Source organism: Calliopsis andreniformis, unplaced genomic scaffold, assembly GCF_051401765.1.
Source record: "Calliopsis andreniformis isolate RMS-2024a unplaced genomic scaffold, iyCalAndr_principal scaffold0086, whole genome shotgun sequence".
Lineage (NCBI taxonomy): Eukaryota > Metazoa > Arthropoda > Insecta > Hymenoptera > Andrenidae > Calliopsis > Calliopsis andreniformis.
In genome coordinates this window covers 380,033-452,121 of record NW_027480495.1, presented here as the reverse complement: position 1 = coordinate 452,121, position 72,089 = coordinate 380,033, and positions in this window count along the sequence as shown.

Here is a 72,089-nt window from a genome sequence, read left to right as displayed (position 1 = left end):
GGATTGAGGATTGAGGATTGAGAATTGAGAATTGAGGATGAGGACTGAGGGTTGAGGATTGAGGTTTGAGGAATGTGGATTGAGGGTTGAGGATTGAGGATTGATGATTGAGGATTGAGGATTGAGGATTGAAGATTCAGGATTGAGGATTGAGGATTGAGGATTGACGATTGAGTAATGAAGATTGAGGATTTATGACTGAGGATTGAGGATCAAGGATTGAAGATAGGGGATTGAGGATCTAGGATTGGAGATTGATTATTGAGGATTCAAGATTGACGATTGAGGATTGAGGATTGAGAATTGAGAATTGAGGATGAGGACTGAGGGTTGAGGATTGAGGTTTGAGGAATGAGGATTGAGGGTTGAGGATTGAGGATTGAGGATTGAGGATTGAGGATTGAGTATTGAAGAGTCAGTATTGATGCCTGAGGATTGAGGAACGTGGATTGAGGATTGAGGATTGAGGATTGAAGATTGTGTTTTGGGGATTGAAGATTGAGGATTGAGGATTGAGGGTTGAGGATGGAGGATGAGGACTGACGGTTGAGGATTGATGTTTGAGGATTGAGGATTGAGGATTGAGGACTGAGGATATAGGATTGAGGATTGAGCATTGAGGATTGAAGATTGAGGACTGGGGATTGAGGATTGAAGATTGAGGATTAAGGATTCAAGATTGGGTATAGAGGATCTGGGATTGGAGATTGATTATTGAGGATTGAAGATTGAGGATTGAGGATTGAGGATTGACGACTGAGGATTGAGGATTGACGATTGAGTATTGAAGATTGAGGATTTATGACTGAGGATTGAGGATTAAGGATTGAAGATTGGGGATTGAGGATCTAGGATTGGAAATTGATTATTGAGGATTGAAGATTGAGGATTGAGGATTGAGGATTGAGAATTGAGAATTGAGGATGAGGACTGAGGGTTGAGGATTGAGGTTTGAGGAATGAGGATTGAGGGTTGAGGATTGAGGATTGAGGGTTGAGGATTGAGGATTGAGTATTGAAGAGTGAGTATTGATGCCTGAGGATTGAGGATTGTGGATTGAGGATTGAGGATTGAGGATTGAAGATTGTGTTTTGGGGATTGAGGATTGAGGATTGAAGTTTGAGTATTGATGATTGAAGATTGAGGATTGAGGCTTGAGGATTGATGATGGAGGATGGGGCCTGAGGGTTGAGGGTTGAGGTTTGAGTATTGAATCCTGAGAATTCAGGATATTCTATTGAGTATTGAGAATTGAGGGTTGATGGTTGAGTACTGTGGACTGAGGATTGAGGATTGAAGGTTGAGTATTGAGGATTCAGAATTGAGGTTTGAGGACTGAGGATTGAGGATTGAAGATTGAGTATTGAGGATTGAAGATTGAGGATTGAGGATTGAGGATTGAGGATTGAGGATGATGTCTGAGGGTTGAGGATTGAAGTTTGAGGACAGAGGACTGAGGATTGAGGACTGAGGATTGAGGATGAGGGCTGAGGTGCGGGGATTGAGGGTTGACGACTGAGGACTGAAGAATGAGGATTGAGGACTGAGAATTGAGGATTGAAATTGAGTATTGAGGATTGAAGATTGAGGATTGAGATTTGATTATTGAATATTGTGGATAGAGTATTGAACCATGCGAATTCAGAATATTCTATTGAGTATTGAGAATTGTGGATTGATGGTTGAGTATTCAGGATTGATGGCTGAGGTTTGTGTGCTGAATATTGAGGATTGAGGATTGAGGATTGAGGATTGAAGATTGAGTATTGATGATTCAATATTGAGGATTGAGGATTGAGGTTTGAGGATTGAGGACGAGGACTGACGGTAGAGGATTGAGGTTTGAGGATTGAGGATTGAAGATTGAAGATTGAGGACTGAGGATTGAGAATTGAGGATGAGGACTGAGGGTTGAGGATTGAGGTTTGAGGAATGAGGATTGAGGGTTGAGGATTGAGGATTGAGAATTGAGGATTGAGGATTGAGTATTGAAGATTGAGTATTGAATCCTGAGAATTCAGGATATTCTATTGAGTATTGATAATTGAGGATTGATGGTTGAGTACTGAGCATTGGGGATTGCGTATTGAGTATTGAAGATTGACGATTGATGATAGAGGATTGAGGATTGAGGATTGGGGATAGAGGATTGAGCATTCACGTTTGAGGACTGAGGACAGAGTATTGAAGATTGAGGATCGAGGATTGAGGATTGAGGATTGAAGATTGAGGATTGGGGACTGAGGATTGAAGATTCAGGGTTGAGTATTGAGGATTGAGGATTGAGGTTTGAGGATTGATGATTGAAGATTGAGTAATGAGGATTGAATATTGAGGATTGAGGATTGAGGATTGAGGATTGAGGACTGAGGATTGACGATTGAGTATTGAAGATTGAGGATATATGACTGAGGATTGAGGATTAAGGATTGAAGATTGGCGATTGAGGATCTAGGATTCGAGATTGATTATTGAGGATTGAAGATTGAGGATTTATGACTGAGGATTGAGGATTGAGGATTCAGGATTGAGGATTGAGGATTGAAGATTGAGTATTGAGGAATGAATATTGAGGATTGAGGATTGAGGATTGTGGATTGAGGACTGAGGATTGACGATTGAGTATTGAAGATTGAGGAATTATGACTGAGGATTGAGGATTAAGGATTGAAGATTGGGGATTGAAGAGCTAGGATTGGAGATTGATTATTGAGGATTGAAGATTGAGGATTGAGGAGTGAGGATTGAGAATTGAGAATTGAGGATGAGGACTGAGGGTTTAGGATTGAGGTTTGAGGAATGAGGATTGAGTGTTGAGAATTGATGCTTGAGGTTTGAGATTTGATTATTGAATATTATGAATTGAGTATTGAACCATGAGAATTCAGGATGTTCTATTGAGTATTGAGAATTGAGGATTGATGGTTGAGTATTGAGGATTGATGGTTGAGGGTTGAGAGTTGAATATTGAGGATTGAGGATTGAGGATTGAGGACTGATGCTTGAGGATTGAAGATTGATTATTGATGATTGAATATTGAGGATCGAGGATTGAGGGTTGAGGATTGCTGACGAGGACTGACGGTTGAGGATTGAGGTTTGAGGATTGAGGATTGAGGATTGAGGACTGAGGCTGAGGATTGAGGATTGAGCATAGAGGATTGAAGATTGAGGACTGGCGATTGAGGATTGAAGATTGAGGGTTAAGGATTGTGGATTGGGGATTGAGGATCTAGGATCGGAGATGGATGATTGGGGATTGAAGATTGAGGATTGAGTATTGAGGATTGAGAATTGAGAATTGAAGATATGGACTGAGGGTTGAGGATTGAGGGTTGAGGATTGAGGATTGAGGATTGAGGATTGAGGATTGAAGATTGAGTATTGAGGATTGAGGATTGAGGATTGAGGATTGAAGATTGAGGATTGAGTATTGAGGATTGAGGATTGAAGATTGAGGATTTGTGACTGAGGATTGAGGATTGAGGATTGAGGATTGAGGATTGAGGATTGAGGATTGAAGGTTGAGTACTGAGGATTGAATATTGAGGATTGAGGATTGAAGATTGAGGATTGAGAATGAGGGCTGAGGGTTGAGGATTGAGGTTTGGGTATAGAATCCTGAGAATTCGGGATATTGTATTGAGCATTGAGAATTGAGGATTGATGGTTGAGTATTGAGGATTGAGGATTGAGGATTGAGGACTGAGGATTGAGGATTGATAATCTGGGATTGGAGATTGATTATTGAGGATTGAAGATTGAGGATTGAGGATTGAGGATTGAGGATTGAGGGTTGAAGATTGAGGATTGAGGATTGAGGATTGAGGATTGAGGATTGAGGATTAAAGATTGAATATTGATTATTGAAGTCTGAGGATTGAGGATTGAGATTTGTGGATTGAGGTCGAGGCCTGACGGTTGAATATTGATGTTTGAGGCCTGAGGATTGAGGACTGAGGATTGAGAATTGATGATTGAGGATTGAGGATTGAAGATTGAGGATTGAGGATTGAGGATTGAGGATTGAGGATTGAGCATTGAAGATTGAGGATTGGGGATTGAGGATTGACGATTGAGGATTGAGTATTGAGGATTGAAGATTGAGTATTCATGATTGAAGATTGAGATTTGATTATTGAATATTGTGGATTGAGTATTGAACCATGCGAATTCAGGATATTCTATTGAGTATTGAGAATTGAGGATTGATGGTTGAGAATTGAGGATTGTTGGTTGAGGGTTGTGTGTTGAATATTGAGGATTGAGGATTGAGGATTGAGGATTGAGGATTGAGGATTAAAGATTGAGTATTGATGATTGAATATTGAGGATTGAGGATTTAGGTTTGAGGATTGAGGACGAGGACTGACGGTTGAGGATTGAGATTTGAGGATTGAGGATTGAGGATTGAGGACTGAGGCTGAGGAGTGAGGATTGGGCATAGATGATTGAAGATTGAGGACTGGCGATTGAGAATTGAGATTGAGTATTAAGGATTGAGGATTGGAGATTGATTATTGGGGATTGAAGATTGAGGATTGAGGATTGAGGATTGAGGATTGAGAATTGCGGATGAGGACTGAGGGTTGAGGATTGAGGTTTGAGGAACGAGGATTGAGGATTGAGGATTGAGGACTGAGGATTGACGATTAAGTATTGAAGATAGAGGATTTATGACTGAGAACTGAGGATTGAGGATTGAGGTTTGAGGATTGATGATTGAAGATTGAGTATTGAGGATTGAATATTGAGGATTGAGGATTGAGGATTGAGGATTGAGGACTGAGGATTGACGATTGAGTATTGAAGATTGAGGATATATGACTGAGGTTTGAGGATTAAGGATTGAAGATTGGGGATTGAGGATCTAGGATTGGAGATTGATTATTGAGGATTGAAGATTGAGGATTTATGACTGAGGATTGAGGATTGAGGATTGAGGATTGAGGATTGAGGATTGAAGATTGAGTATTGAGGACTGAATATTGAGGATTGAGGATTGAGGATTGTGGATTGAGGACTGAGGATTGACGATTGAGTATTGAAGATTGAGGATTTATGACTGAGAACTGAGAATTGAGGATTGATGGTTGAGTATTGAGGATTGATGGTTGAGGGTTGAGAGTTGAATATTGAGGATTGAGGATTGAGGATTGAGGACTGATGATTGAGGATTGAAGATTGATTATTGATGATTGAATATTGAGGATCGAGGATTGAGGGTTGAGGATTGCTGACGAGGACTGACGGTTGAGGATTGAGGTTTGAGGATTGAGGATTGAGGATTGAGGACTGAGGCTGAGGATTGAGGATTGAGCATAGAGGATTGAAGATTGAGGACTGGCGATTGAGGATTGAAGATTGAGGATTAAGGATTGTGGATTGGGGATTGAGGATCTAGGATCGGAGATGGATGATTGGGGATTGAAGATTGAGGATTGAGTATTGAGGATTGAGAATTGAGAATTGAAGATATGGACTGAGGGTTGAGGATTGAGGTTTGAGGAACGAGGATTGATGATTGAGGATTGAGGACTGAGGATTGACGATTAAGTATTAAAGATTGAGGATTTATGACTGAGGATTGAGGATTGAGGATTGAGGATCCAGGATTGAGGATTGAAGATTGAGTATTGAGGATTGAATATTGAGGATTGAGGATTGAGAATTGAGGATTGATGGTTGAGTATTGAGGATTGAGGATTGAGGATTGAGGATTGAGTATTGAAGATTGAGGATTGATGATTGAGGATTGAGGATTGAGGATTGAGGATTGAGGATTGAGGATTGAAGATTGAGTATTGAGGATTGAGGATTGAGGATTGAGGATTGAAGATTGAGGATTGAGTATTGAGGATTGAGGATTGAGGATTGAGGATTGAGGATTGAGGATTGAGTATTGAAGATTGAGGATTGATGATTGAGGATTGAGGAATGAGGATTGATGATTGAAGATTGAATATTGAAGATTGAGAGTTGAGGATTGAGGATTGAGGATTGAGAATTGAGAATTGAGGATGAGGACTGAGGGTTGAGGATTGAGGTTTGAGGAATGTGGATTGAGGGTTGAGGATTGAGGATTGATGATTGAGGATTGAGGATTGAGGATTGAAGATTCAGGATTGAGGATTGAGGATTGAGGATTGACGATTGAGTAATGAAGATTGAGGATTTATGACTGAGGATTGAGGATCAAGGATTGAAGATAGGGGATTGAGGATCTAGGATTGGAGATTGATTATTGAGGATTCAAGATTGACGATTGAGGATTGAGGATTGAGAATTGAGAATTGAGGATGAGGACTGAGGGTTGAGGATTGAGGTTTGAGGAATGAGGATTGAGGGTTGAGGATTGAGGATTGAGGATTGAGGATTGAGGATTGAGTATTGAAGAGTCAGTATTGATGCCTGAGGATTGAGGAACGTGGATTGAGGATTGAGGATTGAGGATTGAAGATTGTGTTTTGGGGATTGAAGATTGAGGATTGAGGATTGAGGGTTGAGGATGGAGGATGAGGACTGACGGTTGAGGATTGAGGTTTGAGGATTGAGGATTGAGGATTGAGGACTGAGGATATAGGATTGAGGATTGAGCATTGAGGATTGAAGATTGAGGACTGGGGATTGAGGATTGAAGATTGAGGATTAAGGATTCAAGATTGGGTATAGAGGATCTGGGATTGGAGATTGATTATTGAGGATTGAAGATTGAGGATCGAGGATTGAGGATTGACGACTGAGGATTGAGGATTGACGATTGAGTATTGAAGATTGAGGATTTATGACTGAGGATTGAGGATTAAGGATTGAAGATTGGGGATTGAGGATCTAGGATTGGAAATTGATTATTGAGGATTGAAGATTGAGGATTGAGGATTGAGGATTGAGAATTGAGAATTGAGGATGAGGACTGAGGGTTGAGGATTGAGGTTTGAGGAATGAGGATTGAGGGTTGAGTATTGAGGATTGAGGGTTGAGGATTGAGGACTGAGTATTGAAGAGTGAGTATTGATGCCTGAGTATTGAGAATTGAGGATTGATGGTTGAGTATTGAGGATTGTTGGTTGAGGGTTGTGTGTTGAATATTGAGGATTGAGGATTGAGGATTGAGGATTGAGGATTGAGGATTAAAGATTGAGTTTTGATGAATGAATATTGAGGATTGAGGATTTAGGTTTGAGGATTGAGGACGAGGACTGACGGTTGAGGATTGAGATTTGAGGATTGAGGATTGAGGATTGAGGACTGAGGCTGAGGAGTGAGGATTGGGCATAGATGATTGAAGATTGAGGACTGGCGATTGAGAATTGAGATTGAGTATTAAGGATTGAGGATTGGAGATTGATTATTGGGGATTGAAGATTGAGGATTGAGGATTGAGGATTGAGGATTGAGAATTGCGGATGAGGACTGAGGGTTGAGGATTGAGGTTTGAGGAACGAGGATTGAGGATTGAGGATTGAGGACTGAGGATTGACGATTAAGTATTGAAGATAGAGGATTTATGACTGAGAACTGAGGATTGAGGATTGAGGTTTGAGGATTGATGATTGAAGATTGAGTATTGAGGATTGAATATTGAGGATTGAGGATTGAGGATTGAGGATTGAGGACTGAGGATTGACGATTGAGTATTGAAGATTGAGGATATATGACTGAGGTTTGAGGATTAAGGATTGAAGATTGGGGATTGAGGATCTAGGATTGGAGATTGATTATTGAGGATTGAAGATTGAGGATTTATGACTGAGGATTGAGGATTGAGGATTGAGGATTGAGGATTGAGGATTGAAGATTGAGTATTGAGGACTGAATATTGAGGATTGAGGATTGAGGATTGTGGATTGAGGACTGAGGATTGACGATTGAGTATTGAAGATTGAGGATTTATGACTGAGAACTGAGAATTGAGGATTGATGGTTGAGTATTGAGGATTGATGGTTGAGGGTTGAGAGTTGAATATTGAGGATTGAGGATTGAGGATTGAGGACTGATGATTGAGGATTGAAGATTGATTATTGATGATTGAATATTGAGGATCGAGGATTGAGGGTTGAGGATTGCTGACGAGGACTGACGGTTGAGGATTGAGGTTTGAGGATTGAGGATTGAGGATTGAGGACTGAGGCTGAGGATTGAGGATTGAGCATAGAGGATTGAAGATTGAGGACTGGCGATTGAGGATTGAAGATTGAGGATTAAGGATTGTGGATTGGGGATTGAGGATCTAGGATCGGAGATGGATGATTGGGGATTGAAGATTGAGGATTGAGTATTGAGGATTGAGAATTGAGAATTGAAGATATGGACTGAGGGTTGAGGATTGAGGTTTGAGGAACGAGGATTGATGATTGAGGATTGAGGACTGAGGATTGACGATTAAGTATTAAAGATTGAGGATTTATGACTGAGGATTGAGGATTGAGGATTGAGGATCCAGGATTGAGGATTGAAGATTGAGTATTGAGGATTGAATATTGAGGATTGAGGATTGAGAATTGAGGATTGATGGTTGAGTATTGAGGATTGAGGATTGAGGATTGAGGATTGAAGATTGAGTATTGAGGATTGAATATTGAGGATTGAGGATTGAGGATTGAGTATTGAGGATTGAGGATTGAGGATTGAGGATTGAAGATTGAGGATTGAGTATTGAGGATTGAGGATTGAGGATTGAGGATTGAGGATTGAGGATTGAGTATTGAAGATTGAGGATTGATGATTGAGGATTGAGGAATGAGGATTGATGATTGAAGATTGAATATTGAAGATTGAGAGTTGAGGATTGAGGATTGAGGGTTGAGAATTGAGAATTGAGGATGAGGACTGAGGGTTGAGGCTTGAGGTTTGAGGAATGTGGATTGAGGGTTGAGGATTGAGGATTGAGGATTGAGGATTGAGGATTGAGGATTGAAGATTGAGGATTGAGGATTGAGGATTGAGGATTAACGATTGAGTAATGAAGATTGAGGATTTATGACTGAGGATTGAGGATTAAGGATTGAAGATTGGGGATTGAGGATCTAGGATTGGAGATTGATTATTGAGGATTGAAAATTGACGATTGAGGATTGAGGATTGAGAATTGAGAATTGAGGATGAGGACTGAGGGTTGAGGATTGAGGTTTGAGTATTGAGGATTGAAGATTGAGGATTGAGGCTTGAGGATTGAGGATGGAGGATGGGGCCTGAGGGTTGAGGGTTGAGGTTTGAGTATTGAATCCTGAGAATTCAGGATATTCTATTGAGTATTGAGAATTGAGGGTTGATGGTTGAGTACTGAGGACTGAGGATTGAGGATTGAAGGTTGAGTATTGAGGATTCAGAATTGAGGTTTGAGGACTGAGGATTGAGGATTGAAGATTGAGTATTGAGGATTGAAGACTGAGGATTGAGGATTGAGGATTGAGGATTGAGGATGATGTCTGAGGGTTGAGGATTGAGGTTTGAGGACAGAGGACTGAGGATTGAGGACTGAGGATTGAGGATGAGGGCTGAGGTGCGGGGATTGAGGTTTGACGACTGAGGACTGAGGACTGAGGATTGAGGACTGAGAATTGAGGATTGAAATTGAGTATTGAGGATTGAAGATTGAGGATTGAGATTTGATTATTGAATATTGTGGATAGGGTATTGAACCATGCGAATTCAGAATATTCTATTGAGCATTGAGAATTGAGGATTGATGGCTGAGTATAGAGGATTGAGGATTGAGGATTGAGTATTGAGTATTGAAGACTGAGGACTGGCGATTGAGGATTGAAGACTGAGGATAAAGGATTGAGGATTGGGGATTGAGGATCTAGGATTGGAGATTGATTATTGGTGATTGAAGATGGAGGATTGAAGATTGAGGATTGAGAATTGAGAATTGAGGATGAGGACTGAGGGTTGAGGATTGAGGTTTGAGGAACGAGGATTGAGGATTGAGGATTGAGGACTGAGGATTGACGATTGAGTATTGAAGATTGAGGATTTATGACTGAGGATTGAGGATGAGGATTGAGGATTGAGGATTGAGTATTGAAGATTGAGTATTGAGGATTAAATATTGAGGATTGAGGATTGAGGATTGAGGATTGAGAATGAGGGCTGATGGTTGAGTATTGAAGATTGAGGATATATGACTGAGGTTTGAGGATTAAGGATTGAAGATTGGGGATTGAGGATCTAGGATTGGAGATTGATTATTGAGGATTGAAGATTGAGGATTTATGACTGAGGATTGAGGATTGAGGATTGAGGATTGAGGATTGAGGATTGAAGATTGAGTATTGAGGACTGAATATTGAGGATTGAGGATTGAGGATTGTGGATTGAGGACTGAGGATTGACGATTGAGTATTGAAGATTGAGGATTTATGACTGAGAACTGAGAATTGAGGATTGATGGTTGAGTATTGAGGATTGATGGTTGAGGGTTGAGAGTTGAATATTGAGGATTGAGGATTGAGGATTGAGGACTGATGATTGAGGATTGAAGATTGATTATTGATGATTGAATATTGAGGATCGAGGATTGAGGGTTGAGGATTGCTGACGAGGACTGACGGTTGAGGATTGAGGTTTGAGGATTGAGGATTGAGGATTGAGGACTGAGGCTGAGGATTGAGGATTGAGCATAGAGGATTGAAGATTGAGGACTGGCGATTGAGGATTGAAGATTGAGGATTAAGGATTGTGGATTGGGGATTGAGGATCTAGGATCGGAGATGGATGATTGGGGATTGAAGATTGAGGATTGAGTATTGAGGATTGAGAATTGAGAATTGAAGATATGGACTGAGGGTTGAGGATTGAGGTTTGAGGAACGAGGATTGATGATTGAGGATTGAGGACTGAGGATTGACGATTAAGTATTAAAGATTGAGGATTTATGACTGAGGATTGAGGATTGAGGATTGAGGATCCAGGATTGAGGATTGAAGATTGAGTATTGAGGATTGAATATTGAGGATTGAGGATTGAGAATTGAGGATTGATGGTTGAGTATTGAGGATTGAGGATTGAGGATTGAGGATTGAAGATTGAGTATTGAGGATTGAATATTGAGGATTGAGGATTGAGGATTGAGTATTGAGGATTGAGGATTGAGGATTGAGGATTGAAGATTGAGGATTGAGTATTGAGGATTGAGGATTGAGGATTGAGGATTGAGGATTGAGGATTGAGTATTGAAGATTGAGGATTGATGATTGAGGATTGAGGAATGAGGATTGATGATTGAAGATTGAATATTGAAGATTGAGAGTTGAGGATTGAGGATTGAGGGTTGAGAATTGAGAATTGAGGATGAGGACTGAGGGTTGAGGCTTGAGGTTTGAGGAATGTGGATTGAGGGTTGAGGATTGAGGATTGAGGATTGAGGATTGAGGATTGAGGATTGAAGATTGAGGATTGAGGATTGAGGATTGAGGATTAACGATTGAGTAATGAAGATTGAGGATTTATGACTGAGGATTGAGGATTAAGGATTGAAGATTGGGGATTGAGGATCTAGGATTGGAGATTGATTATTGAGGATTGAAAATTGACGATTGAGGATTGAGGATTGAGAATTGAGAATTGAGGATGAGGACTGAGGGTTGAGGATTGAGGTTTGAGTATTGAGGATTGAAGATTGAGGATTGAGGCTTGAGGATTGAGGATGGAGGATGGGGCCTGAGGGTTGAGGGTTGAGGTTTGAGTATTGAATCCTGAGAATTCAGGATATTCTATTGAGTATTGAGAATTGAGGGTTGATGGTTGAGTACTGAGGACTGAGGATTGAGGATTGAAGGTTGAGTATTGAGGATTCAGAATTGAGGTTTGAGGACTGAGGATTGAGGATTGAAGATTGAGTATTGAGGATTGAAGACTGAGGATTGAGGATTGAGGATTGAGGATTGAGGATGATGTCTGAGGGTTGAGGATTGAGGTTTGAGGACAGAGGACTGAGGATTGAGGACTGAGGATTGAGGATGAGGGCTGAGGTGCGGGGATTGAGGTTTGACGACTGAGGACTGAGGACTGAGGATTGAGGACTGAGAATTGAGGATTGAAATTGAGTATTGAGGATTGAAGATTGAGGATTGAGATTTGATTATTGAATATTGTGGATAGGGTATTGAACCATGCGAATTCAGAATATTCTATTGAGCATTGAGAATTGAGGATTGATGGCTGAGTATAGAGGATTGAGGATTGAGGATTGAGTATTGAGTATTGAAGACTGAGGACTGGCGATTGAGGATTGAAGACTGAGGATAAAGGATTGAGGATTGGGGATTGAGGATCTAGGATTGGAGATTGATTATTGGTGATTGAAGATGGAGGATTGAAGATTGAGGATTGAGAATTGAGAATTGAGGATGAGGACTGAGGGTTGAGGATTGAGGTTTGAGGAACGAGGATTGAGGATTGAGGATTGAGGACTGAGGATTGACGATTGAGTATTGAAGATTGAGGATTTATGACTGAGGATTGAGGATGAGGATTGAGGATTGAGGATTGAGTATTGAAGATTGAGTATTGAGGATTAAATATTGAGGATTGAGGATTGAGGATTGAGGATTGAGAATGAGGGCTGATGGTTGAGGTTTGAGGTTTGAGTATAGAATCCTGAGAATTCAGGATATTCTATTGGGCATTGAGAATTGATGATTGAAGACTGAGGATTGAGGATTGAGGGTTGAGGATTGAGGACGAGGACTGACGGTTGAGGATTGAGGTTTGAGGATTGAGGATTGAGGATTGAGGATTGAGGACTGAGACTTGAGGATTGAGGATTGAACATTGAGGATTGATGATTGAGGACTGGCGATTGAGGATTGAAGATTGAGAATTAAGGCTTGAGGATTGGGGATTGAGGATGTAGGATTGGAGATTGATTATTGAGGATTGAAGATTGAGGATTGATGACTGAGAATTGAGAATTGAGAATTGAGGGTGAGGACTGAGGGTTGAGGATTGAGGTTTGAGGAACGAGGATTGAGGATTGAGGATTGAGGACTAAGGATTGACGATTGAGTATTGAAGATTGAGGATTGATGACTGAGGATTGAGGACTGAGGATTGAGGATTGAGGATTGATGATTGAAGATTGAGTATTGAGTATTCAATATTGAGGATTGAGGATTGAGGATTGAGGATTGAGGATTGAGGATTGAGGATTGAGGATTGAAGATTGAGTATTGAGGATTGAAGGATGAGGATTGTGGATTGAGGATTGAGGATTGAGGATTGAATATTGAGGATTGGGGACTGAGTGTTGGGGGTTGAGTGATGAGAATTGATGTTTGTGGACAGAGACTTGAAGATTGCAGATTGAGTATTGAGTATTGAGCACTGTGAATTGATGATATTCTTTGGAGGATTGAGGATCGACAACTGATTGTTGAGGACTGAGGGCTGAAGATTGAGGATTCAGGATTGAGGATTCAGGATTGAGATTTGAGGACTGAGGGTTGAGGATTGAGGATTGAGGATTGAGGATTGAGGACTGAGGATTGAGGATTGAAGATTGAGGATTGGGTATTGAGGATTGAACATTGAGGATTGTGGACTGAGGATTGAAGGTTGAATATTGATGAATGAAGATTGAGGATTGATGACTGAGTGTTGTGTATTGAGGACGAGGACTGAGGACTGAGTATTGATACTTGAGGTCTGAGGATTGAGGATTGAGGATTGCGAATTGAGGATAGTGGATTGAAGATTGAGGATTAGGTATTGAGGATTGAAGAATGAGGATTGAGGATTGAGGATTGAGGATTGAGGGTTGAAGATTGAGTATTGAGGATTGAACATTGAGGATTGAGGATTGAGAAATGAGGATTGGGGTTTGAAGATTGATTATTGAGGATTGAAGATTGAAGATTGAGTATTGAGGATTGAGGATTGAGGGTTGAAGATTGAGGATTGAGGATTGAGGATTGAGGATTGAGGATTGAGGATTGAGGATTAAAGATTGAATATTGATGATTGAAGGTGGAGGACTGAGGATTGAGGGTTGTGGATTGAGGACGAGGACTGAGGGTTGAATAATGATGTTTGAGGCCTGAGGATTGTGGATTGAGGATTGAGAATTGATGATTGAGGATTGAGGATTGAAGATTGAGGATTGGGTATTGAGGATTGAAGAATGAGGATTCAGAACTGAGGATTGAGTATTGAGGATTGACGATTGAGGATTGGGGATTGAATATTGAGTATTGAGGATTGAAGATTGCGGATTGAGGATTGAGAATTGAGGATTGAGGATTGAGCATTGAAGATTGAGGATTGGGGATTGAGGATTGACGATTGAGGATTGAGTATTGAGGATTGAAGATTGAGTATTGATGATTGAAGATTGACGATTGGGGATTGAGGGTTGAGGATTGAGGACGAGGACTGACGGTTGAGGATTAAGGATTGAGCATTGACGATTGAAGATTGATGACTGGGGATTGAGGACTGAAGATTGAGGATTAAGGATTGAAGATTGGGGATTGATGATCTTGGATTGGAGATTGATTATTGTGGATTGAAGATTGACGATTGAGGATTGAGGATTGAGAATTGAGAATTGAGAATGAGGACTGAGAGTTGAGGATTGAGGTTTGAGGAATGAGGATTGAGGGTTGAGGATTGAGGATTGAGGATTGACTATTGAGGATTGAGTATTGAAGATTGAGTATTGATGCCTGAGGATTGAGGATTGAGGATTGAGGACTGAGGATTGAGGATTGAGGATTGAGCACTGAGGATTAGATGTTGAGGACTGGGGATTGAGGATTGAAGATTGAGGATTAAGGATTGAAGATTGGGGATTGAGGATCTAGGATTGGAGATTGATTGTTGAGGATTGAAGATTGAGGATTGAGGATTGAGGATTGAGGATTCAGGGTTGAAGATTGAGGATTGAGGATTGAGGATTGAGGATTGAGGATTGAGGATTGAAGATTGAGGATTGAGTATTGAGGATTGAGGATTGAGGATTGAATATTGAGGATTGTCGATTGAGGATTGAGGATTGAGGACTGAGCATTGACGATTGTGTATTGAAGATTGAGGATTTGTGACTGAGGATTGAGGATTGAGGATTGAGGATTGAGGATTGAGGATTGAAGGTTGAGTACTGAGGATTGAATATTGAGGATTGAGGATTGAAGATTGAGGATTGAGAATGAGGGCTGAGGGTTGAGGATTGAGGTTTGGGTATAGAATCCTGAGAATTCGGGATATTGTATTGAGCATTGAGAATTGAGGATTGATGGTTGAGTATTGAGGATTGAGGATTGAGGATTGAGGACTGAGGATTGAGGATTGATAATCTGGGATTGGAGATTGATTATTGAGGATTGAAGATTGAGGATTGAGGATTGAGGATTGAGGATTGAGGGTTGAAGATTGAGGATTGAGGATTGAGGATTGAGGATTGAGGATTGAGGATTAAAGATTGAATATTGATTATTGAAGTCTGAGGATTGAGGATTGAGATTTGTGGATTGAGGTCGAGGACTGAGGGTTGAATATTGATGTTTGAGGCCTGAGGATTGAGGACTGAGGATTGAGAATTGATGATTGAGGATTGAGGATTGAAGATTGAGGATTGAGGATTGAGGATTGAGGATTGAGGATTGAGCATTGAAGATTGAGGATTGGGGATTGAGGATTGACGATTGAGGATTGAGTATTGAGGATTGAAGATTGAGTATTCATGATTGAAGATTGAGATTTGATTATTGAATATTGTGGATTGAGTATTGAACCATGCGAATTCAGGATATTCTATTGAGTATTGAGAATTGAGGATTGATGGTTGAGTATTGAGGATTGTTGGTTGAGGGTTGTGTGTTGAATATTGAGGATTGAGGATTGAGGATTGAGGATTGAGGATTGAGGATTAAAGATTGAGTTTTGATGAATGAATATTGAGGATTGAGGATTTAGGTTTGAGGATTGAGGACGAGGACTGACGGTTGAGGATTGAGATTTGAGGATTGAGGATTGAGGATTGAGGACTGAGGCTGAGGAGTGAGGATTGGGCATAGATGATTGAAGATTGAGGACTGGCGATTGAGAATTGAGATTGAGTATTAAGGATTGAGGATTGGAGATTGATTATTGGGGATTGAAGATTGAGGATTGAGGATTGAGGATTGAGGATTGAGAATTGCGGATGAGGACTGAGGGTTGAGGATTGAGGTTTGAGGAACGAGGATTGAGGATTGAGGATTGAGGACTGAGGATTGACGATTAAGTATTGAAGATAGAGGATTTATGACTGAGAACTGAGGATTGAGGATTGAGGTTTGAGGATTGATGATTGAAGATTGAGTATTGAGGATTGAATATTGAGGATTGAGGATTGAGGATTGAGGATTGAGGACTGAGGATTGACGATTGAGTATTGAAGATTGAGGATATATGACTGAGGTTTGAGGATTAAGGATTGAAGATTGGGGATTGAGGATCTAGGATTGGAGATTGATTATTGAGGATTGAAGATTGAGGATTTATGACTGAGGATTGAGGATTGAGGATTGAGGATTGAGGATTGAGGATTGAAGATTGAGTATTGAGGACTGAATATTGAGGATTGAGGATTGAGGATTGTGGATTGAGGACTGAGGATTGACGATTGAGTATTGAAGATTGAGGATTTATGACTGAGAACTGAGAATTGAGGATTGATGGTTGAGTATTGAGGATTGATGGTTGAGGGTTGAGAGTTGAATATTGAGGATTGAGGATTGAGGATTGAGGACTGATGATTGAGGATTGAAGATTGATTATTGATGATTGAATATTGAGGATCGAGGATTGAGGGTTGAGGATTGCTGACGAGGACTGACGGTTGAGGATTGAGGTTTGAGGATTGAGGATTGAGGATTGAGGACTGAGGCTGAGGATTGAGGATTGAGCATAGAGGATTGAAGATTGAGGACTGGCGATTGAGGATTGAAGATTGAGGATTAAGGATTGTGGATTGGGGATTGAGGATCTAGGATCGGAGATGGATGATTGGGGATTGAAGATTGAGGATTGAGTATTGAGGATTGAGAATTGAGAATTGAAGATATGGACTGAGGGTTGAGGATTGAGGTTTGAGGAACGAGGATTGATGATTGAGGATTGAGGACTGAGGATTGACGATTAAGTATTAAAGATTGAGGATTTATGACTGAGGATTGAGGATTGAGGATTGAGGATCCAGGATTGAGGATTGAAGATTGAGTATTGAGGATTGAATATTGAGAATTGAGGATTGAGAATTGAGGATTGATGGTTGAGTATTGAGGATTGAGGATTGAGGATTGAGGATTGAGTATTGAAGATTGAGGATTGATGATTGAGGATTGAGGATTGAGGATTGAGGATTGAGGATTGAGGATTGAAGATTGAGTATTGAGGATTGAGGATTGAGGATTGAGGATTGAAGATTGAGGATTGAGTATTGAGGATTGAGGATTGAGGATTGAGGATTGAGGATTGAGGATTGAGTATTGAAGATTGAGGATTGATGATTGAGGATTGAGGAATGAGGATTGATGATTGAAGATTGAATATTGAAGATTGAGAGTTGAGGATTGAGGATTGAGGGTTGAGAATTGAGAATTGAGGATGAGGACTGAGGGTTGAGGATTGAGGTTTGAGGAATGTGGATTGAGGGTTGAGGATTGAGGATTGAGGATTGAGGATTGAGGATTGAGGATTGAAGATTGAGGATTGAGGATTGAGGATTGAGGATTAACGATTGAGTAATGAAGATTGAGGATTTATGACTGAGGATTGAGGATTAAGGATTGAAGATTGGGGATTGAGGATCTAGGATTGGAGATTGATTATTGAGGATTGAAAATTGACGATTGAGGATTGAGGATTGAGAATTGAGAATTGAGGATGAGGACTGAGGGTTGAGGATTGAGGTTTGAGTATTGAGGATTGAAGATTGAGGATTGAGGCTTGAGGATTGAGGATGGAGGATGGGGCCTGAGGGTTGAGGGTTGAGGTTTGAGTATTGAATCCTGAGAATTCAGGATATTCTATTGAGTATTGAGAATTGAGGGTTGATGGTTGAGTACTGAGGACTGAGGATTGAGGATTGAAGGTTGAGTATTGAGGATTCAGAATTGAGGTTTGAGGACAGAGGATTGAGGATTGAAGATTGAGTATTGAGGATTGAAGACTGAGGATTGAGGATTGAGGATTGAGGATTGAGGATGATGTCTGAGGGTTGAGGATTGAGGTTTGAGTATTGAATCCTGAGAATTCAGGATATTCTATTGAGTATTGAGAATTGAGGGTTGATGGTTGAGTACTGAGGACTGAGGATTGAGGATTGAAGGTTGAGTATTGAGGATTCAGAATTGAGGTTTGAGGACTGAGGATTGAGGATTGAAGATTGAGTATTGAGGATTGAAGACTGAGGATTGAGGATTGAGGATTGAGGATTGAGGATGATGTCTGAGGGTTGAGGATTGAGGTTTGAGGACAGAGGACTGAGGATTGAGGACTGAGGATTGAGGATGAGGGCTGAGGTGCGGGGATTGAGGTTTGACGACTGAGGACTGAGGACTGAGGATTGAGGACTGAGAATTGAGGATTGAAATTGAGTATTGAGGATTGAAGATTGAGGATTGAGATTTGATTATTGAATATTGTGGATAGGGTATTGAACCATGCGAATTCAGAATATTCTATTGAGCATTGAGAATTGAGGATTGATGGCTGAGTATAGAGGATTGAGGATTGAGGATTGAGTATTGAGTATTGAAGACTGAGGACTGGCGATTGAGGATTGAAGACTGAGGATAAAGGATTGAGGATTGGGGATTGAGGATCTAGGATTGGAGATTGATTATTGGTGATTGAAGATGGAGGATTGAAGATTGAGGATTGAGAATTGAGAATTGAGGATGAGGACTGAGGGTTGAGGATTGAGGTTTGAGGAACGAGGATTGAGGATTGAGGATTGAGGACTGAGGATTGACGATTGAGTATTGAAGATTGAGGATTTATGACTGAGGATTGAGGATGAGGATTGAGGATTGAGGATTGAGTATTGAAGATTGAGTATTGAGGATTAAATATTGAGGATTGAGGATTGAGGATTGAGGATTGAGAATGAGGGCTGATGGTTGAGGTTTGAGGTTTGAGTATAGAATCCTGAAATTCAGGATATTCTATTGGGCATTGAGAATTGATGATTGAAGACTGAGGATTGAGGATTGAGGGTTGAGGATTGAGGACGAGGACTGACGGTTGAGGATTGAGGTTTGAGGATTGAGGATTGAGGATTGAGGATTGAGGACTGAGACTTGAGGATTGAGGATTGAACATTGAGGATTGATGATTGAGGACTGGCGATTGAGGATTGAAGATTGAGAATTAAGGCTTGAGGATTGGGGATTGAGGATGTAGGATTGGAGATTGATTATTGAGGATTGAAGATTGAGGATTGATGACTGAGAATTGAGAATTGAGAATTGAGGGTGAGGACTGAGGGTTGAGGATTGAGGTTTGAGGAACGAGGATTGAGGATTGAGGATTGAGGACTAAGGATTGACGATTGAGTATTGAAGATTGAGGATTGATGACTGAGGATTGAGGACTGAGGATTGAGGATTGAGGATTGATGATTGAAGATTGAGTATTGAGTATTCAATATTGAGGATTGAGGATTGAGGATTGAGGATTGAGGATTGAGGATTGAGGATTGAGGATTGAAGATTGAGTATTGAGGATTGAAGGATGAGGATTGTGGATTGAGGATTGAGGATTGAGGATTGAATATTGAGGATTGGGGACTGAGTGTTGGGGGTTGAGTGATGAGAATTGATGTTTGTGGACAGAGACTTGAAGATTGCAGATTGAGTATTGAGTATTGAGCACTGTGAATTGATGATATTCTTTGGAGGATTGAGGATCGACAACTGATTGTTGAGGACTGAGGGCTGAAGATTGAGGATTCAGGATTGAGGATTCAGGATTGAGATTTGAGGACTGAGGGTTGAGGATTGAGGATTGAGGATTGAGGATTGAGGACTGAGGATTGAGGATTGAAGATTGAGGATTGGGTATTGAGGATTGAACATTGAGGATTGTGGACTGAGGATTGAAGGTTGAATATTGATGAATGAAGATTGAGGATTGATGACTGAGTGTTGTGTATTGAGGACGAGGACTGAGGACTGAGTATTGATACTTGAGGTCTGAGGATTGAGGATTGAGGATTGCGAATTGAGGATAGTGGATTGAAGATTGAGGATTAGGTATTGAGGATTGAAGAATGAGGATTGAGGATTGAGGATTGAGGATTGAGGATTGAAGATTGAGTATTGAGGATTGAACATTGAGGATTGAGGATTGAGAAATGAGGATTGGGGTTTGAAGATTGATTATTGAGGATTGAAGATTGAAGATTGAGTATTGAGGATTGAGGATTGAGGGTTGAAGATTGAGGATTGAGGATTGAGGATTGAGGATTGAGGATTGAGGATTGAGGATTAAAGATTGAATATTGATGATTGAAGGTGGAGGACTGAGGATTGAGGGTTGTGGATTGAGGACGAGGACTGAGGGTTGAATAATGATGTTTGAGGCCTGAGGATTGTGGATTGAGGATTGAGAATTGATGATTGAGGATTGAGGATTGAAGATTGAGGATTGGGTATTGAGGATTGAAGAATGAGGATTCAGAACTGAGGATTGAGTATTGAGGATTGACGATTGAGGATTGGGGATTGAATATTGAGTATTGAGGATTGAAGATTGCGGATTGAGGATTGAGAATTGAGGATTGAGGATTGAGCATTGAAGATTGAGGATTGGGGATTGAGGATTGACGATTGAGGATTGAGTATTGAGGATTGAAGATTGAGTATTGATGATTGAAGATTGACGATTGGGGATTGAGGGTTGAGGATTGAGGACGAGGACTGACGGTTGAGGATTAAGGATTGAGCATTGACGATTGAAGATTGATGACTGGGGATTGAGGACTGAAGATTGAGGATTAAGGATTGAAGATTGGGGATTGATGATCTTGGATTGGAGATTGATTATTGTGGATTGAAGATTGACGATTGAGGATTGAGGATTGAGAATTGAGAATTGAGAATGAGGACTGAGAGTTGAGGATTGAGGTTTGAGGAATGAGGATTGAGGGTTGAGGATTGAGGATTGAGGATTGACTATTGAGGATTGAGTATTGAAGATTGAGTATTGATGCCTGAGGATTGAGGATTGAGGATTGAGGACTGAGGATTGAGGATTGAGGATTGAGCACTGAGGATTAGATGTTGAGGACTGGGGATTGAGGATTGAAGATTGAGGATTAAGGATTGAAGATTGGGGATTGAGGATCTAGGATTGGAGATTGATTGTTGAGGATTGAAGATTGAGGATTGAGGATTGAGGATTGAGGATTCAGGGTTGAAGATTGAGGATTGAGGATTGAGGATTGAGGATTGAGGATTGAGGATTAAAGATTGAATATTGATGATTGAAGATTGAGGATTGAGGATTGAGTGTTGTGGATTGAGGACGAGGACTGAGGGTTGAATATAGATGTTTGAGGCCTGAGGATTGAGGATTGAGGATTGAGAATTGATGATTGTGAATTGAGGATTGAGCATTGAGGATTGGGTATTGAGGACTGAAGATTGAGGATTCAGGATTGAGGATTGAGGGTTGTGGATTGAGGATTGAGGATTGAGGATTGAAGATTGAGTATTGAGGATTGAAGATTGAGGAATGAGTATTGAGGATTGAGGATTGAGGATTGAGCATTGAAGATTGAGGATGGGGGATTGAGGATTGAAGATTGAGTATTGAGGAATGAATATTGAGGATTGAGGATTGAGGATTGAGGATTGGGGACTGAGGATTGAAGATTCAGGATTGAGTATTGAGGATTGAGGATTGAGGTTTGAGGATTGATGATTGAAGATTGAGTAATGAGGATTGAATATTGAGGATTGAGGATTGAGGATTGAGGATTGAGGACTGAGGATTGACGATTGAGTATTGAAGATTGAGGATATATGACTGAGGATTGAGGATTAAGGATTGAAGATTGGCGATTGAGGATCTAGGATTGGAGATTGATTATTGAGGATTGAAGATTGAGGATTTATGACTGAGGATTGAGGATTGAGGATTCAGGATTGAGGATTGAGGATTGAAGATTGAGTATTGAGGAATGAATATTGAGGATTGAGGATTGAGGATTGTGGATTGAGGACTGAGGATTGACGATTGAGTATTGAAGATTGAGGATTTATGACTGAGGATTGAGGATTAAGGATTGAAGATTGGGGATTGAAGAGCTAGGATTGGAGATTGATTATTGAGGATTGAAGATTGAGGATTGAGGAGTGAGGATTGAGAATTGAGAATTGAGGATGAGGACTGAGGGTTTAGGATTGAGGTTTGAGGAATGAGGATTGAGTGTTGAGAATTGATGCTTGAGGTTTGAGATTTGATTATTGAATATTATGAATTGAGTATTGAACCATGAGAATTCAGGATGTTCTATTGAGTATTGAGAATTGAGGATTGATGGTTGAGTATTGAGGATTGATGGTTGAGTGTTGAGAGTTGAATATTGAGGATTGAGGATTGAGGATTGAGGACTGATGATTGAGGATTGAAGATTGATTATTGATGATTGAATATTGAGGATCGAGGATTGAGGGTTGAGGATTGCTGACGAGGACTGACGGTTGAGGATTGAGGTTTGAGGATTGAGGATTGAGGATTGAGGACTGAGGCTGAGGATTGAGGATTGAGCATAGAGGATTGAAGATTGAGGACTGGCGATTGAGGATTGAAGATTGAGGATTAAGGATTGTGGATTGGGGATTGAGGATCTAGGATCGGAGATGGATGATTGGGGATTGAAGATTGAGGATTGAGTATTGAGGATTGAGAATTGAGAATTGAAGATATGGACTGAGGGTTGAGGATTGAGGGTTGAGGATTGAGGATTGAGGATTGAGGATTGAGGATTGAAGATTGAGTATTGAGGATTGAGGATTGAGGATTGAGGATTGAAGATTGAGGATTGAGTATTGAGGATTGAGGATTGAGGATTGAATATTGAGGATTGTCGATTGAGGATTGAGGATTGAGGACTGAGCATTGACGATTGTGTATTGAAGATTGAGGATTTGTGACTGAGGATTGAGGATTGAGGATTGAGGATTGAGGATTGAGGATTGAAGGTTGAGTACTGAGGATTGAATATTGAGGATTGAGGATTGAAGATTGAGGATTGAGAATGAGGGCTGAGGGTTGAGGATTGAGGTTTGGGTATAGAATCCTGAGAATTCGGGATATTGTATTGAGCATTGAGAATTGAGGATTGATGGTTGAGTATTGAGGATTGAGGATTGAGGATTGAGGACTGAGGATTGAGGATTGATAATCTGGGATTGGAGATTGATTATTGAGGATTGAAGATTGAGGATTGAGGATTGAGGATTGAGGATTGAGGGTTGAAGATTGAGGATTGAGGATTGAGGATTGAGGATTGAGGATTGAGGATTAAAGATTGAATATTGATTATTGAAGTCTGAGGATTGAGGATTGAGGTTTGTGGATTGAGGTCGAGGACTGAGGGTTGAATATTGATGTTTGAGGCCTGAGGATTGAGGACTGAGGATTGAGAATTGATGATTGAGGATTGAGGATTGAAGATTGAGGATTGAGGATTGAGGATTGAGGATTGAGGATTGAGCATTGAAGATTGAGGATTGGGGATTGAGGATTGACGATTGAGGATTGAGTATTGAGGATTGAAGATTGAGTATTCATGATTGAAGATTGAGATTTGATTATTGAATATTGTGGATTGAGTATTGAACCATGCGAATTCAGGATATTCTATTGAGTATTGAGAATTGAGGATTGATGGTTGAGTATTGAGGATTGTTGGTTGAGGGTTGTGTGTTGAATATTGAGGATTGAGGATTGAGGATTGAGGATTAAAGATTGAGTATTGATGATTGAATATTGAGGATTGAGGATTTAGGTTTGAGGATTGAGGACGAGGACTGACGGTTGAGGATTGAGATTTGAGGATTGAGGATTGAGGATTGAGGACTGAGGCTGAGGAGTGAGGATTGGGCATAGATGATTGAAGATTGAGGACTGGCGATTGAGAATTGAGATTGAGTATTAAGGATTGAGGATTGGAGATTGATTATTGGGGATTGAAGATTGAGGATTGAGGATTGAGGATTGAGGATTGAGAATTGCGGATGAGGACTGAGGGTTGAGGATTGAGGTTTGAGGAACGAGGATTGAGGATTGAGGATTGAGGACTGAGGATTGACGATTAAGTATTGAAGATAGAGGATTTATGACTGAGAACTGAGGATTGAGGATTGAGGTTTGAGGATTGATGATTGAAGATTGAGTATTGAGGATTGAATGTTGAGGATTGAGGATTGAGGATTGAGGATTGAGGACTGAGGATTGACGATTGAGTATTGAAGATTGAGGATATATGACTGAGGTTTGAGGATTAAGGATTGAAGATTGGGGATTGAGGATCTAGGATTGGAGATTGATTATTGAGGATTGAAGATTGAGGATTTATGACAGAGGATTGAGGATTGAGGATTGAGGATTGAGGATTGAGGATTGAGGATTGAGTATTAAGGATTGAGGATTGGAGATTGATTATTGGGGATTGAAGATTGAGGATTGAGGATTGAGGATTGAGGATTGAGAATTGCGGATGAGGACTGAGGGTTGAGGATTGAGGTTTGAGGAACGAGGATTGAGGATTGAGGATTGAGGACTGAGGATTGACGATTAAGTATTGAAGATAGAGGATTTATGACTGAGAACTGAGGATTGAGGATTGAGGTTTGAGGATTGATGATTGAAGATTGAGTATTGAGGATTGAATATTGAGGATTGAGGATTGAGGATTGAGGATTGAGGACTGAGGATTGACGATTGAGTATTGAAGATTGAGGATATATGACTGAGGTTTGAGGATTAAGGATTGAGGATTGGGGATTGAGGATGTAGGATTGGAGATTGATTATTGAGGATTGAAGATTGAGGATTGATGATTGAGAATTGAGAATTGAGGGTGAGGACTGAGGGTTGAGGATTGAGGTTTGAGCAACGAGGATTGAGGATTGAGGATTGAGGACTAAGGATTGACGATTGAGTATTGAAGATTGAGGATTGATGACTGAGGATTGAGGACTGAGGATTGAGGATTGAGGATTGATGATTGAAGATTGAGTATTGAGTATTCAATATTGAGGATTGAGGATTGAGGATTGAGGATTGAGGATTGAGGATTGAGGATTGAGGACTGAGGATTGAGGATTGAAGATTGAGGATTGGGTATTGAGGATTGAACATTGAGGATTGTGGACTGAGGATTGAAGGTTGAATATTGATGAATGAAGATTGAGGATTGATGACTGAGTGTTGTGTATTGAGGACGAGGACTGAGGACTGAGTATTGATACTTGAGGTCTGAGGATTGAGGATTGAGGATTGCGAATTGAGGATAGTGGATTGAAGATTGAGGATTAGGTATTGAGGATTGAAGAATGAGGATTGAGGATTGAGGATTGAGGATTGAGGATTGAAGATTGAGTATTGAGGATTGAACATTGAGGATTGAGGATTGAGAAATGAGGATTGGGGTTTGAAGATTGATTATTGAGGATTGAAGATTGAAGATTGAGTATTGAGGATTGAGGATTGAGGGTTGAAGATTGAGGATTGAGGATTGAGGATTGAGGATTGAGGATTGAGGATTGAGGATTAAAGATTGAATATTGATGATTGAAGGTTGAGGACTGAGGATTGAGGGTTGTGGATTGAGGACGAGGACTGAGGGTTGAATAATGATGTTTGAGGCCTGAGGATTGTGGATTGAGGATTGAGAATTGATGATTGAGGATTGAGGATTGAAGATTGAGGATTGGGTATTGAGGATTGAAGAATGAGGATTCAGAACTGAGGATTGAGTATTGAGGATTGACGATTGAGGATTGGGGATTGAATATTGAGTATTGAGGATTGAAGATTGCGGATTGAGGATTGAGAATTGAGGATTGAGGATTGAGCATTGAAGATTGAGGATTGGGGATTGAGGATTGACGATTGAGGATTGAGTATTGAGGATTGAAGATTGAGTATTGATGATTGAAGATTGACGATTGGGGATTGAGGGTTGAGGATTGAGGACGAGGACTGACGGTTGAGGATTAAGGATTGAGCATTGACGATTGAAGATTGATGACTGGGGATTGAGGACTGAAGATTGAGGATTAAGGATTGAAGATTGGGGATTGATGATCTTGGATTGGAGATTGATTATTGTGGATTGAAGATTGACGATTGAGGATTGAGGATTGAGAATTGAGAATTGAGAATGAGGACTGAGAGTTGAGGATTGAGGTTTGAGGAATGAGGATTGAGGGTTGAGGATTGAGGATTGAGTATTGATGCCTGAGGATTGAGGATTGAGGATTGAGGACTGAGGATTGAGGATTGAGGATTGAGCATTGAGGATTAGATGTTGAGGACTGGGGAATGAGGATTGAAGATTGAGGATTAAGGATTGAAGATTGGGGATTGAGGATCTAGGATTGGAGATTGATTGTTGAGGATTGAAGATTGAGGATTGAGGATTGAGGATTGAGGATTGAGGGTTGAAGATTGAGGATTGAGGATTGAGGATTGAGGATTGAGGATTGAGGATTAAAGATTGAATATTGATGATTGAAGATTGAGGATTGAGGATTGAGTGTTGTGGATTGAGGACGAGGACTGAGGGTTGAATATTGATGTTTGAGGCCTGAGGATTGAGGATTGAGGATTGAGAATTGAGGATTGAAGATTGAGGAATGAGTATTGAGGATTGAGGATTGAGGATTGAGCATTGAAGATTGAGGATGGGGGATTGAGCATTGAAGATTGAGTATTGAGGAATGAATATTGAGGATTGAGGATTGAGGATTGGGGACTGAGGATTGAAGATTCAGGATTGAGTATTGAGGATTGAGGATTGAGGTTTGAGGATTGATGATTGAAGATTGAGTAATGAGGATTGAATATTGAGGATTGAGGATTGAGGATTGAGGATTGAGGACTGAGGATTGACGATTGAGTATTGAAGATTGAGGATATATGACTGAGGATTGAGGATTAAGGATTGAAGATTGGCGATTGAGGATCTAGGATTGGAGATTGATTATTGAGGATTGAAGATTGAGGATTTATGACTGAGGATTGAGGATTGAGGATTCAGGATTGAGGATTGAGGATTGAAGATTGAGTATTGAGGAATGAATATTGAGGATTGAGGATTGAGGATTGTGGATTGAGGACTGAGGATTGACGATTGAGTATTGAAGATTGAGGATTTATGACTGAGGATTGAGGATTAAGGATTGAAGATTGGGGATTGAAGAGCTAGGATTGGAGATTGATTATTGAGGATTGAAGATTGAGGATTGAGGAGTGAGGATTGAGAATTGAGAATTGAGGATGAGGACTGAGGGTTTAGGATTGAGGTTTGAGGAATGAGGATTGAGTGTTGAGAATTGATGCTTGAGGTTTGAGATTTGATTATTGAATATTATGAATTGAGTATTGAACCATGAGAATTCAGGATGTTCTATTGAGTATTGAGAATTGAGGATTGATGGTTGAGTATTGAGGATTGATGGTTGAGGGTTGAGAGTTGAATATTGAGGATTGAGGATTGAGGATTGAGGACTGATGATTGAGGATTGAAGATTGATTATTGATGATTGAATATTGAGGATCGAGGATTGAGGGTTGAGGATTGCTGACGAGGACTGACGGTTGAGGATTGAGGTTTGAGGATTGAGGATTGAGGATTGAGGACTGAGGCTGAGGATTGAGGATTGAGCATAGAGGATTGAAGATTGAGGACTGGCGATTGAGGATTGAAGATTGAGGATTAAGGATTGTGGATTGGGGATTGAGGATCTAGGATCGGAGATGGATGATTGGGGATTGAAGATTGAGGATTGAGTATTGAGGATTGAGAATTGAGAATTGAAGATATGGACTGAGGGTTGAGGATTGAGGGTTGAGGATTGAGGATTGAGGATTGAGGATTGAGGATTGAAGATTGAGTATTGAGGATTGAGGATTGAGGATTGAGGATTGAAGATTGAGGATTGAGTATTGAGGATTGAGGATTGAGGATTGAATATTGAGGATTGTCGATTGAGGATTGAGGATTGAGGACTGAGCATTGACGATTGTGTATTGAAGATTGAGGATTTGTGACTGAGGATTGAGGATTGAGGATTGAGGATTGAGGATTGAGGATTGAAGGTTGAGTACTGAGGATTGAATATTGAGGATTGAGGATTGAAGATTGAGGATTGAGAATGAGGGCTGAGGGTTGAGGATTGAGGTTTGGGTATAGAATCCTGAGAATTCGGGATATTGTATTGAGCATTGAGAATTGAGGATTGATGGTTGAGTATTGAGGATTGAGGATTGAGGATTGAGGACTGAGGATTGAGGATTGATAATCTGGGATTGGAGATTGATTATTGAGGATTGAAGATTGAGGATTGAGGATTGAGGATTGAGGATTGAGGGTTGAAGATTGAGGATTGAGGATTGAGGATTGAGGATTGAGGATTGAATATTGAGGATTGAGGATTGAGGATTGAGGATTGAGGACTGAGGATTGACGATTGAGTATTGAAGATTGAGGATATATGACTGAGGTTTGAGGATTAAGGATTGAGGATTGGGGATTGAGGATGTAGGATTGGAGATTGATTATTGAGGATTGAAGATTGAGGATTGATGATTGAGAATTGAGAATTGAGGGTGAGGACTGAGGGTTGAGGATTGAGGTTTGAGCAACGAGGATTGAGGATTGAGGATTGAGGACTAAGGATTGACGATTGAGTATTGAAGATTGAGGATTGATGACTGAGGATTGAGGACTGAGGATTGAGGATTGAGGATTGATGATTGAAGATTGAGTATTGAGTATTCAATATTGAGGATTGAGGATTGAGGATTGAGGATTGAGGATTGAGGATTGAGGATTGAGGATTGAAGATTGAGTATTGAGGATTGAAGGATGAGGATTGTGGATTGAGGATTGAGGATTGAGGATTGAATATTGAGGATTGGGGACTGAGTGTTGGGGGTTGAGTGATGAGAATTGATGTTTGTGGACAGAGACTTGAAGATTGCAGATTGAGTATTGAGTATTGAGCACTGTGAATTGATGATATTCTTTGGAGGATTGAGGATCGACAACTGATTGTTGAGGACTGAGGGCTGAAGATTGAGGATTCAGGATTGAGGATTCAGGATTGAGATTTGAGGACTGAGGGTTGAGGATTGAGGATTGAGGATTGAGGATTGAGGACTGAGGATTGAGGATTGAAGATTGAGGATTGGGTATTGAGGATTGAACATTGAGGATTGTGGACTGAGGATTGAAGGTTGAATATTGATGAATGAAGATTGAGGATTGATGACTGAGTGTTGTGTATTGAGGACGAGGACTGAGGACTGAGTATTGATACTTGAGGTCTGAGGATTGAGGATTGAGGATTGCGAATTGAGGATAGTGGATTGAAGATTGAGGATTAGGTATTGAGGATTGAAGAATGAGGATTGAGGATTGAGGATTGAGGATTGAGGATTGAAGATTGAGTATTGAGGATTGAACATTGAGGATTGAGGATTGAGAAATGAGGATTGGGGTTTGAAGATTGATTATTGAGGATTGAAGATTGAAGATTGAGTATTGAGGATTGAGGATTGAGGGTTGAAGATTGAGGATTGAGGATTGAGGATTGAGGATTGAGGATTGAGGATTGAGGATTAAAGATTGAATATTGATGATTGAAGGTTGAGGACTGAGGATTGAGGGTTGTGGATTGAGGACGAGGACTGAGGGTTGAATAATGATGTTTGAGGCCTGAGGATTGTGGATTGAGGATTGAGAATTGATGATTGAGGATTGAGGATTGAAGATTGAGGATTGGGTATTGAGGATTGAAGAATGAGGATTCAGAACTGAGGATTGAGTATTGAGGATTGACGATTGAGGATTGGGGATTGAATATTGAGTATTGAGGATTGAAGATTGCGGATTGAGGATTGAGAATTGAGGATTGAGGATTGAGCATTGAAGATTGAGGATTGGGGATTGAGGATTGACGATTGAGGATTGAGTATTGAGGATTGAAGATTGAGTATTGATGATTGAAGATTGACGATTGGGGATTGAGGGTTGAGGATTGAGGACGAGGACTGACGGTTGAGGATTAAGGATTGAGCATTGACGATTGAAGATTGATGACTGGGGATTGAGGACTGAAGATTGAGGATTAAGGATTGAAGATTGGGGATTGATGATCTTGGATTGGAGATTGATTATTGTGGATTGAAGATTGACGATTGAGGATTGAGGATTGAGAATTGAGAATTGAGAATGAGGACTGAGAGTTGAGGATTGAGGTTTGAGGAATGAGGATTGAGGGTTGAGGATTGAGGATTGAGGATTGACTATTGAGGATTGAGTATTGAAGATTGAGTATTGATGCCTGAGGATTGAGGATTGAGGATTGAGGACTGAGGATTGAGGATTGAGGATTGAGCATTGAGGATTAGATGTTGAGGACTGGGGATTGAGGATTGAAGATTGAGGATTAAGGATTGAAGATTGGGGATTGAGGATCTAGGATTGGAGATTGATTGTTGAGGATTGAAGATTGAGGATTGAGGATTGAGGATTGAGGATTGAGGGTTGAAGATTGAGGATTGAGGATTGAGGATTGAGGATTGAGGATTGAGGATTAAAGATTGAATATTGATGATTGAAGATTGAGGATTGAGGATTGAGTGTTGTGGATTGAGGACGAGGACTGAGGGTTGAATATTGATGTTTGAGGCCTGAGGATTGAGGATTGAGGATTGAGAATTGATGATTGTGAATTGAGGATTGAGCATTGAGGATTGGGTATTGAGGATTGAAGATTGAGGATTCAGGATTGAGGATTGAGGGTTGTGGATTGTGGATTGAGAATTGAAGATTGAAGATTGAGTATTGAGGATTGAAGATTGAGGAATGAGTATTGAGGATTGAGGATTGAGGATTGAGCATTGAAGATTGAGGATGGGGGATTGAGCATTGAAGATTGAGTATTGAGGAATGAATATTGAGGATTGAGGATTGAGGATTGGGGACTGAGGATTGAAGATTCAGGATTGAGTATTGAGGATTGAGGATTGAGGTTTGAGGATTGATGATTGAAGATTGATTAATGAGGATTGAATATTGAGGATTGAGGATTGAGGATTGAGGATTGAGGACTGAGGATTGACGATTGAGTATTGAAGATTGAGGATATATGACTGAGGATTGAGGATTAAGGATTGAAGATTGGCGATTGAGGATCTAGGATTGGAGATTGATTATTGAGGATTGAAGATTGAGGATTTATGACTGAGGATTGAGGATTGAGGATTCAGGATTGAGGATTGAGGATTGAAGATTGAGTATTGAGGAATGAATATTGAGGATTGAGGATTGAGGATTGTGGATTGAGGACTGAGGATTGACGATTGAGTATTGAAGATTGAGGATTTATGACTGAGGATTGAGGATTAAGGATTGAAGATTGGGGATTGAAGAGCTAGGATTGGAGATTGATTATTGAGGATTGAAGATTGAGGATTGAGGAGTGAGGATTGAGAATTGAGAATTGAGGATGAGGACTGAGGGTTTAGGATTGAGGTTTGAGGAATGAGGATTGAGTGTTGAGAATTGATGCTTGAGGTTTGAGATTTGATTATTGAATATTATGAATTGAGTATTGAACCATGAGAATTCAGGATGTTCTATTGAGTATTGAGAATTGAGGATTGATGGTTGAGTATTGAGGATTGATGGTTGAGGGTTGAGAGTTGAATATTGAGGATTGAGGATTGAGGATTGAGGACTGATGATTGAGGATTGAAGATTGATTATTGATGATTGAATATTGAGGATCGAGGATTGAGGGTTGAGGATTGCTGACGAGGACTGACGGTTGAGGATTGAGGTTTGAGGATTGAGGGTTGAGGATTGAGGACTGAGGCTGAGGATTGAGGATTGAGCATAGAGGATTGAAGATTGAGGACTGGCGATTGAGGATTGAAGATTGAGGATTAAGGATTGTGGATTGGGGATTGAGGATCTAGGATCGGAGATGGATGATTGGGGATTGAAGATTGAGGATTGAGTATTGAGGATTGAGAATTGAGAATTGAAGATATGGACTGAGGGTTGAGGATTGAGGTTTGAGGAACGAGGATTGATGATTGAGGATTGAGGACTGAGGATTGACGATTAAGTATTAAAGATTGAGGATTTATGACTGAGGATTGAGGATTGAGGATTGAGGATCCAGGATTGAGGATTGAAGATTGAGTATTGAGGATTGAATATTGAGGATTGAGGATTGAGAATTGAGGATTGATGGTTGAGTATTGAGGATTGAGGATTGGGGATTGAGGATTGAGTATTGAAGATTGAGGATTGATGATTGAGGATTGAGGATTGAGGATTGAGGATTGAGGATTGAGGATTGAAGATTGAGTATTGAGGATTGAGGATTGAGGATTGAGGATTGAAGATTGAGGATTGAGTATTGAGGATTGAGGATTGAGGATTGAGGATTGAGGATTGAGGATTGAGTATTGAAGATTGAGGATTGATGATTGAGGATTGAGGATTGAGGATTGATGATTGAAGATTGAATATTGAAGATTGAGAGTTGAGGATTGAGGATTGAGGATTGAGAATTGAGAATTGAGGATGAGGACTGAGGGTTGAGGATTGAGGTTTGAGGAATGTGGATTGAGGGTTGAGGATTGAGGATTGAGGATTGAGGATTGAGGATTGAGGATTGAAGATTGGGGATTGAGGATCTAGGATTGGGGATTGATTATTGAGGATTGAAAATTGACGATTGAGGATTGAGGATTGAGAATTGAGAATTGAGGATGAGGACTGAGGGTTGAGGATTGAGGTTTGAGGAATGAGGATTGAGGGTTGAGGATTGAGGATTGAGGGTTGAGGATTGAGGATTGAGTATTGAAGAGTGAGTATTGATGCCTGAGGATTGAGGATTGTGGATTGAGGATTGAGGATTGAGGATTGAAGATTGTGTTTTGGGGATTGAGGATTGAGGATTGAAGTTTGAGTATTGAGGATTGAAGATTGAGGATTGAGGCTTGAGGGTTGAGGATGGAGGATGGGGCCTGAGGGTTGAGGGTTGAGGTTTGAGTATTGAATCCTGAGAATTCAGGATATTCTATTGAGTATTGAGAATTGAGGGTTGATGGTTGAGTACTGAGGACTGAGGATTGAGGATTGAAGGTTGAGTATTGAGGATTCAGAATTGAGGTTTGAGGACTGAGGATTGAGGATTGAAGATTGAGTATTGAGGATTGAAGATTGAGGATTGAGGATTGAGGATTGAGGATTGAGGATGATGTCTGAGGGTTGAGGATTGAGGTTTGAGGACAGAGGACTGAGGATTGAGGACTGAGGATTGAGGATGAGGGCTGAGGTGCGGGGATTGAGGTTTGACGACTGAGGACTGAGGACTGAGGATTGAGGACTGAGAATTGAGGATTGAAATTGAGTATTGAGGATTGAAGATTGAGGATTGAGATTTGATTATTGAATATTGTGGATAGGGTATTGAACCATGCGAATTCAGAATATTCTATTGAGCATTGAGAATTGAGGATTGATGGCTGAGTATAGAGGATTGAGGATTGAGGATTGAGTATTGAGTATTGAAGACTGAGGACTGGCGATTGAGGATTGAAGACTGAGGATAAAGGATTGAGGATTGGGGATTGAGGATCTAGGATTGGAGATTGATTATTGGTGATTGAAGATGGAGGATTGAAGATTGAGGATTGAGAATTGAGAATTGAGGATGAGGACTGAGGGTTGAGGATTGAGGTTTGAGGAACGAGGATTGAGGATTGAGGATTGAGGACTGAGGATTGACGATTGAGTATTGAAGATTGAGGATTTATGACTGAGGATTGAGGATGAGGATTGAGGATTGAGGATTGAGTATTGAAGATTGAGTATTGAGGATTAAATATTGAGGATTGAGGATTGAGGATTGAGGATTGAGAATGAGGGCTGATGGTTGAGGTTTGAGGTTTGAGTATAGAATCCTGAGAATTCAGGATATTCTATTGGGCATTGAGAATTGATGATTGAAGACTGAGGATTGAGGATTGAGGGTTGAGGATTGAGGACGAGGACTGACGGTTGAGGATTGAGGTTTGAGGATTGAGGATTGAGGATTGAGGATTGAGGACTGAGACTTGAGGATTGAGGATTGAACATTGAGGATTGATGATTGAGGACTGGCGATTGAGGGTTGAAGATTGAGAATTAAGGATTGAGGATTGGGGATTGAGGATGTAGGATTGGAGATTGATTATTGAGGATTGAAGATTGAGGATTGATGATTGAGAATTGAGAATTGAGGGTGAGGACTGAGGGTTGAGGATTGAGGTTTGAGGAACGAGGATTGAGGATTGAGGATTGAGGACTAAGGATTGACGATTGAGTATTGAAGATTGAGGATTGATGACTGAGGATTGAGGACTGAGGAATGAGGATTGAGGATTGATGATTGAAGATTGAGTATTGAGTATTCAATATTGAGGATTGAGGATTGAGGATTGAGGATTGAGGATTGAGGATTGAGGATTGAGGATAGAAGATTGAGTATTGAGGATTGAGGCTTGAGGATTGAGGATGGAGGATGGGGCCTGAGGGTTGAGGGTTGAGGTTTGAGTATTGAATCCTGAGAATTCAGGATATTCTATTGAGTATTGAGAATTGAGGGTTGATGGTTGAGTACTGAGGACTGAGGATTGAGGATTGAAGGTTGAGTATTGAGGATTCAGAATTGAGGTTTGAGGACTGAGGATTGAGGATTGAAGATTGAGTATTGAGGATTGAAGATTGAGGATTGAGGATTGAGGATTGAGGATTGAGGATGATGTCTGAGGGTTGAGGATTGAGGTTTGAGGACAGAGGACTGAGGATTGAGGACTGCGGATTGAGGATGAGGGCTGAGCTGCGGGGATTGAGGGTTGACGACTGAGGACTGAGGACTGAGGATTGAGGACTGAGAATTGAGGATTGAAATTGAGTATTGAGGATTGAAGATTGAAGATTGAGATTTGATTATTGAGTATTGTGGATAGAGTATTGAACCATGCGAATTCAGAATATTCTATTGAGTATTGAGAATTGTGGATTGATGGTTGAGTATTCAGGATTGATGGCTGAGGTTTGTGTGCTGAATATTGAGGATTGAGGATTGAGGATTGAGGATTGAAGATTGAGTATTGATGATTCAATATTGAGGATTGAGGATTGAGGTTTGAGGATTGAGGACGAGGACTGACGGTAGCGGATTGAGGTTTGATGATTGAGGATTGAAGATTGAAGATTGAGGATTGAGGATTGAGAATTGAGGATGAGGACTGAGGGTTGAGGATTGAGGTTTGAGGAATGAGGATTGAGGGTTGAGGATTGAGGATTGAGAATTGAGGATTGAGGATTGAGTATTGAAGATTGAGTATTGAATCCTGAGAATTCAGGATATTCTATTGAGTATTGATAATTGAGGATTGATGGTTGAGTACTGAGCATTGGGTATTGCGTATTGAGTATTGAAGATTGACGATTGATGATAGAGGATTGAGGATTGAGGATTGGGGATAGAGGATTGAGCATTCACGTTTGAGGACTGAGGACAGAGTATTGAAGATTGACGATCGAGGATTGAGGATTGAGGATTGAAGATTGAGGATTGGGGACTGAGGATTGAAGATTCAGGATTGAGGATTGAGGATTGAGGATTGAGGTTTGAGGATTGATGATTGAAGATTGAGTAATGAGGATTGAATATTGAGGATTGAGGATTGAGGATTGAGGACTGAGGATTGACGATTGAGTATTGAAGATTGAGGATATATGACTGAGGATTGAGGATTAAGGATTGAAGATTGGCGATTGAGGATCTAGGATTGGAGATTGATTATTGAGGATTGAAGATTGAGGATTTATGACTGAGGATTGAGGATTCAGGATTCAGGATTGAGGATTGAGGATTGAAGATTGAGTATTGAGGAATGAATATTGAGGATTGAGGATTGAGGATTGTGGATTGAGGACTGAGGATTGACGATTGAGTATTGAAGATTGAGGATTTATGACTGAAGATTGAGGATTAAGGATTGACGATTGGGGATTGAAGAGCTAGGATTGGAGATTGATTATTGAGGATTGAAGATTGAGGATTGAGGAGTGAGGATTGAGAATTGAGAATTGAGGATGAGGACTGAGGGTTTAGGATTGAGGTTTGAGGAATGAGGATTGAGTGTTGAGAATTGATGCTTGAGGTTTGAGATTTGATTATTGAATATTATGAATTGAGTATTGAACCATGAGAATTCAGGATGTTCTATTGAGTATTGAGAATTGAGGATTGATGGTTGAGTATTGAGGATTGATGGTTGAGGGTTGAGAGTTGAATATTGAGGATTGAGGATTGAGGATTGAGGACTGATGATTGAGGATTGAAGATTGATTATTGATGATTGAATATTGAGGATCGAGGATTGAGGGTTGAGGATTGCTGACGAGGACTGACGGTTGAGGATTGAGGTTTGAGGATTGAGGATTGAGGATTGAGGACTGAGGCTGAGGATTGAGGATTGAGCATAGAGGATTGAAGATTGAGGACTGGCGATTGAGGATTGAAGATTGAGGATTAAGGATTGTGGATTGGGGATTGAGGATCTAGGATCGGAGATGGATGATTGGGGATCGAAGATTGAGGATTGAGTATTGAGGATTGAGAATTGAGAATTGAAGATATGGACTGAGGGTTGAGGATTGAGGTTTGAGGAACGAGGATTGATGATTGAGGATTGAGGACTGAGGATTGACGATTAAGTATTAAAGATTGAGGATTTATGACTGAGGTTTGAGGATTGAGGATTGAGGATCCAGGATTGAGGATTGAAGATTGAGTATTGAGGATTGAATATTGAGGATTGAGGATTGAGAATTGAGGATTGATGGTTGAGTATTGAGGATTGAGGATTGAGGATTGAGGATTGAGTATTGAAGATTGAGGATTGATGATTGAGGATTGAGGATTGAGGATTGAGGATTGAGGATTGAGGATTGAAGATTGAGTATTGAGGATTGAGGATTGAGGATTGAGGATTGAAGATTGAGGATTGAGTATTGAGGATTGAGGATTGAGGATTGAGGATTGAGGATTGAGGATTGAGTATTGAAGATTGAGGATTGATGATTGAGGATTGAGGATTGAGGATTGATGATTGAAGATTGAATATTGAAGATTGAGAGTTGAGGATTGAGGATTGAGGATTGAGAATTGAGAATTGAGGATGAGGACTGAGGGTTGAGGATTGAGGTTTGAGGAATGTGGATTGAGGGTTGAGGATTGAGGATTGAGGATTGAGGATTGAGGATTGAGGATTGAAGATTGAGGATTGAGGATTGAGGATTGAGGATTAACGATTGAGTAATGAAGATTGAGGATTTATGACTGAGGATTGAGGATTAAGGATTGAAGATTGGGGATTGAGGATCTAGGATTGGGGATTGATTATTGAGGATTGAAAATTGACGATTGAGGATTGAGGATTGAGAATTGAGAATTGAGGATGAGGACTGAGGGTTGAGGATTGAGGTTTGAGGAATGAGGATTGAGGGTTGAGGATTGAGGATTGAGGGTTGAGGATTGAGGATTGAGTATTGAAGAGTGAGTATTGATGCCTGAGGATTGAGGATTGTGGATTGAGGATTGAGGATTGAGGATTGAAGATTGTGTTTTGGGGATTGAGGATTGAGGATTGAAGTTTGAGTATTGAGGATTGAAGATTGAGGATTGAGGCTTGAGGATTGAGGATGGAGGATGGGGCCTGAGGGTTGAGGGTTGAGGTTTGAGTATTGAATCCTGAGAATTCAGGATATTCTATTGAGTATTGAGAATTGAGGGTTGATGGTTGAGTACTGAGGACTGAGGATTGAGGATTGAAGGTTGAGTATTGAGGATTCAGAATTGAGGTTTGAGGACTGAGGATTGAGGATTGAAGATTGAGTATTGAGGATTGAAGATTGAGGATTGAGGATTGAGGATTGAGGATTGAGGATTGAGGATGATGTCTGAGGGTTGAGGATTGAGGTTTGAGGACAGAGGACTGAGGATTGAGGACTGAGGATTGAGGATGAGGGCTGAGGTGCGGGGATTGAGGTTTGACGACTGAGGACTGAGGACTGAGGATTGAGGACTGAGAATTGAGGATTGAAATTGAGTATTGAGGATTGAAGATTGAGGATTGAGATTTGATTATTGAATATTGTGGATAGGGTATTGAACCATGCGAATTCAGAATATTCTATTGAGCATTGAGAATTGAGGATTGATGGCTGAGTATAGAGGATTGAGGATTGAGGATTGAGTATTGAGTATTGAAGACTGAGGACTGGCGATTGAGGATTGAAGACTGAGGATAAAGGATTGAGGATTGGGGATTGAGGATCTAGGATTGGAGATTGATTATTGGTGATTGAAGATGGAGGATTGAAGATTGAGGATTGAGAATTGAGAATTGAGGATGAGGACTGAGGGTTGAGGATTGAGGTTTGAGGAACGAGGATTGAGGATTGAGGATTGAGGACTGAGGATTGACGATTGAGTATTGAAGATTGAGGATTTATGACTGAGGATTGAGGATGAGGATTGAGGATTGAGGATTGAGTATTGAAGATTGAGTATTGAGGATTAAATATTGAGGATTGAGGATTGAGGATTGAGGATTGAGAATGAGGGCTGATGGTTGAGGTTTGAGGTTTGAGTATAGAATCCTGAGAATTCAGGATATTCTATTGGGCATTGAGAATTGATGATTGAAGACTACGGATTGAGGATTGAGGGTTGAGGATTGAGGACGAGGACTGACGGTTGAGGATTGAGGTTTGAGGATTGAGGATTGAGGATTGAGGATTGAGGACTGAGACTTGAGGATTGAGGATTGAACATTGAGGATTGATGATTGAGGACTGGCGATTGAGGATTGAAGATTGAGAATTAAGGATTGAGGATTGGGGATTGAGGATTGAGGATTGAGGATTGAGGATTGAAGATTGAGTATTGAGGATTGAACATTGAGGATTGAGGATTGAGAAATGAGGATTGGGGTTTGAAGATTGATTATTGAGGATTGAAGATTGAAGATTGAGTATTGAGGATTGAGGATTGAGGGTTGAAGATTGAGGATTGAGGATTGAGGATTGAGGATTGAGGATTGAGGATTGAGGATTAAAGATTGAATATTGATGATTGAAGGTTGAGGACTGAGGATTGAGGGTTGTGGATTGAGGACGAGGACTGAGGGTTGAATAATGATGTTTGAGGCCTGAGGATTGTGGATTGAGGATTGAGAATTGATGATTGAGGATTGAGGATTGAAGATTGAGGATTGGGTATTGAGGATTGAAGAATGAGGATTCAGAACTGAGGATTGAGTATTGAGGATTGACGATTGAGGATTGAGGATTGAAGATTGAGTATTGAGGATTGAAGGATGAGGATTGGGGATTGAGGATTGAGGATTGAGGATTGAATATTGAGGATTGGGGACTGAGTGTTGGGGGTTGAGTGATGAGAATTGATGTTTGTGGATAGAGACTTGAAGATTGCAGATTGAGTATTGAGTATTGAGCACTGTGAATTGATGATATTCTTTGGAGGATTGAGGATCGACAACTGATTGTTGAGGACTGAGGGCTGAAGATTGAGGATTCAGGATTGAGGATTCAGGATTGAGATTTGAGGACTGAGGGTTGAGGATTGAGGATTGAGGATTGAGGATTGAGGACTGAGGATTGAGGATTGAAGATTGAGGATTGGGTATTGAGGATTGAACATTGAGGATTGTGGACTGAGTATTGAAGGTAGAATATTGATGAATGAAGATTGAGGATTGATGACTGAGTGTTGTGTATTGAGGACGAGGACTGAGGACTGACTATTGATACTTGAGGTCTGAGGATTGAGGATTGAGGATTGCGAATTGAGGATAGTGGATTGAAGATTGAGGATTAGGTATTGAGGATTGAAGAATGAGGATTGAGGATTGAGGATTGAGGATTGAGGATTGAAGATTGAGTATTGAGGATTGAACATTGAGGATTGAGGATTGAGAAATGAGGATTGGGGTTTGAAGATTGATTATTGAGGATTGAAGATTGAAGATTGAGTATTGAGGATTGAGGATTGAGGGTTGAAGATTGAGGATTGAGGATTGAGGATTGAGGATTGAGGATTGAGGATTGAGGATTAAAGATTGAATATTGATGATTGAAGGTTGAGGACTGAGGATTGAGGGTTGTGGATTGAGGACGAGGACTGAGGGTTGAATAATGATGTTTGAGGCCTGAGGATTGTGGATTGAGGATTGAGAATTGATGATTGAGGATTGAGGATTGAAGATTGAGGATTGGGTATTGAGGATTGAAGAATGAGGATTCAGAACTGAGGATTGAGTATTGAGGATTGACGATTGAGGATTGGGGATTGAATATTGAGTATTGAGGATTGAAGATTGCGGATTGAGGATTGAGGATTGAGGATTGGGGATGGAGGATGAGGACTGACGGTTGAGGATTGAGGTTTGAGGATTGAGGATTGAGGATTGAGTACTGAGGATTGAGGATTGAGGATTGAGCATTGAGGATTGAAGCTTGATGACTGGGGATTGAGGACTGAAGTTTTAGGATTAAGGATTGAAGATTGGGGATTGAGGATCTTGGATTGGAGGTTGATTATTGAGGATTGAAGATTGACGATTGGGGATTGAGGATTGAGGATTGAGGATTGAGGACTGAGGATTGAGGATTGAGGATTGAGCATTGAGGATTGGAGATTGAGGACTGGGGATTGAGGATTGAAGATTGAGGATTAAGGATTGAAGATTGGGGATTGAGGATCTAGGATTGGAGATTGATCGTTGAGGATTGAAGATTGAGGATTGAGGATTGAGGATTGAGGATTGAGGGTTGAAGATTGAGGATTGAGGATTGACGATTTAGTATTGAAGATTGAGGATATATGACTGAGGATTGAGGATTAAGGATTGAAGATTGGGGATTGAGGATCTAGGATTGGAGATTGATTATTGAGGATTGAAGATTGAGGATTTATGACTGAGGATTGGGGATTGAGGATTGACGATTGAGGATTGAGTATTGAGGATTGAAGATTGAGTATTCATGATTGAAGATTGAGATTTGGTTATTGAATATTGTGGATTGAGTATTGAACCATGCGAATTCAGGATATTCTATTGAGTATTGAGAATTGAGGATTGATGGTTGAGTATTGAGGATTGTTGGTTGAGGGTTGTGTGTTGAATATTGAGGATTGAGGATTGAGGATTGAGGATTGAGGATTGAGGATTGAAGATTGAGTATTCATGATTGAATATTGAGGATTGAGGATTTAGGTTTGAGGATTGAGGACGAGGACTGACGGTTGAGGATTGAGATTTGAGGATTGAGGACTGAGGATTGACGATCAAGTATTGAAGATAGAGGATTTATGACTGAGAACTGAGGATTGAGGATTGAGGTTTGAGGATTGATGATTGAAGATTGAGTATTGAGGATTGAATATTGAGGATTGAGGATTGAGGATTGAGGATTGAGGATTGAGGACTGAGGATTGACGATTGAGTATTGAAGATTGAGGATATATGACTGAGGATTGAGGATTAAGGATTGAAGATTGGGGATTGAGGATCTAGGATTGGAGATTGATTATTGAGGATTGAAGATTGAGGATTTATGACTGCGGATTGAGGATTGAGGATTGAGGATTGAGGATTGAGGATTGAAGATTGAGTATTGAGGAATGAATATTGAGGATTGAGGATTGAGGATTGAGGATTGAGGACTGAGGATTGACGATTGAGTATTGAAGATTGAGGATTTATGACTGAGGATTGAGGATTAAGGATTGAAGATTGGGGATTGAAGATCTAGGATTGGAGATTGATTATTGAGGATTGAAGATTGAGGATTGAGAATTGCGGATGAGGACTGAGGGTTGAGGATTGAGGTTTGAGGAACGAGGATTGAGGATTGAGGATTGAGGACTGAGGATTGACGATCAAGTATTGAAGATAGAGGATTTATGACTGAGAACTGAGGATTGAGGATTGAGGTTTGAGGATTGATGATTGAAGATTGAGTATTGAGGATTGAATATTGAGGATTGAGGATTGAGGATTGAGGACTGAGGATTGACGATTGAGTATTGAAGATTGAGGATATATGACTGAGGGTTGAGGATTAAGGATTGAAGATTGGGGATTGAGGATCTAGGATTGGAGATTGATTATTGAGGATTGAAGATTGAGGATTTATGACTGAGGATTGAGGATTGAGGATTGAGGATTGAGGATTGAGGGTTGAAGATTGAGTATTGAGGAATGAATATTGAGGATTGAGGATTGAGGATTGAGGATTGAGGACTGAGGATTGACGATTGAGTATTGAAGATTGAGGATTTATGACTGAGGATTGAGGATTAAGGATTGAAGATTGGGGATTGAAGATCTAGAATTGGAGATTGATTATTGAGGATTGAAGATTGAGGATTGAGGATTGAGGATTGAGAATTGAGAATTGAGGATGAGGACTGAGGGTTTAGGATTGAGGTTTGAGGAATGAGGTTTGAGTGTTGAGAATTGATGCTTGAGGTTTGAGATTTGATTATTGAATATTATGAATTGAGTATTGAACCATGAGAATTCAGGATGTTCTATTGAGTATTGAGAATTGAGGATTGATGGTTGAGTATTGAGGATTGATGGTTGAGGGTTGAGAGTTGAATATTGAGGATTGAGGATTGAGGATTGAGGACTGATGATTGAGGATTGAAGATTGATTATTGATGATTGAATATAGAGGATCGAGGATTGAGGGTTGAGGATTGCTGACGAGGACTGACGGTTGAGGATTGAGGTTTGAGGATTGAGGATTGAGGATTGAGGACTGAGGCTGAGGATTGAGGATTGAGCATAGAGGATTGAAGATTGAGGACTGGCGATTGAGGATTGAAGATTGAGGGTTAAGGATTGTGGATTGGGGATTGAGGATCTAGGATCGGAGATGGATGATTGGGGATTGAAGATTGAGGATTGAGGATTGAGGATTGAGAATTGAGAATTGAAGATATGGACTGAGGGTTGAGGATTGAGGTTTGAGGAACGAGGATTGATGATTGAGGATTGAGGACTGAGGATTGACGATTAAGTATTGAAGATAGAGGATTTATGACTGAGAACTGAGGATTGAGGATTGAGGATCCAGGATTGAGTATTGAAGATTGAGTATTGAGGATTGAATATTGAGGATTGAGGATTGAGAATTGAGGATTGATGGTTGAGTATTGAGGATTGAGGATTGAGGATTGAGGATTGAGTATTGAAGACTGAGGATTGATGATTGAGGATTGAGGATTGAGGATTGACGATTAAGTATTGAAGATAGAGGATTTATGACTGAGAACTGAGGATTGAGGATTGAGGATCCAGGATTGAGTATTGAAGATTGAGTATTGAGGATTGAATATTGAGGATTGAGGATTGAGAATTGAGGATTGATGGTTGAGTATTGAGGATTGAGGATTGAGGATTGAGGATTGAGTATTGAAGACTGAGGATTGATGATTGAGGATTGAGGATTGAGGATTGAGGATTGAGGATTGAGGATTGAAGATTGAGTATTGAGGATTGGGGATTGAGGATTGAGGATTGAGGATTGAGGATTGAGGTTTGAAGATTGAGGATTGAAGATTGAGGATTAAGGATTGAGGATTGGGGATTGAGGATGTAGGATTGGAGATTGATTATTGAGGGTTGAAGATTGAGTATTGAGGATTGAGAATTGAGAATTGAGAATTGAGGGTGAGGAGTGAGGGTTGAGGATTGAAGTTTGAGGTACGAGGATTGAGGATTGAGGATTGAGCACTAAGGATTGACGATTGAGTATTGAAGATTGAGGATTGAGGAGTGAGGATTGAGAATTGAGAATTGAGAATGAGGACTGAGGGTTTAGGATTGAGGTTTGAGGAATGAGGATTGAGTGTTGAGAATTGATGCTTGAGGTTTGAGATTTGATTATTGAATATTATGAATTGAGTATTGAACCATGAGAATTCAGGATGTTCTATTGAGTATTGAGAATTGAGGATTGATGGTTGAGTATTGAGGATTGATGGTTGAGGGTTGAGAGTTGAATATTGAGGATTGAGGATTGAGGATTGAGGACTGATGATTGAGGATTGAAGATTGATTATTGATGATTGAATATTGAGGATCGAGGATTGAGGGTTGAGGATTGCTGACGAGGACTGACGGTTGAGGATTGAGGTTTGAGGATTGAGGATTGAGGATTGACGACTGAGGCTGAGGATTGAGGATTGAGCATAGAGGATTGAAGATTGAGGACTGGCGATTGAGGATTGAAGATTGAGGATTAAGGATTGTGGATTGGGGATTGAGGATCTAGGATCGGAGATGGATGATTGGGGATTGAAGATTGAGGATTGAGTATTGAGGATTGAGAATTGAGAATTGAAGATATGGACTGAGGGTTGAGGATTGAGGGTTGAGGATTGAGGATTGAGGATTGAGGATTGGGGATTGAAGATTGAGTATTGAGGATTGAGGATTGAGGATTGAGGATTGAAGATTGAGGATTGAGTATTGAGGATTGAGGATTGAGGATTGAATATTGAGGATTGTCGATTGAGGATTGAGGATTCAGGACTGAACATTGACGATTGTGTATTGAAGATTGAGGATTTGTGACTGAGGATTGAGGATTGAGGATTGAGGATTGAGGGTTGAAGATTGAGGATTGAGGATTGAGGATTGAGGATTGAGGATTGGGGATTAAAGATTGAATATTGATTATTGAAGTCTGAGGATTGAGGATTGAGGTTTGTGGATTGAGGTCGAGGACTGAGGGTTGAATATTGATGTTTGAGGCCTGAGGATTGAGGACTGAGGATTGAGAATTGATGATTGAGGATTGAGGATTGAAGATTGAGGATTGAGGATTGAGGACTGAGGATTGAGGATGAGGGCTGAGGTGCGGGGATTGAGGTTTGACGACTGAGGACTGAGGACTGAGGATTGAGGACTGAGAATTGAGGATTGAAATTGAGTATTGAGGATTGAAGATTGAGGATTGAGATTTGATTATTGAATATTGTGGATAGGGTATTGAACCATGCGAATTCAGAATATTCTATTGAGCATTGAGAATTGAGGATTGATGGCTGAGTATAGAGGATTGAGGATTGAGGATTGAGTATTGAGTATTGAAGACTGAGGACTGGCGATTGAGGATTGAAGACTGAGGATAAAGGATTGAGGATTGGGGATTGAGGATCTAGGATTGGAGATTGATTATTGGTGATTGAAGATGGAGGATTGAAGATTGAGGATTGAGAATTGAGAATTGAGGATGAGGACTGAGGGTTGAGGATTGAGGTTTGAGGAACGAGGATTGAGGATTGAGGATTGAGGACTGAGGATTGACGATTGAGTATTGAAGATTGAGGATTTATGACTGAGGATTGAGGATGAGGATTGAGGATTGAGGATTGAGTATTGAAGATTGAGTATTGAGGATTAAATATTGAGGATTGAGGATTGAGGATTGAGGATTGAGAATGAGGGCTGATGGTTGAGGTTTGAGGTTTGAGTATAGAATCCTGAGAATTCAGGATATTCTATTGGGCATTGAGAATTGATGATTGAAGACTACGGATTGAGGATTGAGGGTTGAGGATTGAGGACGAGGACTGACGGTTGAGGATTGAGGTTTGAGGATTGAGGATTGAGGATTGAGGATTGAGGACTGAGACTTGAGGATTGAGGATTGAACATTGAGGATTGATGATTGAGGACTGGCGATTGAGGATTGAAGATTGAGAATTAAGGATTGAGGATTGGGGATTGAGGATTGAGGATTGAGGATTGAGGATTGAAGATTGAGTATTGAGGATTGAACATTGAGGATTGAGGATTGAGAAATGAGGATTGGGGTTTGAAGATTGATTATTGAGGATTGAAGATTGAAGATTGAGTATTGAGGATTGAGGATTGAGGGTTGAAGATTGAGGATTGAGGATTGAGGATTGAGGATTGAGGATTGAGGATTGAGGATTAAAGATTGAATATTGATGATTGAAGGTTGAGGACTGAGGATTGAGGGTTGTGGATTGAGGACGAGGACTGAGGGTTGAATAATGATGTTTGAGGCCTGAGGATTGTGGATTGAGGATTGAGAATTGATGATTGAGGATTGAGGATTGAAGATTGAGGATTGGGTATTGAGGATTGAAGAATGAGGATTCAGAACTGAGGATTGAGTATTGAGGATTGACGATTGAGGATTGAGGATTGAAGATTGAGTATTGAGGATTGAAGGATGAGGATTGGGGATTGAGGATTGAGGATTGAGGATTGAATATTGAGGATTGGGGACTGAGTGTTGGGGGTTGAGTGATGAGAATTGATGTTTGTGGATAGAGACTTGAAGATTGCAGATTGAGTATTGAGTATTGAGCACTGTGAATTGATGATATTCTTTGGAGGATTGAGGATCGACAACTGATTGTTGAGGACTGAGGGCTGAAGATTGAGGATTCAGGATTGAGGATTCAGGATTGAGATTTGAGGACTGAGGGTTGAGGATTGAGGATTGAGGATTGAGGATTGAGGACTGAGGATTGAGGATTGAAGATTGAGGATTGGGTATTGAGGATTGAACATTGAGGATTGTGGACTGAGGATTGAAGGTAGAATATTGATGAATGAAGATTGAGGATTGATGACTGAGTGTTGTGTATTGAGGACGAGGACTGAGGACTGACTATTGATACTTGAGGTCTGAGGATTGAGGATTGAGGATTGCGAATTGAGGATAGTGGATTGAAGATTGAGGATTAGGTATTGAGGATTGAAGAATGAGGATTGAGGATTGAGGATTGAGGATTGAGGATTGAAGATTGAGTATTGAGGATTGAACATTGAGGATTGAGGATTGAGAAATGAGGATTGGGGTTTGAAGATTGATTATTGAGGATTGAAGATTGAAGATTGAGTATTGAGGATTGAGGATTGAGGGTTGAAGATTGAGGATTGAGGATTGAGGATTGAGGATTGAGGATTGAGGATTGAGGATTAAAGATTGAATATTGATGATTGAAGGTTGAGGACTGAGGATTGAGGGTTGTGGATTGAGGACGAGGACTGAGGGTTGAATAATGATGTTTGAGGCCTGAGGATTGTGGATTGAGGATTGAGAATTGATGATTGAGGATTGAGGATTGAAGATTGAGGATTGGGTATTGAGGATTGAAGAATGAGGATTCAGAACTGAGGATTGAGTATTGAGGATTGACGATTGAGGATTGGGGATTGAATATTGAGTATTGAGGATTGAAGATTGCGGATTGAGGATTGAGAATTGAGGATTGAGGATTGAGCATTGAAGATTGAGGATTGGGGATTGAGGATTGACGATTGAGGATTGAGTATTGAGGATTGAAGATTGAGTATTGATGATTGAAGATTGACGATTGGGGATTGAGGGTTGAGGATTGAGGACGAGGACTGACGGTTGAGGATTAAGGATTGAGCATTGACGATTGAAGATTGATGACTGGGGATTGAGGACTGAAGATTGAGGATTAAGGATTGAAGATTGCGGATTGATGATCTTGGATTGGAGATTGATTATTGTGGATTGAAGATTGACGATTGAGGATTGAGGATTGAGAATTGAGAATTGAGAATGAGGACTGAGAGTTGAGGATTGAGGTTTGAGGAATGAGGATTGAGGGTTGAGGATTGAGGATTGAGGATTGACTATTGAGGATTGAGTATTGAAGATTGAGTATTGATGCCTGAGGACTGAGGATTGAGGATTGAGGACTGAGGATTGAGGATTGAGGATTGAGCATTGAGGATTAGATGCTGAGGACTGGGGATTGAGGATTGAAGATTGAGGATTAAGGATTGAAGATTGGGGATTGAGGATCTAGGATTGGAGATTGATTGTTGAGGATTGAAGATTGAGGATTGAGGATTGAGGATTGAGGATTGAGGGTTGAAGATTGAGGATTGAGGATTGAGGATTGAGGATTGAGGATTGAGGATTAAAGATTGAATATTGATGATTGAAGATTGAGGATTGAGGATTGAGTGTTGTGGATTGAGGACGAGGACTGAGGGTTGAATATTGATGTTTGAGGCCTGAGGATTGAGGATTGAGGATTGAGAATTGATGATTGTGAATTGAGGATTGAGCATTGAGGATTGGGTATTGAGGATTGAAGATTGAGGATTCAGGATTGAGGATTGAGGGTTGTGGATTGAGGATTGAGAATTGAGGATTGAAGATTGAGTATTGAGGATTGAAGATTGAGGAATGAGTATTGAGGATTGAGGATTGAGGATTGAGCATTGAAGATTGAGGATGGGGGATTGAGGATTGAGGATTCAGGATTGAGGATTGAGGATTTAAGATTGAGTATTGGGGATTAAAGATTGAGGATTGAGGATTGAGGATTGGGGATGGAGGATGAGGACTGACGGTTGAGGATTGAGGTTTGAGGATTGAGGATTGAGGATTGAGTACTGAGGATTGAGGATTGAGGATTGAGCATTGAGGATTGAAGCTTGATGACTGGGGATTGAGGACTGAAGTTTTAGGATTAAGGATTGAAGATTGGGGATTGAGGATCTTGGATTGGAGGTTGATTATTGAGGATTGAAGATTGACGATTGGGGATTGAGGATTGAGGATTGAGGATTGAGGACTGAGGATTGAGGATTGAGGATTGAGCATTGAGGATTGGAGATTGAGGACTGGGGATTGAGGATTGAAGATTGAGGATTAAGGATTGAAGATTGGGGATTGAGGATCTAGGATTGGAGATTGATCGTTGAGGATTGAAGATTGAGGATTGAGGATTGAGGATTGAGGATTGAGGGTTGAAGATTGAGGATTGAGGATTGACGATTTAGTATTGAAGATTGAGGATATATGACTGAGGATTGAGGATTAAGGATTGAAGATTGGGGATTGAGGATCTAGGATTGGAGATTGATTATTGAGGATTGAAGATTGAGGATTTATGACTGAGGATTGGGGATTGAGGATTGACGATTGAGGATTGAGTATTGAGGATTGAAGATTGAGTATTCATGATTGAAGATTGAGATTTGGTTATTGAATATTGTGGATTGAGTATTGAACCATGCGAATTCAGGATATTCTATTGAGTATTGAGAATTGAGGATTGATGGTTGAGTATTGAGGATTGTTGGTTGAGGGTTGTGTGTTGAATATTGAGGATTGAGGATTGAGGATTGAGGATTGAGGATTGAGGATTGAAGATTGAGTATTCATGATTGAATATTGAGGATTGAGGATTTAGGTTTGAGGATTGAGGACGAGGACTGACGGTTGAGGATTGAGATTTGAGGATTGAGGACTGAGGATTGACGATCAAGTATTGAAGATAGAGGATTTATGACTGAGAACTGAGGATTGAGGATTGAGGTTTGAGGATTGATGATTGAAGATTGAGTATTGAGGATTGAATATTGAGGATTGAGGATTGAGGATTGAGGATTGAGGATTGAGGACTGAGGATTGACGATTGAGTATTGAAGATTGAGGATATATGACTGAGGATTGAGGATTAAGGATTGAAGATTGGGGATTGAGGATCTAGGATTGGAGATTGATTATTGAGGATTGAAGATTGAGGATTTATGACTGAGGATTGAGGATTGAGGATTGAGGATTGAGGATTGAGGATTGAAGATTGAGTATTGAGGAATGAATATTGAGGATTGAGGATTGAGGATTGAGGATTGAGGACTGAGGATTGACGATTGAGTATTGAAGATTGAGGATTTATGACTGAGGATTGAGGATTAAGGATTGAAGATTGGGGATTGAAGATCTAGGATTGGAGATTGATTATTGAGGATTGAAGATTGAGGATTGAGAATTGCGGATGAGGACTGAGGGTTGAGGATTGAGGTTTGAGGAACGAGGATTGAGGATTGAGGATTGAGGACTGAGGATTGACGATCAAGTATTGAAGATAGAGGATTTATGACTGAGAACTGAGGATTGAGGATTGAGGTTTGAGGATTGATGATTGAAGATTGAGTATTGAGGATTGAATATTGAGGATTGAGGATTGAGGATTGAGGACTGAGGATTGACGATTGAGTATTGAAGATTGAGGATATATGACTGAGGGTTGAGGATTAAGGATTGAAGATTGGGGATTGAGGATCTAGGATTGGAGATTGATTATTGAGGATTGAAGATTGAGGATTTATGACTGAGGATTGAGGATTGAGGATTGAGGATTGAGGATTGAGGGTTGAAGATTGAGTATTGAGGAATGAATATTGAGGATTGAGGATTGAGGATTGAGGATTGAGGACTGAGGATTGACGATTGAGTATTGAAGATTGAGGATTTATGACTGAGGATTGAGGATTAAGGATTGAAGATTGGGGATTGAAGATCTAGAATTGGAGATTGATTATTGAGGATTGAAGATTGAGGATTGAGGATTGAGGATTGAGAATTGAGAATTGAGGATGAGGACTGAGGGTTTAGGATTGAGGTTTGAGGAATGAGGTTTGAGTGTTGAGAATTGATGCTTGAGGTTTGAGATTTGATTATTGAATATTATGAATTGAGTATTGAACCATGAGAATTCAGGATGTTCTATTGAGTATTGAGAATTGAGGATTGATGGTTGAGTATTGAGGATTGATGGTTGAGGGTTGAGAGTTGAATATTGAGGATTGAGGATTGAGGATTGAGGACTGATGATTGAGGATTGAAGATTGATTATTGATGATTGAATATAGAGGATCGAGGATTGAGGGTTGAGGATTGCTGACGAGGACTGACGGTTGAGGATTGAGGTTTGAGGATTGAGGATTGAGGATTGAGGACTGAGGCTGAGGATTGAGGATTGAGCATAGAGGATTGAAGATTGAGGACTGGCGATTGAGGATTGAAGATTGAGGGTTAAGGATTGTGGATTGGGGATTGAGGATCTAGGATCGGAGATGGATGATTGGGGATTGAAGATTGAGGATTGAGGATTGAGGATTGAGAATTGAGAATTGAAGATATGGACTGAGGGTTGAGGATTGAGGTTTGAGGAACGAGGATTGATGATTGAGGATTGAGGACTGAGGATTGACGATTAAGTATTGAAGATAGAGGATTTATGACTGAGAACTGAGGATTGAGGATTGAGGATCCAGGATTGAGTATTGAAGATTGAGTATTGAGGATTGAATATTGAGGATTGAGGATTGAGAATTGAGGATTGATGGTTGAGTATTGAGGATTGAGGATTGAGGATTGAGGATTGAGTATTGAAGACTGAGGATTGATGATTGAGGATTGAGGATTGAGGATTGACGATTAAGTATTGAAGATAGAGGATTTATGACTGAGAACTGAGGATTGAGGATTGAGGATCCAGGATTGAGTATTGAAGATTGAGTATTGAGGATTGAATATTGAGGATTGAGGATTGAGAATTGAGGATTGATGGTTGAGTATTGAGGATTGAGGATTGAGGATTGAGGATTGAGTATTGAAGACTGAGGATTGATGATTGAGGATTGAGGATTGAGGATTGAGGATTGAGGATTGAGGATTGAAGATTGAGTATTGAGGATTGGGGATTGAGGATTGAGGATTGAGGATTGAGGATTGAGGTTTGAAGATTGAGGATTGAAGATTGAGGATTAAGGATTGAGGATTGGGGATTGAGGATGTAGGATTGGAGATTGATTATTGAGGGTTGAAGATTGAGTATTGAGGATTGAGAATTGAGAATTGAGAATTGAGGGTGAGGAGTGAGGGTTGAGGATTGAAGTTTGAGGTACGAGGATTGAGGATTGAGGATTGAGCACTAAGGATTGACGATTGAGTATTGAAGATTGAGGATTGAGGAGTGAGGATTGAGAATTGAGAATTGAGAATGAGGACTGAGGGTTTAGGATTGAGGTTTGAGGAATGAGGATTGAGTGTTGAGAATTGATGCTTGAGGTTTGAGATTTGATTATTGAATATTATGAATTGAGTATTGAACCATGAGAATTCAGGATGTTCTATTGAGTATTGAGAATTGAGGATTGATGGTTGAGTATTGAGGATTGATGGTTGAGGGTTGAGAGTTGAATATTGAGGATTGAGGATTGAGGATTGAGGACTGATGATTGAGGATTGAAGATTGATTATTGATGATTGAATATTGAGGATCGAGGATTGAGGGTTGAGGATTGCTGACGAGGACTGACGGTTGAGGATTGAGGTTTGAGGATTGAGGATTGAGGATTGACGACTGAGGCTGAGGATTGAGGATTGAGCATAGAGGATTGAAGATTGAGGACTGGCGATTGAGGATTGAAGATTGAGGATTAAGGATTGTGGATTGGGGATTGAGGATCTAGGATCGGAGATGGATGATTGGGGATTGAAGATTGAGGATTGAGTATTGAGGATTGAGAATTGAGAATTGAAGATATGGACTGAGGGTTGAGGATTGAGGGTTGAGGATTGAGGATTGAGGATTGAGGATTGGGGATTGAAGATTGAGTATTGAGGATTGAGGATTGAGGATTGAGGATTGAAGATTGAGGATTGAGTATTGAGGATTGAGGATTGAGGATTGAATATTGAGGATTGTCGATTGAGGATTGAGGATTGAGGACTGAACATTGACGATTGTGTATTGAAGATTGAGGATTTGTGACTGAGGATTGAGGATTGAGGATTGAGGATTGAGGGTTGAAGATTGAGGATTGAGGATTGAGGATTGAGGATTGAGGATTGGGGATTAAAGATTGAATATTGATTATTGAAGTCTGAGGATTGAGGATTGAGGTTTGTGGATTGAGGTCGAGGACTGAGGGTTGAATATTGATGTTTGAGGCCTGAGGATTGAGGACTGAGGATTGAGAATTGATGATTGAGGATTGAGGATTGAAGATTGAGGATTGAGGATTGAGGATTGAGGTTTGAGGATTGAGCATTGAAGATTGAGGATTGGGGATTGAGGATTGACGATTGAGGATAGAGTATTGAGGATTGAAGATTGAGTATTCATGATTGAAGATTGAGATTTGATTATTGAATATTGTGGATTGAGTATTGAACCATGCGAATTCAGGATATTCTATTGAGTATTGAGAATTGAGGATTGATGGTTGAGTATTGAGGATTGTTGGTTGAGGGTTGTGTGTTGAATATTGAGGATTGAGGATTGAGGATTGAGGATTGAGGATTGAGGATTAAAGATTGAGTATTGATGATTGAATATTGAGGATTGAGGATTTAGGTTTGAGGATTGAGGACGAGGACTGACGGTTGAGGATTGAGATTTGAGGATTGAGGATTGAGGATTGAGGACTGAGGCTGAGGAGTGAGGATTGGGCATAGATGATTGAAGATTGAGGACTGGCGATTGAGAATTGAGATTGAGTATTAAGGATTGAGGATTGGAGATTGATTATTGGGGATTGAAGATTGAGGATTGAGGATTGAGGATTGAGGATTGAGAATTGCGGATGAGGACTGAGGGTTGAGGATTGAGGTTTGAGGAACGAGGATTGAGGATTGAGGATTGAGGACTGAGGATTGACGATTAAGTATTGAAGATAGAGGATTTATGACTGAGAACTGAGGATTGAGGATTGAGGTTTGAGGATTGATGATTGAAGATTGAGTATTGAGGATTGAATATTGAGGATTGAGGATTGAGGATTGAGGATTGAGGACTGAGGATTGACGATTGAGTATTGAAGATTGAGGATATATGACTGAGGTTTGAGGATTAAGGATTGAAGATTGGGGATTGAGGATCTAGGATTGGAGATTGATTATTGAGGATTGAAGATTGAGGATTTATGACTGAGGATTGAGGATTGAGGATTGAGGATTGAGGATTGAGGATTGAAGATTGAGTATTGAGGACTGAATATTGAGGATTGTGGATTGAGGATTGTGGATTGAGGACTGAGGATTGACGATTGAGTATTGAAGATTGAGGATTTATGACTGAGAACTGAGAATTGAGGATTGATGGTTGAGTATTGAGGATTGATGGTTGAGGGTTGAGAGTTGAATATTGAGGATTGAGGATTGAGGATTGAGGACTGATGATTGAGGATTGAAGATTGATTATTGATGATTGAATATTGAGGATCGAGGATTGAGGGTTGAGGATTGCTGACGAGGACTGACGGTTGAGGATTGAGGTTTGAGGATTGAGGATTGAGGATTGAGGACTGAGGCTGAGGATTGAGGATTGAGCATAGAGGATTGAAGATTGAGGACTGGCGATTGAGGATTGAAGATTGAGGATTAAGGATTGTGGATTGGGGATTGAGGATCTAGGATCGGAGATGGATGATTGGGGATTGAAGATTGAGGATTGAGTATTGAGGATTGAGAATTGAGAATTGAAGATATGGACTGAGGGTTGAGGATTGAGGTTTGAGGAACGAGGATTGATGATTGAGGATTGAGGACTGAGGATTGACGATTAAGTATTAAAGATTGAGGATTTATGACTGAGGATTGAGGATTGAGGATTGAGGATCCAGGATTGAGGATTGAAGATTGAGTATTGAGGATTGAATATTGAGGATTGAGGATTGAGAATTGAGGATTGATGGTTGAGTATTGAGGATTGAGGATTGAGGATTGAGGATTGAGTATTGAAGATTGAGGATTGGTGATTGAGGATTGAGGATTGAGGATTGAGGATTGAGGATTGAGGATTGAAGATTGAGTATTGAGGATTGAGGATTGAGGATTGAGGATTGAAGATTGAGGATTGGTGATTGAGGATTGAGGATTGAGGATTGAGGTTTCAGGATTGAGGATTGAGGATTGAGGACTGAGGCTGAGGATTGAGGATTGAGCATAGAGGATTGAAGATTGAGGACTGGCGATTGAGGATTGAAGATTGAGGATTAAGGATTGTGGATTGGGGATTGAGGATCTAGGATCGGAGATGGATGATTGGGGATTGAAGATTGAGGATTGAGTATTGAGGATTGAGAATTGAGAATTGAAGATATGGACTGAGGGTTGAGGATTGAGGGTTGAGGATTGAGGATTGAGGATTGAGGATTGAGGATTGAAGATTGAGTATTGAGGATTGAGGATTGAGGATTGAGGATTGAAGATTGAGGATTGAGTATTGAGGATTGAGGATTGAGGATTGAATATTGAGGATTGTCGATTGAGGATTGAGGATTGAGGACTGAGCATTGACGATTGTGTATTGAAGATTGAGGATTTGTGACTGAGGATTGAGGATTGAGGATTGAGGATTGAGGATTGAGGATTGAAGGTTGAGTACTGAGGATTGAATATTGAGGATTGAGGATTGAAGATTGAGGATTGAGAATGAGGGCTGAGGGTTGAGGATTGAGGTTTGGGTATAGAATCCTGAGAATTCGGGATATTGTATTGAGCATTGAGAATTGAGGATTGATGGTTGAGTATTGAGGATTGAGGATTGAGGATTGAGGACTGAGGATTGAGGATTGATAATCTGGGATTGGAGATTGATTATTGAGGATTGAAGATTGAGGATTGAGGATTGAGGATTGAGGATTGAGGGTTGAAGATTGAGGATTGAGGATTGAGGATTGAGGATTGAGGATTGGGGATTAAAGATTGAATATTGATTATTGAAGTCTGAGGATTGAGGATTGAGGTTTGTGGATTGAAGTCGAGGACTGAGGGTTGAATATTGATGTTTGAGGCCTGAGGATTGAGGACTGAGGATTGAGAATTGATGATTGAGGATTGAGGATTGAAGATTGAGGATTGAGGATTGAGGATTGAGGTTTGAGGATTGAGCATTAAAGATTGAGGATTGGGGATTGAGGATTGACGATTGAGGATTGAGTATTGAGGATTGAAGATTGAGTATTCATGATTGAAGATTGAGATTTGATTATTGAATATTGTGGATTGAGTATTGAACCATGCGAATTCAGGATATTCTATTGAGTATTGAGAATTGAGGATTGATGGTTGAGTATTGAGGATTGTTGGTTGAGGGTTGTGTGTTGAATATTGAGGATTGAGGATTGAGGATTGAGGATTGAGGATTGAGGATTGAGGATTAAAGATTGAGTATTGATGATTGAATATTGAGGATTGAGGATTTAGGTTTGAGGATTGAGGACGAGGACTGACGGTTGAGGATTGAGATTTGAGGATTGAGGATTGAGGATTGAGGACTGAGGCTGAGGAGTGAGGATTGGGCATAGATGATTGAAGATTGAGGACTGGCGATTGAGAATTGAGATTGAGTATTAAGGATTGAGGATTGGAGATTGATTATTGGGGATTGAAGATTGAGGATTGAGGATTGAGGATTGAGGATTGAGAATTGCGGATGAGGACTGAGGGTTGAGGATTGAGGTTTGAGGAACGAGGATTGAGGATTGAGGATTGAGGACTGAGGAGTGACGATTAAGTATTGAAGATAGAGGATTTATGACTGAGAACTGAGGATTGAGGATTGAGGTTTGAGGATTGATGATTGAAGATTGAGTATTGAGGATTGAATATTGAGGATTGAGGATTGAGGATTGAGGATTGAGGACTGAGGATTGACGATTGAGTATTGAAGATTGAGGATATATGACTGAGGTTTGAGGATTAAGGATTGAAGATTGGGGATTGAGGATCTAGGATTGGAGATTGATTATTGAGGATTGAAGATTGAGGATTTATGACTGAGGATTGAGGATTGAGGATTGAGGATTGAGGATTGAGGATTGAAGATTGAGTATTGAGGACTGAATATTGAGGATTGTGGATTGAGGATTGTGGATTGAGGACTGAGGATTGACGATTGAGTATTGAAGATTGAGGATTTATGACTGAGAACTGAGAATTGAGGATTGATGGTTGAGTATTGAGGATTGATGGTTGAGGGTTGAGAGTTGAATATTGAGGATTGAGGATTGAGGATTGAGGACTGATGATTGAGGATTGAAGATTGATTATTGATGATTGAATATTGAGGATCGAGGATTGAGGGTTGAGGATTGCTGACGAGGACTGACGGTTGAGGATTGAGGTTTGAGGATTGAGGATTGAGGATTGAGGACTGAGGCTGAGGATTGAGGATTGAGCATAGAGGATTGAAGATTGAGGACTGGCGATTGAGGATTGAAGATTGAGGATTAAGGATTGTGGATTGGGGATTGAGGATCTAGGATCGGAGATGGATGATTGGGGATTGAAGATTGAGGATTGAGTATTGAGGATTGAGAATTGAGAATTGAAGATATGGACTGAGGGTTGAGGATTGAGGTTTGAGGAACGAGGATTGATGATTGAGGATTGAGGACTGAGGATTGACGATTAAGTATTAAAGATTGAGGATTTATGACTGAGGATTGAGGATTGAGGATTGAGGATCCAGGATTGAGGATTGAAGATTGAGTATTGAGGATTGAATATTGAGGATTGAGGATTGAGAATTGAGGATTGATGGTTGAGTATTGAGGATTGAGGATTGAGGATTGAGGATTGAGTATTGAAGATTGAGGATTGGTGATTGAGGATTGAGGATTGAGGATTGAGGATTGAGGATTGAGGATTGAAGATTGAGTATTGAGGATTGAGGATTGAGGATTGAGGATTGAAGATTGAGGATTGGTGATTGAGGATTGAGGATTGAGGATTGAGGTTTGAGGATTGAGGATTGAGGATTGAGGACTGAGGCTGAGGATTGAGGATTGAGCATAGAGGATTGAAGATTGAGGACTGGCGATTGAGGATTGAAGATTGAGGATTAAGGATTGTGGATTGGGGATTGAGGATCTAGGATCGGAGATGGATGATTGGGGATTGAAGATTGAGGATTGAGTATTGAGGATTGAGAATTGAGAATTGAGAATTGAAGATATGGACTGAGGGTTGAGGATTGAGGGTTGAGGATTGAGGATTGAGGATTGAGGATTGAGGATTGAAGATTGAGTATTGAGGATTGAGGATTGAGGATTGAGGATTGAAGATTGAGGATTGAGTATTGAGGATTGAGGATTGAGGATTGAATATTGAGGATTGTCGATTGAGGATTGAGGATTGAGGACTGAGCATTGACGATTGTGTATTGAAGATTGAGGATTTGTGACTGAGGATTGAGGATTGAGGATTGAGGATTGAGGATTGAGGATTGAAGGTTGAGTACTGAGGATTGAATATTGAGGATTGAGGATTGAAGATTGAGGATTGAGAATGAGGGCTGAGGGTTGAGGATTGAGGTTTGGGTATAGAATCCTGAGAATTCGGGATATTGTATTGAGCATTGAGAATTGAGGATTGATGGTTGAGTATTGAGGATTGAGGATTGAGGATTGAGGACTGAGGATTGAGGATTGATAATCTGGGATTGGAGATTGATTATTGAGGATTGAAGATTGAGGATTGAGGATTGAGGATTGAGGATTGAGGGTTGAAGATTGAGGATTGAGGATTGAGGATTGAGGATTGAGGATTGGGGATTAAAGATTGAATATTGATTATTGAAGTCTGAGGATTGAGGATTGAGGTTTGTGGATTGAGGTCGAGGACTGAGGGTTGAATATTGATGTTTGAGGCCTGAGGATTGAGGACTGAGGATTGAGAATTGATGATTGAGGATTGAGGATTGAAGATTGAGGATTGAGGATTGAGGATTGAGGTTTGAGGATTGAGCATTAAAGATTGAGGATTGGGGATTGAGGATTGACGATTGAGGATTGAGTATTGAGGATTGAAGATTGAGTATTCATGATTGAAGATTGAGATTTGATTATTGAATATTGTGGATTGAGTATTGAACCATGCGAATTCAGGATATTCTATTGAGTATTGAGAATTGAGGATTGATGGTTGAGTATTGAGGATTGTTGGTTGAGGGTTGTGTGTTGAATATTGAGGATTGAGGATTGAGGATTGAGGATTGAGGATTGAGGATTAAAGATTGAGTATTGATGATTGAATATTGAGGATTGAGGATTTAGGTTTGAGGATTGAGGACGAGTACTGACGGTTGAGGATTGAGATTTGAGGATTGAGGATTGAGGATTGAGGACTGAGGCTGAGGAGTGAGGATTGGGCATAGATGATTGAAGATTGAGGACTGGCGATTGAGAATTGAGATTGAGTATTAAGGATTGAGGATTGGAGATTGATTATTGGGGATTGAAGATTGAGGATTGAGGATTGAGGATTGAGGATTGAGAATTGCGGATGAGGACTGAGGGTTGAGGATTGAGGTTTGAGGAACGAGGATTGAGGATTGAGGATTGAGGACTGAGGATTGACGATTAAGTATTGAAGATAGAGGATTTATGACTGAGAACTGAGGATTGAGGATTGAGGTTTGAGGATTGATGATTGAAGATTGAGTATTGAGGATTGAATATTGAGGATTGAGGATGGAGGATTGAGGATTGAGGACTGAGGATTGACGATTGAGTATTGAAGATTGAGGATATATGACTGAGGTTTGAGGATTAAGGATTGAAGATTGGGGATTGAGGATCTAGGATTGGAGATTGATTATTGAGGATTGAAGATTGAGGATTTATGACTGAGGATTGAGGATTGAGGATTGAGGATTGAGGATTGAGGATTGAAGATTGAGTATTGAGGACTGAATATTGAGGATTGTGGATTGAGGATTGTGGATTGAGGACTGAGGATTGACGATTGAGTATTGAAGATTGAGGATTTATGACTGAGAACTGAGAATTGAGGATTGATGGTTGAGTATTGAGGATTGATGGTTGAGGGTTGAGAGTTGAATATTGAGGATTGAGGATTGAGGATTGAGGACTGATGATTGAGGATTGAAGATTGATTATTGATGATTGAATATTGAGGATCGAGGATTGAGGGTTGAGGATTGCTGACGAGGACTGACGGTTGAGGATTGAGGTTTGAGGATTGAGGATTGAGGATTGAGGACTGAGGCTGAGGATTGAGGATTGAGCATAGAGGATTGAAGATTGAGGACTGGCGATTGAGGATTGAAGATTGAGGATTAAGGATTGTGGATTGGGGATTGAGGATCTAGGATCGGAGATGGATGATTGGGGATTGAAGATTGAGGATTGAGTATTGAGGATTGAGAATTGAGGATTGAGAATTGAGAATTGAAGATATGGACTGAGGGTTGAGGATTGAGGTTTGAGGAACGAGGATTGATGATTGAGGATTGAGGACTGAGGATTGACGATTAAGTATTAAAGATTGAGGATTTATGACTGAGGATTGAGGATTGAGGATTGAGGATCCAGGATTGAGGATTGAAGATTGAGTATTGAGGATTGAATATTGAGGATTGAGGATTGAGAATTGAGGATTGATGGTTGAGTATTGAGGATTGAGGATTGAGGATTGAGGATTGAGTATTGAAGATTGAGGATTGGTGATTGAGGATTGAGGATTGAGGATTGAGGATTGAGGATTGAGGATTGAGGATTGAAGATTGAGTATTGAGGATTGAGGATTGAGGATTGAGGATTGAAGATTGAGGATTGAGTATTGAGGATTGAGGATTGAGGATTGAGGATTGAGGATTGAGTATTGAAGATTGAGGATTGATGATTGAGGATTGAGGATTGAGGATTGATGATTGAAGATTGAATATTGAAGATTGAGAGTTGAGGATTGAGGATTGAGGATTGAGAATTGAGAATTGAGGATGAGGACTGAGGGTTGAGGATTGAGGTTTGAGGAATGTGGATTGAGGGTTGAGGATTGAGGATTGATGATTGAGGATTGAGGATTGAGGATTGAAGATTGAGGATTGAGGATTGAGGATTGAGGATTGACGATTGAGTAATGAAGATTGAGGATTTATGACTGAGGATTGAGGATCAAGGATTGAAGATTGGGGATTGAGGATCTAGGATTGGAGATTGATTATTGAGGATTCAAGATTGACGATTGAGGATTGAGGATTGAGAATTGAGAATTGAGGATGAGGACTGAGGGTTGAGGATTGAGGTTTGAGGAATGAGGATTGAGGGTTGAGGATTGAGGATTGAGGATTGAGGATTGAGGATTGAGGATTGAGTATTGAAGAGTCAGTATTGATGCCTGAGGATTGAGGAACGTGGATTGAGGATTGAGGATTGAGGATTGAGGATTGAAGATTGTGTTTTGGGGATTGAAGATTGAGGATTGAGGATTGAGGGTTGAGGATGGAGGATGAGGACTGACGGTTGAGGATTGAGGTTTGAGGATTGAGGATTGAGGATTGAGGACTGAGGATATAGGATTGAGGATTGAGCATTGAGGATTGAAGATTGAGGACTGGGGATTGAGGATTGAAGATTGAGGATTAAGGATTCAAGATTGGGTATAGAGGATCTGGGATTGGAGATTGATTATTGAGGATTGAAGATTGAGGATTGAGGATTGAGGATTGAGGACTGAGGATTGAGGATTGACGATTGAGTATTGAAGATTGAGGATTTATGACTGAGGATTGAGGATTAAGGATTGAAGATTGGGGATTGAGGATCTAGGATTGGAAATTGATTATTGAGGATTGAAGATTGAGGATTGAGGATTGAGGATTGAGAATTGAGAATTGAGGATGAGGACTGAGGGTTGAGGATTGAGGTTTGAGGAATGAGGATTGAGGGTTGAGGATTGAGGATTGAGGGTTGAGGATTGAGGATTGAGTATTGAAGAGTGAGTATTGATGCCTGAGGATTGAGGATTGTGGATTGAGGATTGAGGATTGAGGATTGAAGATTGTGTTTTGGGGATTGAGGATTGAGGATTGAAGTTTGAGTATTGATGATTGAAGATTGAGGATTGAGGCTTGAGGATTGATGATGGAGGATGGGGCCTGAGGGTTGAGGGTTGAGGTTTGAGTATTGAATCCTGAGAATTCAGGATATTCTATTGAGTATTGAGAATTGAGGGTTGATGGTTGAGTACTGAGGACTGAGGATTGAGGATTGAAGGTTGAGTATTGAGGATTGAAGATTGAAGATTGAGGATTGAGGATTGAGAATTGAGGATGAGGACTGAGGGTTGAGGATTGAGGTTTGAGGAATGAGGATTGAGGGTTGAGGATTGAGGATTGAGAATTGAGGATTGAGGATTGAGTATTGAAGATTGAGTATTGAATCCTGAGAATTCAGGATATTCTATTGAGTATTGATAATTGAGGATTGATGGTTGAGTACTGAGCATTGGGGATTGCGTATTGAGTATTGAAGATTGACGATTGATGATAGAGGATTGAGGATTGAGGATTGGGGATAGAGGATTGAGCATTCACGTTTGAGGACTGAGGACAGAGTATTGAAGATTGAGGATCGAGGATTGAGGATTGAGGATTGAAGATTGAGGATTGGGGACTGAGGATTGAAGATTCAGGATTGAGGATTGAAGATTGAGGATTGAGGATTGAGGATTGAGGATTGAGGATTGAAGATTGAGGATTGAGGATTGAGGATTGAGGATTGACGATTGAGTAATGAGATTGAGGATTTATGACTGAGGATTGAGGATCAAGGATTGAAGATTGGGGATTGAGGATCTAGGATTGGAGATTGATTATTGAGGATTCAAGATTGACGATTGAGTATTGAGGATTGAGAATTGAGAATTGAGGATGAGGACTGAGGGTTGAGGATTGAGGTTTGAGGAATGAGGATTGAGGGTTGAGGATTGAGGATTGAGGATTGAGGATTGAGGATTGAGTATTGAAGAGTCAGTATTGATGCCTGAGGATTGAGGAACGTGGATTGAGGATTGAGGATTGAGGATTGAAGATTGTGTTTTGGGGATTGAAGATTGAGGATTGAGGATTGAGGATTGAGGATGGAGGATGAGGACTGACGGTTGAGGATTGAGGTTTGAGGATTGAGGATTGAGGATTGAGGACTGAGGATATAGGATTGAGGATTGAGCATTGAGGATTGAAGATTGAGGACTGGGGATTGAGGATTGAAGATTGAGGACTGGGGATTGAGGATTGAAGATTGAGGATTAAGGATTCAAGATTGGGTATAGAGGATCTGGGATTGGAGATTGATTATTGAGGATTGAGGATTGAGGATTGAGGATTGAGGATTGAGGACTGAGGATTGAGGATTGACGATTGAGTATTGAAGATTGAGGATTTATGACTGAGGATTGAGGATTAAGGATTGAAGATTGGGGATTGAGGATTGAGGATTGAAGATTGATTATTGATGATTGAATATTGAGGATCGAGGATTGAGGGTTGAGGATTGCTGACGAGGACTGACGGTTGAGGATTGAGGTTTGAGGATTGAGGATTGAGGATTGAGGACTGAGGCTGAGGATTGAGGATTGAGCATAGAGGATTGAAGATTGAGGACTGGCGATTGAGGATTGAAGATTGAGGATTAAGGATTGTGGATTGGGGATTGAGGATCTAGGATCGGAGATGGATGATTGGGGATTGAAGATTGAGGATTGAGTATTGAGGATTGAGAATTGAGAATTGAAGATATGGACTGAGGGTTGAGGATTGAGGTTTGAGGAACGAGGATTGATGATTGAGGACTGAGGACTGAGGATTGACGATTAAGTATTAAAGATTGAGGATTTATGACTGAGGATTGAGGATTGAGGATTGAGGATCCAGGATTGAGGATTGAAGATTGAGTATTGAGGATTGAATATTGAGGATTGAGGATTGAGAATTGAGGATTGATGGTTGAGTATTGAGGATTGAGGATTGAGGATTGAGGATTGAGTATTGAAGATTGAGGATTGGTGATTGAGGATTGAGGATTGAGGATTGAGGATTGAGGATTGAGGATTGAAGATTGAGTATTGAGGATTGAGGATTGAGGATTGAGGATTGAAGATTGAGGATTGGGTATTGAGGATTGAGGATTGAGGATTGAGGATTGAGGATTGAGGATTGAGTATTGAAGATTGAGGATTGATGATTGAGGATTGAGGATTGAGGATTGATGATTGAAGATTGAATATTGAAGATTGAGAGTTGAGGATTGAGGATTGAGGATTGAGAATTGAGAATTGAGGATGAGGACTGAGGGTTGAGGATTGAGGTTTGAGGAATGTGGATTGAGGGTTGAGGATTGAGGATTGATGATTGAGGATTGAGGATTGAGGATTGAAGATTGAGGATTGAGGATTGAGGATTGAGGATTGACGATTGAGTAATGAAGATTGAGGATTTATGACTGAGGATTGAGGATCAAGGATTGAAGATTGGGGATTGAGGATCTAGGATTGGAGATTGATTATTGAGGATTCAAGATTGACGATTGAGGATTGAGGATTGAGAATTGAGAATTGAGGATGAGGACTGAGGGTTGAGGATTGAGGTTTGAGGAATGAGGATTGAGGGTTGAGGATTGAGGATTGAGGATTGAGGATTGAGGATTGAGTATTGAAGAGTCAGTATTGATGCCTGAGGATTGAGGAACGTGGATTGAGGATTGAGGATTGAGGATTGAGGATTGAAGATTGTGTTTTGGGGATTGAAGATTGAGGATTGAGGATTGAGGGTTGAGGATGGAGGATGAGGACTGACGGTTGAGGATTGAGGTTTGAGGATTGAGGATTGAGGATTGAGGACTGAGGATATAGGATTGAGGATTGAGCATTGAGGATTGAAGATTGAGGACTGGGGATTGAGGATTGAAGATTGAGGATTAAGGATTCAAGATTGGGTATAGAGGATGTGGGATTGGAGATTGATTATTGAGGATTGAAGATTGAGGATTGAGGATTGAGGATTGAGGACTGAGGATTGAGGATTGACGATTGAGTATTGAAGATTGAGGATTTATGACTGAGGATTGAGGATTAAGGATTGAAGATTGGGGATTGAGGATCTAGGATTGGAAATTGATTATTGAGGATTGAAGATTGAGGATTGAGGATTGAGGATTGAGAATTGAGAATTGAGGATGAGGACTGAGGGTTGAGGATTGAGGTTTGAGGAATGAGGATTGAGGGTTGAGGATTGAGGATTGAGGGTTGAGGATTGAGGATTGAGTATTGAAGAGTGAGTATTGATGCCTGAGGATTGAGGATTGTGGATTGAGGATTGAGGATTGAGGATTGAAGATTGTGTTTTGGGGATTGAGGATTGAGGATTGAAGTTTGAGTATTGATGATTGAAGATTGAGGATTGAGGCTTGAGGATTGATGATGGAGGATGGGGCCTGAGGGTTGAGGGTTGAGGTTTGAGTATTGAATCCTGAGAATTCAGGATATTCTATTGAGTATTGAGAATTGAGGGTTGATGGTTGAGTACTGAGGACTGAGGATTGAGGATTGAAGGTTGAGTATTGAGGATTCAGAATTGAGGTTTGAGGACTGAGGATTGAGGATTGAAGATTGAGTATTGAGGATTGAAGATTGAGGATTGAGGATTGAGGATTGAGGATTGAGGATGATGTCTGAGGGTTGAGGATTGAGGTTTGAGGACAGAGGACTGAGGATTGAGGACTGAGGATTGAGGATGAGGGCTGAGGTGCGGGGATTGAGGGTTGACGACTGAGGACTGAAGAATGAGGATTGAGGACTGAGAATTGAGGATTGAAATTGAGTATTGAGGATTGAAGATTGAGGATTGAGATTTGATTATTGAATATTGTGGATAGAGTATTGAACCATGCGAATTCAGAATATTCTATTGAGTATTGAGAATTGTGGATTGATGGTTGAGTATTCAGGATTGATGGCTGAGGTTTGTGTGCTGAATATTGAGGATTGAGGATTGAGGATTGAGGATTGAAGATTGAGTATTGATGATTCAATATTGAGGATTGAGGATTGAGGTTTGAGGATTGAGGACGAGGACTGACGGTAGAGGATTGAGGTTTGAGGATTGAGGATTGAAGATTGAAGATTGAGGATTGAGGATTGAGAATTGAGGATGAGGACTGAGGGTTGAGGATTGAGGTTTGAGGAATGAGGATTGAGGGTTGAGGATTGAGGATTGAGAATTGAGGATTGAGGATTGAGTATTGAAGATTGAGTATTGAATCCTGAGAATTCAGGATATTCTATTGAGTATTGATAATTGAGGATTGATGGTTGAGTACTGAGCATTGGGGATTGCGTATTGAGTATTGAAGGTTGACGATTGATGATAGAGGATTGAGGATTGAGGATTGGGGATAGAGGATTGAGCATTCACGTTTGAGGACTGAGGACAGAGTATTGAAGATTGAGGATCGAGGATTGAGGATTGAGGATTGAAGATTGAGGATTGGGGACTGAGGATTGAAGATTCAGGATTGAGGATTGAAGATTGAGGATTGAGGATTGAGGATTGAGGATTGAGGATTGAGGATTGAAGATTGAGGATTGAGGATTGAGGATTGAGGATTGAGGATTGACGATTGAGTAATGAGATTGAGGATTTATGACTGAGGATTGAGGATCAAGGATTGAAGATTGGGGATTGAGGATCTAGGATTGGAGATTGATTATTGAGGATTCAAGATTGACGATTGAGGATTGAGGATTGAGAATTGAGAATTGAGGATGAGGACTGAGGGTTGAGGATTGAGGTTTGAGGAATGAGGATTGAGGGTTGAGGATTGAGGATTGAGGATTGAGGATTGAGGATTGAGTATTGAAGAGTCAGTATTGATGCCTGAGGATTGAGGAACGTGGATTGAGGATTGAGGATTGAGGATTGAAGATTGTGTTTTGGGGATTGAAGATTGAGGATTGAGGATTGAGGATTGAGGATGGAGGATGAGGACTGACGGTTGAGGATTGAGGTTTGAGGATTGAGGATTGAGGATTGAGGACTGAGGATATAGGATTGAGGATTGAGCATTGAGGATTGAAGATTGAGGACTGGGGATTGAGGATTGAAGATTGAGGATTAAGGATTCAAGATTGGGTATAGAGGATCTGGGATTGGAGATTGATTATTGAGGATTGAGGATTGAGGATTGAGGATTGAGGATTGAGGACTGAGGATTGAGGATTGACGATTGAGTATTGAAGATTGAGGATTTATGACTGAGGATTGAGGATTAAGGATTGAAGATTGGGGATTGAGGATCTAGGATTGGAAATTGATTATTGAGGATTGAAGATTGAGGATTGAGGATTGAGGATTGAGAATTGAGAATTGAGGATGAGGACTGAGGGTTGAGGATTGAGGTTTGAGGAATGAGGATTGAGGGTTGAGGATTGAGGATTGAGGGTTGAGGATTGAGGATTGAGTATTGAAGAGTGAGTATTGATGCCTGAGGATTGAGGATTGTGGATTGAGGATTGAGGATTGAGGATTGAAGATTTTGTTTTGGGGATTGAGTATTGAGGATTGAAGTTTGAGTATTGAGGATTGAAGATTGAGGATTGAGGCTTGAGGATTGAGGATGGAGGATGGGGCCTGAGGGTTGAGGGTTGAGGTTTGAGTATTGAATCCTGAGAATTCAGGATATTCTATTGAGTATTGAGAATTGAGGGTTGATGGTTGAGTACTGAGGACTGAGGATTGAGGATTGAAGGTTGAGTATTGAGGATTCAGAATTGAGGTTTGAGGACTGAGGATTGAGGATTGAAGATTGAGTATTGAGGATTGAAGATTGAGGATTGAGGATTGAGGATTGAGGATTGAGGATGATGTCTGAGGGTTGAGGATTGAGGTTTGAGGACAGAGGACTGAGGATTGAGGACTGAGGATTGAGGATGAGGGCTGAGGTGCGGGGATTGAGGGTTGACGACTGAGGACTGAGGACTGAGGATTGAGGACTGAGAATTGAGGATTGAAATTGAGTATTGAGGATTGAAGATTGAGGATTGAGATTTGATTATTGAATATTGTGGATAGAGTATTGAACCATGCGAATTCAGAATATTCTATTGAGTATTGAGAATTGTGGATTGATGGTTGAGTATTCAGGATTGATGGCTGAGGTTTGTGTGCTGAATATTGAGGATTGAGGATTGAGGATTGAGGATTGAAGATTGAGTATTGATGATTCAATATTGAGGATTGAGGATTGAGGTTTGAGGATTGAGGACGGGGACTGACGGTAGAGGATTGAGGTTTGAGGATTGAGGATTGAAGATTGAAGATTGAGGATTGAGGATTGAGAATTGAGGATGAGGACTGAGGGTTGAGGATTGAGGTTTGAGGAATGAGGATTGAGGGTTGAGGATTGAGGATTGAGAATTGAGGATTGAGGATTGAGTATTGAAGATTGAGTATTGAATCCTGAGAATTCAGGATATTCTATTGAGTATTGATAATTGAGGATTGATGGTTGAGTACTGAGCATTGGGGATTGCGTATTGAGTATTGAAGATTGACGATTGATGATAGAGGATTGAGGATTGAGGATTGGGGATAGAGGATTGAGCATTCACGTTTGAGGACTGAGGACAGAGTATTGAAGATTGAGGATCGAGGATTGAGGATTGAGGATTGAAGATTGAGGATTGGGGACTGAGGATTGAAGATTCAGGATTGAGGATTGAGGATTGAGGATTGAGGTTTGAGGATTGATGATTGAAGATTGAGTAATGAGGATTGAATATTGAGGATTGAGGATTGAGGATTGAGGATTGAGGACTGAGGATTGACGATTGAGTATTGAAGATTGAGGATATATGACTGAGGATTGAGGATTAAGGATTGAAGATTGGGGATTGAAGATCTAGGATTGGAGATTGATTATTGAGGATTGAAGATTGAGGATTTATGACTGAGGATTGAGGATTGAGGATTGAGGATTGAGGATTGAGGATTGAAGATTGAGTATTGAGGAATGAATATTGAGGATTGAGGATTGAGGATTGAGGATTGAGGACTGAGGATTGACGATTGAGTATTGAAGATTGAGGATTTATGACTGAGGATTGAGGATTAAGGATTGAAGATTGGGGATTGAAGATCTAGAATTGGAGATTGATTATTGAGGATTGAAGATTGAGGATTGAGGATTGAGGATTGAGAATTGAGAATTGAGGATGAGGACTGAGGGTTTAGGATTGAGGTTTGAGGAATGAGGATTGAGTGTTGAGAATTGATGCTTGAGGTTTGAGATTTGATTATTGAATATTATGAATTGAGTATTGAACCATGAGAATTCAGGATGTTCTATTGAGTATTGAGAATTGAGGATTGATGGTTGAGTATTGAGGATTGATGGTTGAGGGTTGAGAGTTGAATATTGAGGATTGAGGATTGAGGATTGAGGACTGATGATTGAGGATTGAAGATTGATTATTGATGATTGAATATAGAGGATCGAGGATTGAGGGTTGAGGATTGCTGACGAGGACTGACGGTTGAGGATTGAGGTTTGAGGATTGAGGATTGAGGATTGAGGACTGAGGCTGAGGATTGAGGATTGAGCATAGAGGATTGAAGATTGAGGACTGGCGATTGAGGATTGAAGATTGAGGATTAAGGATTGTGGATTGGGGATTGAGGATTGAGAATTGAGAATTGAGGATGAGGACTGAGGGTTTAGGATTGAGGTTTGAGGAATGAGGATTGAGGATTGAGAATTGAGAATTGAAGATATGGACTGAGGGTTGAGGATTGAGGTTTGAGGAACGAGGATTGATGATTGAGGATTGAGGACTGAGGATTGACGATTAAGTATTGAAGATAGAGGATTTATGACTGAGAACTGAGGATTGAGGATTGAGGTTTGAGGATTGATGATTGAAGATTGAGTATTGCGGATTGAATATTGAGGATTGAGGATTGAGGATTGAGGATTGAGGACTGAGGATTGACGATTGAGTATTGAAGATTGAGGATATATGACTGAGGATTGAGGATTAAGGATTGAAAATTGGGGATTGAGGATCTAGGATTGGAGATTGATTATTGAGGATTGAAGATTGAGGATTTATGACTGAGGATTGAGGATTGAGGATTGAGGATTGAGGATTGAGGATTGAAGATTGAGTATTGAGGAATGAATATTGAGGGTTGAGGATTGAGGATTGAGGATTGAGGACTGAGGATTGACGATTGAGTATTGAAGATTGAGGATTTATGACTGAGGATTGAGGATTAAGGATTGAAGATTGGGGATTGAAGATCTAGGATTGGAGATTGATTATTGAGGATTGAAGATTGAGGATTGAGGATTGAGGATTGAGAATTGAGAATTGAGGATGAGGACTGAGGGTTTAGGATTGAGGTTTGAGGAATGAGGATTGAGTGTTGAGAATTGATGCTTGATGTTTGAGATTTGATTATTGAATATTATGAATTGAGTATTGAACCATGAGAATTCAGGATGTTCTATTGAGTATTGAGAATTGAGGATTGATGGTTGAGTATTGAGGATTGATGGTTGAGGGTTGAGAGTTGAATATTGAGGATTGAGGATTGAGGATTGAGGACTGATGATTGAGGATTGAAGATTGATTATTGATGATTGAATATTGAGGATCGAGGATTGAGGGTTGAGGATTGCTGACGAGGACTGACGGTTGAGGATTGAGGTTTGAGGATTGAGGATTGAGGATTGAGGACTGAGGCTGAGGATTGAGGATTGAGCATAGAGGATTGAAGATTGAGGACTGGCGATTGAGGATTGAAGATTGAGGATTAAGGATTGTGGATTGGGGATTGAGGATCTAGGATCGGAGATGGATGATTGGGGATTGAAGATTGAGGATTGAGGATTGAGGATTGAGAATTGAGAATTGAAGATATGGACTGAGGGTTGAGGATTGAGGTTTGAGGAACGAGGATTGATGATTGAGGATTGAGGACTGAGGATTGACGATTAAGTATTAAAGATTGAGGATTTATGACTGAGGATTGAGGATTGAGGATTGAAGATTGAGTATTGAGGATTGAATATTGAGGATTGAGGATTGAGAATTGAGGATTGATGGTTGAGTATTGAGGATTGAGGATTGAGGATTGAGGATTGAGTATTGAAGATTGAGGATTGATGATTGAGGATTGAGGATTGAGGATTGAGGATTGAGGATTGAGGATTGAAGATTGAGTATTGAGGATTGAGGATTGAGGATTGAGGATTGAGGATTGAGGATTGAGGTTTGAAGATTGAGGATTGAAGATTGAGGATTAAGGATTGAGGATTGGGGATTGAGGATGTAGGATTGGAGATTGATTATTGAGGATTGAAGATTGAGTATTGAGGATTGAGAATTGAGAATTGAGAATTGAGGGTGAGGAGTGAGGGTTGAGGATTGAAGTTTGAGGTACGAGGATTGAGGATTGAGGATTGAGCACTAAGGATTGACGATTGAGTATTGAAGATTGAGGATTGATGACTGAGGATTGAGGACTGAGGATTGAGGATTGAGGATTGAGGATTGAAGATTGATTATTGAGGATTGAAGGTTGAGGATTGTGGATTGAGGATTGAGGATTGAGGATTGAGAATTGAGGATTGATGGTTGAGTATTGAGGATTGAGGATTGAGGATTGAGGATTGAGTATTGAAGATTGAAGATTGAGGATTGAGGATTGAGGATTGAGAATTGAGAATTGAGGAAATGGACTGAGGGTTGAGGATTCAGGTTTGAGGAACGAGGATTTTTGATTGAGGATTGAGGACTGAGGATTGACGATTAAGTATTAAAGATTGAGGATTTATGACTGAGGATTGAAGATTGAGGATTGAGGATTCAGGATTGAGGATTGAAGATTGAGTATTGAGGATTGAATATTGAGGATTGAGGATTGAGGATTGAGGATTGAGGACTGAGGATTGACGATTGAGTATTGAAGATTGAGGATTTATGTCTGAGGATTCAGGATTGAGGATTGAGGACTGAGGATCGAGGATTGAAGATTGAGTACTGAGGATTGGA